Source organism: Miscanthus floridulus, chromosome 14 (genome assembly GCF_019320115.1).
Source record: "Miscanthus floridulus cultivar M001 chromosome 14, ASM1932011v1, whole genome shotgun sequence".
NCBI classification, from domain to species: Eukaryota; Viridiplantae; Streptophyta; class Magnoliopsida; order Poales; family Poaceae; genus Miscanthus; species Miscanthus floridulus.
This window is the reverse complement of record NC_089593.1, coordinates 82,876,526-82,948,614: the sequence shown is the minus strand read 5'-3', so window position 1 is coordinate 82,948,614 and position 72,089 is coordinate 82,876,526. Positions and strand designations below refer to the sequence as shown.

Below are 72,089 nucleotides of genomic sequence, written 5' to 3'. Positions count from 1 at the left end.
TTTGGGTCCATGCTCCGTCGGGTGCACTCAAAAAATGAGTATAAACAGCCCCTTTACGACTTCACAGAAGTCCCAAAAGGGCTTGGGGGCTCCTATCGGGTTCATAAACCCAGGGTCCCCAATGGACCCGCTTTCCTACAAAAGCACGGCCCAGCAGATGGCATAGCGACAACGCATGCCTCCTAGGCTGGCCTAGTTACCTGATGACTGGCTAGGAGTATGACCCGGTCTTCGACCGAAAGGCCTAGCCAAGAAGGGGACATAGTCCGACTCCGACCCCCTTTTCTGAACGGAGATACGCCGAACCTCTGCTCCTGATTCTTCATCGACCGATGTGGTCAGAGCCGACTGGGAATGACCGACCTGGGATGCCCACTCGGTGAGGACCCAAGGATCAATAGGAGGAGATAAGGTAAGGTGCTCAGGTCAACCACAATATCAAGGATTGTACCCTGCCATACCCTGCACACCTGTAGGATAGTGCCACTAGGCTATGCTAGACGGGTACTATGCAACCTTCCAGGCGTGTCAGAACATAAACAATGTTGTAGGTGCCAACATTTGTCCTACAATAGTAGGCACCGATATTTGCCATACTAGGCGAACACGGTGGAGCCTGCCACATGCTTCTGGACATCAACAGTATTGGGGGCACCGACAACCGTCTTGTACCCGACAGCGTGGGCAACAAGACTAGGTAGCACACATACACACTCTGTCTCTTTCTCTCTAACTTGTAAGGACATCCCCTTCACCTATAAAAGGGGATGTGCCCTCTCCCAATAGGGACGATAGTTCAAACTCTCTTCGGCCGGATTCTCTCTCTGGATCTAGCTCTAGAGAACCTGAGCATTCGAACAGCTCCACAGCTCTAGATCTCAACAGTTACACAGAGCATACGCTCTAGTACTTAGTGCATGTGAGAGCACCTGTCACTCTTAACCACTTGGTTTAGAGTCCGACCGGGCCTCTAACACCCCCCTTCTCATTCCATACCTGTTTGTAACCCCACAACAAACTTTGAGCACCTGGGCTCAGGAATAAAGTCACTGACTGACCGAAACTAGACAAAGGACATGTTACCTGAACCAATATAAATCTTATGTCATTGAGTGCTAGGCCACATCTGATCACAACGTGCGGCAAAACTATAAATATTTACTTATTGGTCACTTTTCGCACCGACAACAGCCATCCTTCTAGTTGTTACACCTGGGCTAGTCGGAGAAAGGGGTGACATCCTTCTAGTTGTTACATCCGGACTTGAACGAGGCATTGGAGAGGGTTCAGCAGCTGCTTTGGATGTCCCAGCATCAGTTGTTAAGGCTCCAACAGATTCAGAGTTGTTTATCCTGTGTTTGGAAACTTGGGTTGGTAAAACAATATTTTGAGCACGTAAAAGAAACAAAATATTACATTACCTTGGTTTTTCCCCTTTTTTGAATGAGGTGGTGGAAGTTCTTGTTCTAATTCAGCTTGAGTAGCATTACAACCCTTCTCTATATGTCCAAACTAAAAACACCTTTTGCATTGGTATGGTCCTCTTTTTCCTGGCTCTCCTTTAGCCTTTACACTTTATTTCCTTGGTCTACCGGTAGCCCTTTGTAGTGGTGGAGGAATCATTTCAAAACCAAGACTAACCTTTGGCCATTCAGACTTGTCATTCATAGGAGCGATCTGAAATTGGTAAGCCATCTTGAATCTTTCCATAGAATAGTAACCATGTACAAAGTCCTCAATGTTTAGTTGCCTCACTTTCCCAAATAAGTATATAGCATGAGTGCATGGTTTTCTAGACACCTCCCATTGCCCACAGCCACATTCTCTTTTCGTAAGGTCAACTGCATACTTCCAAGTTTTTCCTTCCTTTGTTGTTCCTAAAATTTCAGCTAACATCGGACCACTTTTGTTGATATCATAGTGCAGCCCTCGACTCTTCATGTTCAGCTCATGTACCACACTAGGGAGGATGCTCCCTTGAAGTCTGCTGGCTATCTCTTGCCTTGTGTAGATGTTCACCATGATCTTCTATCTGATCTTATCCATTAGATCAACAACTAGAAGGTCTTTATAATCCTTAATCCAATTATTGAAGCATTCAGATATGTTATTGTTAACATAATCAACTTTGCATTCTTGGAGAATTTAGATCTACTCCATATCAGCTTGTGATGGTTGTCTAAAAAGGGAATTGCTTTAGGACATTCAGTTCCAATTTCTCTAACAATGCATCATGCCTTCGAGTTGTACATGCCCATGCAAGAGGCCACATGTATTTCAACACCTCACCTCTGAATTTCTTTCTAAAATTAGCCATTAGGTGCCTAAAGCACTTACAGTGTTCTACATCACTTTTGAAGACTTTATTGACACCATATGCTAATCCTTTACACGCATTAGTATGGATTGTTAACCTAGGTGGAGTACCAATTGCTTTCTTTAGGTTTGCCATGAACCATGCCCAGTTGGCATTTGTTTCCTTATCAAAAAATTCTATATGCAACTGGATACATCCAGTTGTGTCCATCAATTGTAGTTGCTGCAGCCAATTGCCCATTATACTTTCTAGTCAAGTGAGTAGAATCGACACCAAGATATGGCCGACACCCAGACAAAAAACCATCAACACATGCTCTAATACAAACAAACATCCTTGAGAAATGTATTTTTCCTTTGATCTTCTTGCAATCAATCTTAACAATGCTTCCTAGGCAAGTTTCTTCTAGAGCAGCTTTGAATCTCCATAACATTGTGAAACTCTCCTCCCAAGTACCATGAATATCATCCATTGCTGATTTCTTCCCAGACCACTCTTTAAAATATGACAACTCAATATTGTTTTGCCCTTTGAGATATCCAAGCTATAGAAGCTTGGTGGCCTTTCATAGTTGTTGAACTAGGACAAGTGTGATCATCCAGTTTTGAGAGCGTAAGGAAAATGGACCCTAGGCCCATTTACTTTAGATTTTGGTGTTTGATGACTAAGATAACCAAATTGGACAAATGAATTTGCAAGTGATAGTTTTGTAGTCCAATAGGGTGCAAAACATGATTGGATGAAGGTGACATGATGATCCAATGATCAACACATTAAGAAAGACCCTAGAAGCACAAGAGAAAACCCAAGATATCAAGCAAAGTCTAAGCACGAAGATATTAACAAAGCCAGACGTAAGATCACGAAGAAACGAGCTCACAAAGGTAACCGGACGCTAGAAGGTGATCGACCAGACGCTAGAAGGGGATCGACCGGACGCTTCGATCAGTGACTCAGCTACAACAGGCATCAGCAGCAGCGACCGAATGCTGAATAGTAAAGTGACCGGACGCACCAATAGCACTATTCATCATCCCGGCAACACATTCAGTATTGACTGGACGTTGGCGGCAAATCGAACGGACGCAGGACTGCAGCGTCTGATCGAGTACAGAAAGGTTCCAGAGCAACAAAATTGTGACCAAACGCGTTCGGTGGCATGTGACCGGACACTAGCAGCGCCCGATCAGTTGATTGTGGCTCTAACGGTCGGGACGACTGGACGCGTCCTATCAGGATGACCTGAGCATCTGATCAGTAGCAGAAAAGCGGGATTTCGTCCCCAACGACTACTTTCTTAGTGGGGCTTATAAATAGAACCCCCAATCATCCATTTGAAGGGGGTGGAGCTGAGGAAACATATCTAGGGCGTAGGTACTTTGCGAAGTTCTTAGGTTAATTAGACCACCGCTTATGCGCTTGCTCTAGGTTGAGACCTTGTGTTTAGTGAGGTTTTGCAAACCTCTTATCACTCGGTGCTTGCACGCACCATTGTTGTACATCAGAGGGCTTGTAGTCTTGCGAGATCACACCAATCATGTTTGTGGTGTGGCCGCCACCATGTATCAAAGGGAACAAGGCCTGCGGCGGTTCGGCCGAAAGCTTAATTATGAAGACAGGGGGGTCTGGGAGAGGCTTGCCGGAAGGCACACCGGAGACCCACTTGCGCATGGGGAAGGCCCGGGGCTATTCATGGAGTTACCCGACCGGGAGCTAGGCCCTTGCGACGGGCTCCAACGAGGACTAGGGGGAAGCTTGCGCGCTTCTCAATACCTTGATAAAAATACTAGAGTCATCGATGAGAGTTTGTATATCTCTACCTTGCTATTTAGCTTCCACATTTACAGTGTTTGTATTACTCCTTTTGCGGTAGAGATAGCAACACACTGGCAAAACCGTAGTTGCACATTTAGATAGTTTATCTTTTGCATAGGTTTTGCTAAGGATAGAAAAAGAGGCCATAGCTTAGAAGTAGAATTTTAAGTTGCCTAATTCACCCCCCCCCCCCCTCTTAGGCATCATGGTCCCCTACAAGTGGTATCAAAGTAGGTTGGCTCAATTTGGACCTTTGACTTAACCGTCGTTGAGCCGACGCTATTTAGAGTGGTTGGAATGGATACCTCTAGGCCTCCGCACTTTGACGGCACTAACTTCCCCTACTATAGAGCTAGAATGTCTTATCATCTTGAGGTGGTAGATTTGGGTGTTTGAAGAGTCACTTTGATGGGATGAAACCCATTAAGAATCCCGATAAACCCACAAAGAGTGACGAAAAAGAAATGCATTTCAATGCTAGAGCTAAAAATTGCTTGTTTGAATCTTTTAGCATGGATGTGTTTCACCAAGTGTTCACCTTAAATATGGCACATGAAATTTGGTTAAAATTCTAAGAGCTCTATGATGGCACAACTAATGTCCATGAGCAAAAACATTGTCTAGCTAAATTCCTTTGAAATAAATGATGATGAGCTTGTTCGTGATATGTATTCACATTTGAATCTAATTATCGATGAGCTCCATTCAATAGGATTAACAAAGCTAGATGATGCGGACATTGTGAGGAAGATCATCTATGTGCTACCACAAAAGAAATATGCAAGCATCATCACCATCCTTCATAACATGGAGGACTTGAACACTATGACCCCAGCCATAGTCATTGGCAAGATAGTGGCATTTGAAATGTCATGCAAGATGGGTCAAGAAGAAGCCTCTTCATCAAGCAAAGGCAAAGCTCTTGCATGCAGCAAAGAAAAAGAAGATGAAGGGTAAGCAAGTGGAGACAAGCGCAAGCTCAAGCTCCTCAAGTGAAGATGAAGAAGAAGAGGATGATGATGATGATTCAAGTGATGATGATCAATCTTCCTCCTCCACCTTCGACCTTGATGAAGAATCAATCAAACTTATCAACAAGGTGGAGAGGATGATCCAAAGGCTCAATGTCAAAGGTGTGCCCATCCAAATTCAAGATCTCATTTTCACCAATCAAAGAAATGAGCAAAGGAAGAAAGGATGCTATGGATGCAGCGAGTTGGGACACTTTGTGGAAGTTTGTCCAAATAAGCCCACACCCAAGACAAAGAAGAAGGCGTGCAAGGACAAAGCCCTCACATCAATAATGTCATGGGATGATTCTTCAAGTGAAGAAGAACACTATCACAAGAGACGAGGCCACAAGCACTCATCATCAAGCTCTTCTCGTGTGTGCCTTATGGCACGAGGTAATGAAAGCTCATCCTCTAGTGAGAGTAATAGTGATGATGAAATGTCTTCTCTTAATGAACTTGTGCAACAAAATCTTAATTATGCTAAAGTTTACACTAGTCAACAAAAGAAGCTAAAAATGTTGCAAGAAAAGCTAGATAGTTCACAAGAAGCATATAAAACCTTGCTTGAATAATATGAGACATTTTCTAATCTCAATATTGAACTATCTACTAAAATTGAGCAACTTGAGGCTAGTGCAACAACAAATACTTGCACAATCAATGATGAGCAACCTGTAAAGAAAAATAAAAAATTAAAAGAAAAGTTAGCTAGATCATAAGATGCTTATAAAAGTTTGCTTGCTAAAATGGAAACCATGTACAAACATTATGATGAGCTAACTAATAAAGTTGCTAATCCTGAAGTCATTGGTACCACCCGCACCAAGGCATCTAAAAAGAAAAGTTCTATCTTTAACATGCCTAAAAAGGATGCTTCCACTTCTTGTAATGATTTATCGTTAGACTCACCCTTGTGCAACCAAGTTTGTGTTGAGAAAGTTGTTGTAGATACATGCACACAAGAGGTTGCAAAGGAGAATGAGCAACTCAAGCAAGAAGTGGCTCGCCTCACCAAGGACTTGACTCAAGTGAAAGGCAAGACAAAGCAAGCCCAACTTCATCAAAATAACACTATCAAGGGAGTGAAGAAGCTTGATGAAGGACAAACCATGATTTTCTATGTATGCCACAAGGAAGGCCACAAGTCCTATGAGTGCAAGGTGAAGACTGGGGGAGGAGCAAAGAAGAAAGAGAAAAAGCAAACAAGCAAGCTCTCCAACACCTACACCAACAAGGTGGATAAGAAGGCCTCCACACCTTATCTCTTCAAGAAGAAGAAAAATAACAAGGTGGTGGCCATCAAGGTGAACAAACAAGCCAACAATGGGGTCAAACGCTTTTGGGTGCCAAAGGAGATCATTTCCAACATGAAGAGCACCAAGAAGGTTTGGATCCCAAAAGGGAAGTGAGAAGTCCAATGGACTTCGGGGAATTTGGAGACTTAGCAAAGTATGGGTGCATTTCATGGGGTTCATCATTATGGACAATGTCAAGTGCCAAGAGGGTTAGTGAATGCTATGGACCCAAAATCCCCTTCCCATGTTAGGTAACTAGATTTGATTTCCTACAAGTGGTATCTTTTAGCATCTAGTTACTTTTCATGCCTAGGTTTGCATTTGCATGCTTATATCTTTTGTCATGCATACACTAGGTATATCTTATGGTAGGCTTGCTCGATTTCACTTCTAACCTTTGGAGCAAACCTATATGATTTAAATTGTTTAGGAGCACGACACATATCTTGTTTTACAATTGTTCATCTAATATGCGCCAAAGTCCAAATTATAGATAATTTCTCCTGAACATCACCTTTGAAAATGATTCTCACATTTATGTGATGTCATCTTTCAAGTGGTATTTTTTATTCTAAAATCAATGTGCATGTCTCCTACAAGTATTCTATACTTGTGTGCACAATTTTAGGGGGAGGTTACTCTACAAGTTGGATGCTTTGAGACTAACACCTTTTCAAGCTTATCATGTGTGTAGTAGTCTCATTGCAAGGAAAATGGAGTCCTCGGAGTTAAGCATCATACTTCAAGTATCCACCACCTATTGCAAGTGGTAGAAATCAAATTGGTTTCCATATGTGGTATTTCTAAACCAATATCATCATGTTGATTTCATTTTGATATTTATATGCTTTCTCCATGCATTATATAGATTAAATTCCCTTGAGCAATAATTTGCCAAGTATGCATGTGCTATGCCTTCCACCATATGTATGCATATATTTAGGGGGAGGTTAGTCTATGTAATGTGAGAGTCAAATTTTGTGACCTATTCCACTCCACATACAAAGGATCACAAAGTTTGACCCTCCCTTGTGCTACTAATGTCTTCCTTTTTGGTGTTTGATTCCAAAGGGGGAGAATCTAGAGGACCAAAAGCCCGATCATAATAATTTACAAGTGGTAATGGTCTACAAGTGGTAATGGTCCAAGAAAGGGAGGATAGTGGATTATGGATTAGCCTATGCAATGGGGGAGAGTTTATAGGACCTAAAAGCAAGGCTTAAATCCATAATGCCACATGGGGATATTTGCAAGGGCAAGATAAGTTTTCAAAGATGTTTACATGTAGTACCTTTTAGCCTTACAATTGGTAACTCCATTTGGTATCTATTAGTCTTACAAGTGGTACCTTTTAGCATCATATAACCTTTCCCTTTGCATTGCATCCTAGCAAGTAGATATGTTTTTAAATTCCAAATTATTATGATTTGCTTGCTTTGGTCGTATTGTCATCAATCACCAAAAAGGGGGAGACTGTAAGGAAAATGGACCCTAAGCCCATTTACTTTAGATTTTGGTGTTTGATGACTAAGACAACCAAATTGGACTAATGAATTTGCAAGTGATTGTTTTGTAGTCCAATAGGGTGCAAGACGTGACTTGGACGAAGGCGACATGATGATCCGATGATCAACACCTTAAGCAAGACCCTAGAAGCACAAGAGAAGACCCAAGATATCAAGCAAAGTCCAAGCATGAAGATAGGAACCAAGCCAGGCGTAAGATCGCGAAGAAACGAGCTCACAGAGGTGACCTGATGCTGGAAGGTGATCGACCGGACGTTGGAAGGTGATCAACCGGACGCTCCGATCAGTGACTCGGCTACAACAGGCGTCAGCAGCAGCGACCGGACGCTAAACAGTAAAGTGACCGGATGCACCGATGGCACTGTTCATCATTCCGGCAACATGTTCAGTATTGACCGGACGCTGGCCGCAAATCGACCGAACACAGGACTCAAGCGTCTGATCGAGTGCAGAAAGGTTCCAGACCAGCGAAATTACGACTAGACGTGTCCGGTGGCATGTGACCGAACGCCAGCAGCGTCCGATCAGTTGATCGCGGCTCTAATGGTCGGGACGACCGGACGCGTCCGATCAGGACGACCTGAGCGTCCGATTAGTAGCAGAAATGCAGGATTTCGTACCCAACGGCTACTTTCTCAGTGGATCTTATAAATAGAACCCCTAACTGGCCATTTGAAGAGGGTGGAGCTGAGGAAACATATCTAGGGTGTTGATACACCGTTTTAGTGATCTCGACTTGCATAGTGCTTAGTGATTCATTAGGTGATTAGCGTAGGTACTTTACGAAGTGATTAGGTTGATTAGACCACCGCTTATGCGCTTGCTCTAGGTTGAGGCCTAGTGTTTAGTGAGGTTTTGCATACCTCTTATCACTCGGTGCATGCGCGCACCATTGTTGTATATCAGAGGGGCTTATAGTCTTGCGAGATCACACCAACCGCGTTTGTGGTGTGGCCGCCACCGTGTACCGAAGGGAACAAGGCCCATGGCGGTTTGGCCGAAAGCTTGATAGTGAAGACGGTGGGAAGCGGTCCGGGAGAGGCTTACCGGAAGGCACACCGGAGACCCACTTGCGCGTGGGGAAGGTCCATGGCTATCCATGGAGTTACCCGACCAGGAGCTTAGCCCTTGCGAGGGATTCCTTATGAGGGGCTCCAACGAGGACTAGGGGGAAGCTTGTGCGCTTCTTGATACCTCGGTAAAAATACTAGAGTCGTCGATGGGAGTTTGCATATCTCTACCTTGCTCTTTAGCTTCCGCATTTACATTGATGGTATTACTTCTTTTGCGGTAGAGATAGCAATACACTAGCAAAACTGTAATTGTACATTTAGATAGTTTATCTTTTGCATATGTTTTGCTAAGGATAGAAAAAGAGGCCATAGCTTAGAAGTAGAATTTGAAGTTGCCTAATTCACCCCCCCTCTCTCTTAGGCGTCATGGTCCCCTACAGAGAGTTTAACCACCTGCAAATAAATATGACTATAAGATACACCTTGAAAAAATTGTATCACTCTACAACCAATATTAGATTATAAGCTACACCTTGCAAAAATTGTATCACTCTACAACAAATATTAGATTATAAGCTATAAAGAAAGAATAATAACCATGAATGTGTCGCCACCATGAAGTTTCTTTGCAAAAATTCTCCAATCGCAGTTTGCATCTGCACACCTTGCCCTGTACCTCTCTTTGTCACTATGTTCAACCCTAGTATCAAACTCATTTTTTATGGCATATGTCCTCAAGGTCATGATGAACTCGTCCTTGTGTCCAAAAGTATCTCCTTCATTAATGATCGGATTCTCTTTGTCATGTGTTGTGAAAGGTGCAACATAATCATCTATCATAGTAGCCTCATCATCATGAACACATTCAGAATCAAAGTTTAGAATAGACCTTGCGCTCTTTCTTTTCTACACCTCTACTTCAATATTTTTTGTTGGCTGTGTATCATTAACTGTAGCATCGACTGGTTTAAAGTATCTCCACTCTTCATCTACTCCGGTTGGCTCATCCCCATTAGGGTCACACCCAATAGTCATGAAGTGCTTCTTCTCCTCCTCTTCAGGCATTGGTGGCCCTGCTATGATTTCTCCATATTGTGGTACTTTTGCCCATTCAAATCCCTCAAAGTCCATCTTCCTCTCAACAACTAGCACTTCATTAGGCATGCCCTCGCCATCCATGTTCACTGCAGGAGGCATCTCATCCTCCTCCACACGACTGCCCACTATCATCATAAATTTCACCAATTGAGATGCCCTTAGGAAGCTGCGAAGCTGACCATCTGAAATTAACTTGCATGTCCAATGCATCCCTTTTACAACCCAGAAATTTGCCTGCTGGTTGTTGTCCCATGTAAAGTGCAAAGCAATATCCTTCTCTAGATTAATGACTGAATACTTTTCTAAATCAACAACCCAGCTTACATCTCTGCCCCTATTGTAGACCTTTTTACCATGTATAATATTGAAGTGTGAGTTCAGAGTGACCTCTACTCTACAAGCATTCTTTGGATCAATCCTGTGATATGCAGCCCAAAACACATGGAACAGAGGGGAAATAGTAAGGCCCAATTCACAAAAAATTTAGGTCCTCGTTCAGTACGTTCACATAGCCATGTGCACACAAAAAAATAGCAGCAAAATAGATACAAATTGAAAGAATGTAGAGTGTGTCCAAGGAGATTACCCTTCTCGAATTTCAGTAGCGTCCATCTTCGCTCAAATCCCCAATCCCTTGTCATAGCACTATAGAATCCCCAATACCTAGGGTTCAGACCATGAAAGAAGAGCACAAGAAGAATGGAGAACAAGGAAAGCATGGAAGGAGAGGGGCCATGGAGGATAGGCCTGAGAAGTCGCCGCCGCTGCCGTTGTTGCTGAGGGGAGGAGCGTCGCTGCTGAGGGGAAGAGCACCGCTGCAAGGGGAAGAGCGTCGCTGGAGGTCACGTCCAGGTCTGAGACCTTCCTCAGGCTGGGTGCGTTGGGCCAGCCGGTCAGGAACTCATGCTTTTGAGTTGGATCTGATTTTTTTATTTTTTCCCTCTAGCTAACGTGAAGTTAACGGGAATGGTATGGTATTTTTCTGTAGTTCAATCTTTCAATGGTAGTTTTCTAAAGATTGGATCTTTTAATGGTATTGAGCTAATTTTCCCTTCCTAAGCAGTGGTTTCGGGAGATAATCAAATTTTTTTAAAGAGAGAATCAAATGGATTAGACGATAGATACAACAAGCTCATATGATCTCACGTAATTCAGGGGTGGATCTATAAATGGACTAGGGGAGGGGGGGGGGCGCTAAGTAGGAGAGGAGGCTTCGGGTTGGGTTTCGATGGAGCAGTTGGACTTAGCTGAAGTTGGACTGACCTGCTTCTTATATTTGTGTGCCGATGGGGGTGCTGAATCCGCCCCTGCACATAATATTATATGTTGATTAGATGAAAAAACTTCTGATGCAACAGCTAAAATACGTAGAAGTCATAATTTTAGCATGTCGGTTTGCAACTCAAAGCACACTGACCTGGCACACACTACAGGAAACCAGGACTTTGCCCAGTGCTCAAATCTTTGCCGAGTGCCAAATATCGGGCACTCGGCAAAGGCCACCTTTGCCGAGTGCCGCACTCGGCGAAACTTGGCACTCGGCAAATAGGGCTTTGCCGAGTGTCTGGCACTCGGCCAAACTTTGCCCAGTGCCAGACACTCGGCAAAGTTGGACACTCGGCAAAGAGGCGCCCGGGGATAACGGTACCCAACGCCGTCCTCTTTGCCGAGTGCCTTCTGTTTGGCACTCGGCAAAATATTGGCTTTGCCGAGTGCCTAGGGCTAGCACTCGGCAAAATATTCACTTTGCCAAGTGCCAAACCTTAGCACTCGGCAAAATAATTTTTTTTTGTTTTTTGCCACCAACTTTTTTTCTTAGATTTGTATTTGTACCATGAACAACATGTTCAAATTTGGCACAATTTCATTGTTGTTTGCTATATTTCTTCACTTTATTTCGTTTTCTTGCAATTTTCCGAAAAATGTAGGTTTGAACTGCAGGTGCATCGAATAATAGTTTTGATCCATTCCAAAAATGTTATTCTTGTTTGTTAGTGTCACTTTATGCTAAATCTAGGAACTGTCTCCAAATTTCGATCAACGTGCTCACGGGGCAACGTCGTGAACTTGCGTGCGAGTGGTTATTTAATTCTATAAAATTCAAACGAATCCCGAAAATCATGAAACTTGGCGAGATGTCGTGATATCACATGCATATGCGGTGGTAAAATTTTGAAAACGTTTGAAGGACGTCATCACGTATGGTGTTCACAAACCAGGACATCATCACGGCCGGTACTGGATGGCCTCCAACATGGTCAACTCGACCTCTGTGCCCAACCTCGCCCAGATCCGAGCACAGAGCACGAGCTCCTCCGTCCCCATTCGACCTCGGCAGGCGAGCACACTGCAGCAGATGGCGGCACTCCAGGTTAGTTCTATTTCATTCGCCGTTCATTACTTTTACACATGTACCTTGCATTTGCATTGTTTAAACGTTGGTGATTGAATATTGCAGACCACTGTGCAGAGGATGGAGGCCGAGAGGGAGGCCGAGAGGGCCGAGTGGGAGGTCCTAAGGGCCCAGAGGGCGGCCGAGGCACAGAGGATGCAGGACATGTTCTCATTCATGTCGAGCCTCGGCACCACTCTCCCGGGTGTGGTGGTGCCCCAGTCGCTGCTCGCTCCAGTTGTGCCTCCTACTCCTCTGGCTCTAGGCACTCCGGTGAGTATATATATATGGTTGATCAAGTCCTTTAGCTTGTGTATATACTAATGAATTCAATTCTCCTTTGTGCAGCAACAGTCGTCGGGTTCCAACCCGACTCCTTCGCCTCAGCACACACACCCTGACTGGACAGGTCCACCACCGCACGGAGGTGCCCCTTCAGGCTCCCATTGGGATTAGTGGCAGTAGGTGGTGCCCCTTCATATTTCATTGACTTTTCTTGATCTAGGACTTGTGTTGGATGAAGACTTCTTAGATGTTGTCATGGATTTGCACATTGGATGTGCGTGTGATGGATTATGCAGGAGGATGTGCTTGTGATGGATGTTGGATGTGCTTGTGATGTATTATGGATGTATGTGATGGATTATGTATGTGTTTTGTGTGATGCTAAATGCCTGTGTGATGTCTCATGTATTATATATGAGTTTTCCGTGTTTGCTTTCGAAGGAAAGCAACAAACAAAAAAAATAACAAATTTCCCAGCTTTGCCGAGTGTCAACACTAGGCAAAGAAGTCTTTGCCGAGTGTCAGGGGTGTGGCACTCGGCAAAGCTGGAAAAAAATACTGCAAAAACAGCCACTTCCCTAGTTTTGCCGAGTGTCACAGCCTGGCACTCGGCAAAGAGGTCAATTTTGCCGAGTGCCAGGTGGTACCACTCGGCAAAGACCATTTTTAAAAAGATTTTTTTTAAAAAAATGGTTTCTTTGCCGAGTGTTGAGCCCTGGCTCTCGGCAAAAATTCAAATTTTGCCGAGTGCCGGTCCCTAGGCACTCGGCAAAGCCAGCGTCAAATGTTGATGGCAGTTATTTTTTTACCGAGTGCGGGCTTGGCACTCGGTAAAGACTTTGCCGAGTGTCGATTTTTGGCACTCGGCAAAGAAATTTTTGCCGATAAAATCTTTGCCGAGAGACCTTTGCCGAGTACGGCACTCGGCAAAGCCTTTGCCGAGTGCTTGGCTGGCTTTGCCGAGTGCCCCCAGCACTCGACAAAAAAGGCGTCTGCAGTGGTGACACATGATGGCCACCACCTTGACGCACTCGGAAAGGAGAAATTAAACATCTCTTCTACCAGACAACCACAAAATAATTGGATCTCTTCAAACGAAACTCACAAACATCGAAACCCATAGACCACTATAGTTAGCAACTTGCTATACCTGTCGAATTGCAGGACGCACACATCTCTGCAGACCAGAAAGTTGTTTTCAATGAAGTTCATCCATCCCTCAGAAATGTGCACTATTCCATCGAACCCAACAAAAATCCGCGCTCACCACCATGGCCTCGTCCTCTCCGTGCATGATATGAGCAACTTGACTATAACCACGCATCATCGGCCATACCGCCACTATATACACCGTCCACCTCTGTACCTGGCGAAAATTCGCATAGAATTTGTGACTTCAGTCCTGCATGAAATTAGAAGGTTATGAAATATCAAATTAACGTACTCAATTAACTAACTAGTATGCCGCATTCAATATCCACAAGTGTTTGGAGGCCCTAAAGAGTGGCAAGGCTGGCCACAAGGACTATATATAAGCCCACCAACAAATCCAAGCATTACTCACTTGTCAGACAAGCTACAGGCACACAAGACCTCTCCGGTGGCCATCGGACACCTGCACCTGACACCTTCAATGACACTTTTCCAACGGCTACGAAACTAGCCATTAACCTTTGTCACAGGTCCGTTGCGCACATCAGTGCACATTGGACACCTATGGTGCGTGTTAGCTCTGAAGTCCCCATTTGCAATGCTCTCTAGTAGAACGGTGCGGTGCACCATCCGGTGCTCACACCGGACACATCCGGTGGTTGTGTTTTGAATCTCTCGCGTGCTAACGACTCCACCGGACGCTAAAGAGAAAATTCCTTATATGGTCCTGTAAAACTTACTTATTCCTCTCGTGACCCTCCAAAGTTTAGACCTCCTTATATGATAGTGCGTCAAAGTTTGATTCTCTACTTGACACTACCGTCACTTTTGGAGGCTAACACTATTAAGTATCATGCAAAATGACCAAAATACCCCTGCTATACAAAAATGCATTTGTTCCCTATATGACACTGCTCCATGTGATACAAAAATGCACTTGTACCCTATATGACATGGTGCACTATTACTGTGCTTTATTTGTACACGTTGGTAAATTTTTTAAATAATTTCTTCCTAATACATGTTTATGAAGCATTAAAATTCATCCAGATTATATAAATCAAAACTGAATCACAAATAAGACATATTATAGATAGTAGTATCTAAAAATAATGCATTTTTTCACATGAACTCAGATGAGGAAAACATTTATATCAAAATTGGTGCTCTAAACGTGATCTACAACTTTGTAGTTGACAAGGTTTTTATTTGAAACTGTTTAGACACCAAAAAAATATTATTTTAAGTTTAGAGATTTTGAAATTTGAAATTTTCAAACAACCTCAAATATTTACATGGATTATATTATACCAAATTTGTAGTTGTCAATACAATCTATAACTTTGTGGTTAAAAAAGTTTATTTGAGATCGTGTAGTCCCAAATATATTTTCTAAGTTCATAATTTTTTTTAATTCAACATTTAGAATTTTGAAACGACTTTGAATATTGTCATAGTTAATACCACTTTGAATATTGACATAGTTAATACCAAAATTGTAGTGATCGACATGATGAACATTTTTTTCTATTGATGAGTCTTTTATTTCAAGTTGTTGAGTGTTTCAAATATTTGTTTAAGGCCCCGTTCGTTTCGCTGAAAAAACAAGCTGAAACACTGTTTCGGCTAATTTGTTGTGAGAGGAAAATACTGTTCCGACTTAAAAAATAAGCTGAAAAAAACGAATTACAACATAAGGGAACAGGGCCTTTAATTTACATCGGCGTACAACAGGGATATTATGGTCGCATGATACTTCACGGTGTTAGCCTCAAAGGGATGGTAGTGTCCCGTAGAGAATCAAATTCGAACGTAGTGTCATAAAGTCTAAACTTTAAAGATTCATAAGAGGAATAAGTGAGTTTCAACAAAAAATTATCTGCTAGCTAAATTAAGAGGCCTGCAGCGCGCATGCCCTGCCGTCAGAACCGGACAGCCCCATGACAAATACATCCGTCTACAACAACTCGTACACGTCCAATGTCAAGCTCGCAGGCATCTGACACCAATATGACAGTCACCGCGCTGCAGCAGAGGGCTCGCTGCTCCGGTGGCGCCGATCCGTCGAGGCAGAGGCAGAACCGCGCAAGGGCCGCGGCCCGTGGCACAGCCATGCCGCACAGGTGCAGCAGCAGACGGCCGCCGCCCTGCCGAGCGCCACCACGCACGCCAGGGCCAGCAGCAGCGGCCAGCCGCCTGCTGCGTTCTTCACGCGACGACCGCCGCCGGCTACTACTCCTGCTCCTCTGCTCGCCTGCGCCTCGGCACCGCTGCACACGTGCAGGGGAGCCGCAGCAGCGCCCGCGGCGCAGCAACCTCCTCGTCCTCGGACGCCGTCGCTAGCCCGCGGCCGCGCGGCTCCGGCGCTGACGACGTCTGCGGCCGCCGCTCCGGCTCCCCGGGCACGGGCCCCGTGCTGCTTCCGGCCGGCGAGCCTGAGCTCCTGGCGCGCCCGCCTCGACCGCTTGGCGGCTCCGCCCTTCTTCTCGATTGAGTCGCTCCTGGAGAGCGTACTGTGCCTCGGCGGCGGTGCCCGTGGGTAGCTGCCGACTCGCCGCGGCGCCCTACCGCCGTCGCCGCTGAACATGGACGATCGGTGGAGAAGTTGCGTGATTGTGCTGAAAATTGAAATTTATTTCTGGGAACCCACGAGATCTAGGTCATGTTTAGATTGCAACTTTTTGCAACTCGATGAATAGTACCACTTTCGTCTTATTTGGCAAATATTGTCCAATCGTGGACCAACTAGGCTCAAAAGATTCATCTCGTGATTTCCAACTAAACTGTGCAATTAGTTATTTTTTTTACCTACATTTAATGCTCCATGCAAGCGGCTAAAAATTGATGTGATGGAAAGAGAGTGAAAAAACTTGGAATTTTGGGTCATCTAAACAAGGCCCTAGCGAAGCGAGGCTTCACGAGTAGAGCTCGTCAGTTGGGGTAGTCGTGACTGGTGAGTGGTGACACCACACCGGGGCGTGAGCGTGACCCAAGGTATCTGCTTGCCTGCAGCCTGCAGCCTGCAGCAGGAGGTGAGCACGAGTCAAGCCGAGGCGAATGGGGGACAGACGGCCAGTAAAAAAGCCAGCAACTGGTGAGGTAGCCAACCCGAGTCCCGAGAAGACGCGTGAGACGCTGCCGCCCGAATCCAAGGACGACGAGCGTGCACCCGCCATGCGCTGGGCGGCTGGCTAACCGCGTCCGCACGCGCCCCCCGTGGCCAAAACACGTGTAGCGTGAAGCCTCGAGTACGCCTATGACAGGCGACTCGTGCTCCTGGCTCCTTGCCTCCTAGGCTCACACGTACCTGGGCGACAATCTGGCAGCAGCCCACACACAAGAGTCCGTCACAGCATCAACAGGGACACAGGGTCCTTGGGCGTAATAATCCTTCCCTTCTGCGCATGGTGAGAATTTTATGGTGACAAATTTGGTTTCTTGTGTGGCGAATTTTGTATTGCCATTGCATCGATTGGACGTCAAGAATATTTTCTTGAACAATGATATTTAACCTGGTTTCTCTAATATTGGGGTATGTTCAAACAATCTCCACAAAGCATGGTTTGATAGATTTAAATAGGAAACATATGGCATCTGATACGGACAATGGAATGGAGATCATACTATATTCTATGGACATTCAGGGCGTAAGATTACTATGTTGATTGTGTATGTGAGTGAGAGCTTCCAAGTGGCTAAACAAAGTTAAAAGCATATTTGTTGGGTTCCTCCAACCATTTTCAAAATCTAGCTCCTAAAAGATAGAAGGCAATTTTTCACGAGGAATTTCGGACTATTTTCATATTACCACAACCATTTTTGTATTTTCTTTCTCGTACATTTGCATTGGGAACTCTATTCTTCCTCACTTCTTTCCACCTCTAGATTGGTCGATTGATACGCGTGTGTGTATTTCCGCACAATTGGATCGATTTTCTTAAGTGCGGAAAGATTGGGAGCTGAGATATAGAGTTGTTGGAGAGCAATTTTTTCAAAATTGCCAAAAAAAATTGAGAGTGGGTTTTTGAAACTCTGATATTATCATTACCGGTAATGATGAAAAGGAGGTTGAAAGAATATAAGGAGTTTGAGGTATGGGACCTTGGTCAACTTAAATACTTCCTTCTTATTGAGATTGCACGATGCAAAGACCTGGATCAACTTAGGTATTTTCTTGTACATACTGCGCGCCTGCACCCTAAAAAATACAAGGAGTTCATCTGGACTATTGCGATTAGGATATATAGTGCTGACAACATGCTGACTTAGAGCTTACTAATACTAGGGCATGGACAAACATGCCACTAGTAGAGAACAGACATTTGATCATCGGTCAAAATGGGCTCTAGTCCCGGAATTTTTTGTGCCGGGACTAGAGATACCTTTAGTCCCGGTTGGTGGCTCCAACTGGGACTAAAGGTCCCTGCCCAACGGCTACTGCGTCAGACAGAGGTGGCAGGGACCTTTAGTCCCGGTTGGAGCCACCAACCGGGACTAAAGGTATACTTTTACTCCCGGTTGGTGGCTCCAACCGGGAGTAAAGGTCTACTCCCGGGCCGTGGCTGCGCTCGGGGTTGGAAAGTTACCTTTAGTCCCGGTTGGAGCCACCAACCGGGACTAAAGGCCCCCCCTTTATATCCCGGCCGTCTCCTTCCTCCCCGAGCCCGAGCTCAGCACATTTTGAAGCTCACTGCAGTAGTGTTCTGCTTCCTCCCTCCCTCCATTGTTCCTCCATCCATTATTCGATTCCTCCGTCGATTTCTTCGATTTCTCCGTCGATTCTTCAGTTGTAAAGGTTACCAATCTCATACTCTCATTTTCACCATTGTCTTATCTCATTTTGTTCACTATATATATATGGTTCTTTATTGTGGTTTTTTTCATTTGTAAGCAATTTGAGCTCAAAATCACTTCAAGCTTGCATATTTACATGAAAGAAGGTTAAAGTAGCTAGTTGAACTTGCGGACCGTGTTCATCTCGGCGACCATGTTCTCTGCCGAGTGGTAACTGACGTCAAGGAGGAGCTTTGATTCTACGAGGGAGAGCGGCAACAGTCGTGGAAGACCGTGTTCCCTTCCTCGTAGAATCGGAGCTCTTCCGTGGCAAGTACGGTGCCGTCCGGTGGAGAAATGCTCGTCGAGATGATCACGTAAGCAAGTTCAACTAGTACGGATGGTTATTTATTCACATGTCCCGATATTGTCGCAGTAGTCTGTCAATAACCGTACTTTTTATTTTAACTTTTTATGAAATGAAAAACTTAGAAAATAGTTAGAAAATTATAGAAAATCCGTACTAGTTGAACTTGCGGACCGTGTTCAGCTCGGCGAGCATGTTCTCTGTCGAGCAGTAACGGACATCAAGGAGGAGCTTTGATTCTACGAGGGAGAGCGACAACGGTTGTGGAAGACCGTGTTCCCTTCCTCGTATAATCGGAGCTCTTCCTTGACTAAGTACGGTGTCGTCCGGTGGAGAAATGCTTGCCGAGATGATCACGTAAGCAAGTTCAACTAGTACGGATGGTTATTTATTCACATGTCCCGATATCGTCGCAGTAGTTTGTCAATCACCGTACTTTTTATTTTAACTTTTTATGAAATGAAAAACTTAGAAAATTATAGAAAATCCGTACTAGTTGAACTAGCGGACCGTGTTCATTTCGGCGAGCATGTTCTCTGCCGAACGGTAACGGACGTCAAGGAGGAGCTTTGATTCTACGAGGGAGAGCGACAACGGTCGTGGAAGACCGTATTCCCTTCCTCGTAGAATCGGAGCTCTTTCTTGACCAAGTACGGTGCCGTCCGGTGGAGAAATGCTCGTCGAGATGATCACGTAAGCAAGTTTAACTAGTACGGACGGTTATTTATTCATATGTCCCGATATCGTCGCAGTAGTCTGTCAATCACCGTACTTTTTATTTTAACTTTTTATGAAATGAAAAACTTAGAAAATAGTTAGAAAATTATAGAAAATCCATACTAGTTGAACTAGCGGACCGTGTTCATTTCGGCGAGCACGTTCTCTGCCGAGCGGTAACGGACGTCAAGGAGGAGCTTTGATTCTACGAGAGAGAGCGGCAACGGTCGTGGAAGACCGTGTTCCCTTCCTCGTAGAATTGGAGCTCTTCCGTGGCCAAGTATGGTACCGTCCGGTGGAGAAATGCTCGCCGAGATGATCACGTAAGCAAGGTCAACTAGTACGGATGGTTATTTATTCACACGTCCCGATATCGTCGCAGCAGTCTGTCAATCACCGTACCCAAACGTAGTATATATATAAATATAAACGATAATCGATTGTTATGTGTGTACACTCCCATTCTTCTGTCTAGATTCTATGATAAACTTAAAAAGAATCAAGAAGCAAGGAGAAACCCGGAGAAACCGTACTTCTTTGTAGCTCCAGATGTTCTAAGAAAAAAGGGTGGCTTCTTACCAGCAACAACAGCGGGAATCTCGTAAGCCGTCCAAATCAACGTTATCGGACTATGACCGCACTCTCACCAAGTCAATTGAGGCGGCACAGAAAAAGAAGCGGGCAGGGAAAGGAGTTGCCCAACTCTGACAACAAGCGCACTAATCAGTCCCCCCGCTAGTTGTTGGTAATGAATATGGTATGAATTTAGGATTAATGCATCAGGCAAACATACCTCCGGATGTCGATTTGGATCACCTTGGTGAATTTATTGATGAGACTGGTCTCGACCTTTACCAGATGTTTGGTGATGGAAACATTGAGAATGCGGCGGAGGTTGATATTTGGAAGAAAAAATTTGTACTAGGCCAGAGTCTATACAACCCTCAAGCCTTATCTGATCTGGGGACGCAAATGTACCTGCTAAACAAGTGGTACATGCAGGCGTCTACCGGTGGAGACTTCTGCATTGGTGTCAGAATTAGAGACGAACATTGGTTCCGTGGCGATGATGTTATGTATGTTGACTTTACAGAATTTCATCAACTATGCCACCTGACCTCTCTGGACAAAGTTATCATTAGCTGCTATTGCCTGTAAGTAATAATTCTTTCGATCTATTATTAAACTTATCATATGTGTGTATATGCATATAAATTATCCTAACAAGTACTATATATATGCAGATTTACAATGACAGAGCTCAGAAAGGAAGGCTGCAATGAAATTGGTTTTGTTGATCCCCATATAGTATTCAAAGACTCAGTTACTCCAAAGACTAATTAGAAGTCTGAGTCAGAGAGTAACCTCATGAACTTCTTAGTGAACCAACGCCACAAGAAGGATATACTCTTTCCCTACAACTTCAAGTGAGTGTTAATAATATCGATCATCCTTAATGGCTCATATGTTGATTCTAGTTAATTAATGAATGTTATGCGTTATATCCTATAAACACATGCAGCAATCACTGGATATTGATGGACATCGATCTGGTGAAAAGTTACTTGATAATCTATGACTCGATGAGAAAACCACAGCAAGACTACCAAGATATGATAGATATTATCCAGAGGTAATTTCGGTATCTCTAGCAACTATATATACACACAAACATGATGATTAACTATATCTGATGACGTGGCAAATTTTTTATTGGGGCAGTGTTTGGAAAACCTTTATTGAGAAGCAACACATGGGAAAATGCAAAGCGCCACTGAATGTAATCCTTTTGAAAGTAAGTCCCCCTAAATCGCATCATCTTTATTAATTAAACATATAGCTTTCACCGGATCACCAGATTGGATGACAAATCTTTTTCTCGTAAAGTGGTGTCTGAGACAGGAACAGGGGAACAACTACTGTGGTTACTATGTTTGCAAGTTTATCATGGTGGTCTCCCAAAGAACTCCTACAGAGAGACTAAAAGTACGTTAAAAATACACTATATATTCATTTAATTATTATTATTGATTGTGTTACTATGTCTTTATATATATATATATATGTACATATATTAATTTATTTTCCTTTAATTCAAACCTGTAGACTCGATGGTTGGAGGAAAAGGTCATACGGCAAGACCAAATCAAAGCAATTCAAGAGTCTATAGCCGGATTTTTTAATGAGCAGGTCATCGATTCCAAGGGCGAGTTCTACTTCGACCCAACACTGCCATGGAAGCCAAGCTAGAGGATGAGAGAAAACTTGTTATATCACAACAACTGTAATGCAATCTTTTTGTAATATATGCACATGAAATAATATATATGCATGCATGCATGCATATATATATTTCTATGCTTGTATTGTGTGATTTAATACGTTCATTGTGCTTGAACCGAAACATACTATACGCACGTATAAATGTATAATTAGCAGCGTACAATACGACTTCGAAAACCTATTTTGAAAAGAAAACAAAAAAATGAAAAGAAAAGAAAAAAAAGAAAAAAAACCTTTAGTCCCGGTTCGTATTACCAACCGGGACTAAAGGTGCCGGCCATCGTGGCATGTCAGGAGGCACCTTTAGTCCCGGTTGGTGTTACCCACCGGGACTAAAGGTCCTCCTTTAGTCCCGGTTCCTGACCCGGGACTAAAGGACCCCCCTTTAGTCCCGAATGCTTGCTCCTGGGTGGGGAACCGGGACTAGAGGGGTTCCCCACCGGGAGTAAAGCTTTGTTCTCTACTAGTGTGCTAAACCTTATTATTAGCGGTAATGCTGCGGTTCGTGCGTCCGATGCAAGCACAAACCGTCGGACGACTCTACAGAAGGCCCACGCGTCTACACCCGTTCTTTTTATTAGCAACGTGGCTCCTTCTCATTCATGTAACTCTGCGCTTCTTCTTTCTTCTACTTTCCCATGCAAGGGTGACTCATGGAGACTCCCATGTGCATCGCATCTTCAAGGACATGCTTCTCATGCCCTCTCCACTGGTACATCTAGATATTTTTTTATGTTGCAATATGAGATTTTCAACGTCGATTGATCATTTGTGATGTTGCTATTTTGACTTTTTTTGTTTGTACTATGATGTGTGACATTTGCCATTTCGTTATGTTGCGGCTGTGATATTGTGATGTTGCAGCTATTGATTTTTTAGATGTTGCATCATTTTTATCCGTGCAACATTTGTTTCATTGTGAGATGTTACCAGAGTTCTTTATATTTGTTGCACCAATATTATTTTATTTGTTTTAGTGGCACGTTGCACATGCTCTTCGTGAATATTGAACTTAACTTTTGACTTGAAGGTTGCGCAAGGAGTTTTTCTACCGTTGCAGGAGACTAACTAGCATGTTGGAGTATTGCATCTCAAATGTTCAAAATCTTATATTGTTGCAGTTGTGGTTTTAATTTGTTGCACAAGAACATAATTCGTGTTGCAATAAATATTTTGGCCCCGTTCGCTTGTCTTAAAAATGACTTGTTCGGCTTCTTTTTTCAGCCGGAACAGTGTTTTTCTCTCACAACAATTTAGCCGGAACAGTGTTTTTCAGCCAGTTTCAGCCAAGTTTCAGACCAGCGAACGGGGCCTTTGTTTTGTTTTAGTTCTAATCGACGACTTTATGGTCACAAGCTCGATCTTTGTTTTCCCCCCAAATTTTTGGGGCTGGGAGACTCATCCTAGGCAGCTAGGCTAATGGCCGCGCGTGCCTCTCCACGCAGCCAGCCACCGGCCTCGTTGCCACTTCGCTCTCCTCTCCACGTCGTGCAGCCAGCCATCGGCCTCCTTGCCGCTTCGCTCTTCCCCCTCGGTCAAGGGAGAAGCTTAGCCACTCAATTAATTATTAACAGTTCAATTAACAAGGGGTTAGAGCCGGATGGTCGGTAGATGCTTTATCCGATGCTGGCTGTGTAGCAGCATGCGTAGCAGCAGCAAGCGGACATGCGTAGCAGCAGTAGGAGGGACAAGCGCAGCAGCATACGGACCCACGTCATAGTATTAGCTATACGTATAGTAGGGCCTTGTTTAGATGATCCCCAAATTCCAAGTTTTTTCACTCTCTCTCCATCACATCAATTTTTAGCCGCTTGCATGGAGCATTAAATGTAGGTAAAAAAAAAAACTAATTGCACAGTTTAGTTGGAAATCACGAGATGAATCTTTTGAGCCTAGTTGGTCCACGATTGGACAATATTTGCCAAATAAGACGAAAGTGGTACTATTCATCGAGTTGCAAAAAGTTGCAATCTAAACATGGCCTAGATGCATGTGTAAGATCAGAGACAGTCTTTTCAGCCAGTGATAGTCGGTAGAGTTGAGATACAACAAATGATGTGATGACGTGGCACGCTGCATCTGTATGCTAGCCAAGTCACCTCGTCGGAGAAGTACAGCTTGTTCGGTCGTATTCGGCTCCATGGCTTATCAGCAAATGAACATTATTTTTCTCTCATACTGAACCAGCCAATCGTACTTTCAGCTATGGCTTATAAACCAAACTAGCTCAAACGTACCGGGCGATAGACTTTACTCCAATTGCAAACGTGAGCGACAAAAACAGCCCATCTGAATTCAGGGGATCGGATCGGAACCAAACTAAATTTGTTAATTTGCGGTTTGGCACATCACATACACATTGTGCCGGGACCGACAGCAACACATAACCCAGACACGATGCAAGATGTCGTTACCCTCGCAATTTCACCAAACCACATCACTACTTGAATTCTCTCCATAAAAAGTAATAAAAATAAACTGGAATGATCGTGAACATCTCATGGTCATGGATGATGGATGATGCATGGCACGACCGATCTTGAGGCAGGGCAGAACAGATACGAGATGAGATTCACTAGTAGAGAACAGACCTTTGATCCTCGGTCAAAATAGGCTCTAGTCCCGGAATTTTTTGCCCCCGGGACTAGAAATACCTTTAGTCCCGGTTGGTGGCTCCAACCGAGACTAAAGGTCCCTGCCCAACGGCTACTGCGCCAGACAGAGGTGGCAGGGACCTTTAGTCCCGGTTGGAGCCACCAACCGGGACTAAAGGTATACTTTTACTCCCGGTTGGTGGCTCCAACCGGGAGTAAAGGTCTACTCCCGGGCCGTGGCTGCGCCCGGGGTTGGAAAGTTACCTTTAGTCCCAGTTGGATCTATCAACCGGGACTAAATGTTCTCCCTTTATAAATCGGCCGTCTCCTTCCTCCCCGAACCCGAGCTCAGCACATTTTGAAGCTCACTGCAGTAGTGTTCTTGCTTCCTCCCTCCCTCTATTGTTCCTCCATCCATTCTTCGATTCCTCCGTCGATTCTTCAGTTGTAAAGGTTACCAATCTCATACTCTCATTTTTTACCATTTTCTTATGCCATTTTATTCACTATATATATTTATGGTTCTTTATTGTGGTTTTTTTTTCATTTGTAAGCAATTTGAGCTCAAAATCACTTTAAGCTTGCATATTTACATGAAAGAAGGTTAAAGTATATATAAATATAAAGTTAGAAAATAGTTAGAAAATTATAGCAAATCCTTACTAGTTGAACTTGCGGACCGTGTTCAGGTCGGCGAGGATGTTCTCTGCCGAGCGGTAACGGACGTCAAGGAGGAGCTTTGATTCTACGAGGGAGAGCGATAACGGTCGTGGAAGACCGTGTTCCCTTCCTCGTAGAATCGGAGCTCTTCCTTGACCAAGTACGGTGCCGTCCGGTGGAGAAATCCTCGCCGAGCTGATCACGTAAGCAAGGTCAACTAGTATGGATGGTTATTTATTCACATGTCCCGATATTATCGTAGTAGTCTGTCAATCACCGTACCTAAACGTAGTATATATAAATAAAAACTTAGAAAATAGTTAGAAAATTATAGAAAATCCGTACTAGTTGAACTTGCGGACCGTGTTCAGCTCGGCAAGCATGTTCTCTGTCGAGCGGTAACGGACATCAAGGAGGAGCTTTGATTCTACGAGGGAGAGCGACAACGGTCGTGGGAGACCGTGTTCCCTTCCTCATAGAATCGGAGCTCTTCCTTGACCAAGTACGGTGCTGTCCCGTGGAGAAATGCTCGCCGAGATGATCACGTAAGCAAGGTCAACTAGTACGGATGGTTATTTATTCACACGTCCCGATATCGTCGTAGTAGTCTGTTATGTGTGTACATTCCCATTCTTCTGTTAATTTGCGGAAATATCATATGAATTACTTACCTGCCGCAGTAAAAGACGAGAACACAATGACCATTAAAATATCATTGTTTAGAGATCTAGATAATTTTATAGTTTGTTAATTTTATTTGTTTATAAAAGAAGAAATTTATAGTGTATTAAAAAATGAGTATAGAGAGTAGATGGCAACTGCTTCCGGGTCCTCGGCCTCTCATGGGTTTCCAAAGCGACTTAGGCCGGGCCTTCCTCTCATTCCATGCGGCAAGTGTCGTGATGAGACGAAGATTGTGATGGAGTACCGAGTGAAGAAGGAGGGTCCCAACAAGGATCGTATCTTCTACAAGTGTCCGGATCGCAATGTGAGTTATTTTATCGTATTTAATGATTATGGTTAGTTTATACCTATTTTCATGATGGTTGTGATTAAAGTTCTAATTTTTTGTTTTAATTTCAGTGGGATGGCAGTGGACGATGTTCAGGCTTCTACTGGGAGGAAGAGTATGTTGAACTCGTGCAAAAATATCTTGCACAACAGGCAGATATGGCGGCTAATGAGGCAGTGATCCAGCCGAAGAAGCCCAAAGATGTTGCACAATCGGGGGATCTGTCTGTTTTAGTTGAGATTGGTCGCGAAATCCTTGTGCTCCTGAAATGTATTTTAGCTTTAGTTCTTTTAGTGGTAGTTGGGATTATCTACATTGTAGCGATGCTTTCATAAATTTGTATCTTTTGTGGTGGCACGCATGTTGTATAAATAATTAATTATGATCTAGGTTTTAATATGATATTTATGTCATGTAATGCAGATGAGCCGTCATTGGATGTATAATGCTGATCGCCGCTCACAAGAGTTCATTGACGGCGTGCATTCTTTATTACGTGCGGCCGAGACAAACAAACGCGACGGTTTCATGTGCTGCCCATGTGCCATATGTAAGAATACGGTGGAATATCCTTGCTCAAGGACTCTTCATTCACACTTGTTCAAGTCGGGTTTCATGCCAAACTATATTTGTTGGACAAAGCACGGAGAAACCGGTGTTGTAATGGAAGAAGATGAAGAAGAACAATGGGACGACAATGATATTATTCCTGATGGTGCGTGCTTCAATGATACTGCAATGGGAGAAGCTGAAGAAGAGGTAGCCGCAGAAGATGAGCCGGCTGATGATCTTTGTCAGGTCATTCGTGATGCACAAAGAGAATGTGAAAGTGAAAAGGAGAAGATCAAGTTCGAGCGGATGCTAGAAGATCACAAGAAATTGTTGTACCCAACTTGTGATGCAGGGCAGAAAAAGTTGGGAACCACACTAGAATTGCTGCAATGGAAGGCAAAGAATGGTGTATCTGACAAGGGATTTGGAGAGTTACTAAAAATCCAAAAGAAGATGCTTCCGAAGTACAATGAATTGCCCGCCACTACCTACGAAGCAAAACAAGTTGTCTGTCCTATGGGGCTAGAAATAGAGAAGATACATGCATGTCCTAATGACTGCATCCTATACCGTGGCAAAGAGTACGAGAAATTGGATGCATGCCCGGTATGCCATGCGTCGCGGTATAAGATCAGGCGAGATGACCCTGGTGATGTTGAGGGCGAACGTCCGCGTAAGAAAATCCCTGCCAAGGTTATGTGGTATGCTCCTATAATACCACGCTTGAAACGTCTGTTCAGAAACAAAGAACATGCAAAATTGTTACGATGGCACAAAGAAGACCGTAAGGTAGACAATATGTTGAGACACCCTGCTGATGGGTCCCAGTGGAGAGCAATCGACAGAGAATTCCCGGAGTTTGCAAATGACGCAAGAAACTTAAGGTTTGCTTTAAGTACAGATGGTATCAATCCTTTTGGAGAGCAGAACAGTAGTCATAGCACTTGGCCTGTTACTCTAAGTATCTACAACATTCCTCCTTGGTTATGCATGAAGCGGAAGTTCATTATGATGCCTGTGCTCATCCAAGGCCCGAAGCAACCTGGCAATGACATCGATGTGTACCTGAGACCACTTATTGATGAACTTCTCATTTTGTGGAATAAAGAAGGTGTACGTGTGTGGGATGAGTACAAACAGGAACACTTTGATCTGCGAGCATTGTTGTTCGTAACAATCAATGATTGGTCTGCTCTAAGTAATCTTTCAGGACAGTCAAACAAGGGATATAATGCATGCACACACTGCTTCGGTGATATTAGAGGTGTATTCTTGAAAAAATGTCGAAAGGTCGTGTACCTTGGCCATCGTCGATTTCTTCCTGCAAATCACCCCGTAAGAAAGAAAGGTAAGCATTTTAAAGGGAAAGCAGACCACCTGACCAAGCCTCGCAACCGAACCGGTGAGGATGTACTCGATATGGTCAATGATGTGAAAGTCGTCTTTGGAAAAGGACATGGAAGCCAACCTATTCCGAAAGACGCTAACGGTCACGCACCCATGTGGAAGAAAAAGTCCATATTTTGGGACCTACCCTATTGGCAAGTCCTGGAGGTCCGTAGCTCGATCGACGTGATGCACCTGACGAAGAATCTTTGTGTGAACCTGCTAGGCTTTATGGGTGTGTATGGAAAGCCTAAGGACACATTTGAAGCACGACAGGACCTGCGTTGTTTGAGAGAAAGAGACAACCTGCATCCAGAGAAGACAGATGATGGACGCCATTACTTACGTCCTGCTAGCTACACTCTAAGCAAAGAGGAGAAGGAAATCATGTTTGAATGCTTAAACAACATCAAGGTACCATCTAGATTCTCCTCGAATATAAATGGTATTATAAATGTGCCAGAGAAGAAATTCTGTAACTTAAAGTCCCATGACTGTCACGTTCTCATGACGCAATTACTTCCAGTTGCATTAAGAGGAATTCTACCTCCAAATGTACGTCTAGCCACCGTAAAGCTATGTGCATTCCTCAATGCAATTTCTCAGAAGGCAATTGATCCAACTGATCTAGCTAAACTACAGAATGATGTGGTTCAATGTCTCGTCAGCTTTGAGTTAGTGTTCCCTCCTTCCTTCTTTGATATTATGACACACCTCCTAGTTCACCTAGTCAAGGAGATTTTCACTCTCGGTCCTGTGTTCCTACACAACATGTTCCCCTTAGAGAGATTCATGGGAGTCCTGAAGAAATATGTTCACAACCGTGCTCGCCCAGAAGGAAGCATCGCCAAGGGCTATGGAACAGAAGAGGTCATTGAGTTCTGTGTTGACTTTATTCCCGACCTTGACTCGATTGGTGTTCCTGAATCGAGACATGAGGGGAGACTAAGCGGAAAGGGGACACTAGGGAGGAAAACATATATTGGTACGGATGATGATTATTTCAATAAAGCGCACTACACAGTTCTACAGAACTCCTCTTTGGTAGATCCGTATATTGAGACACACAAGGATCTCTTACGATCCGAGTTTCCAGGGAAGACTGAAGCTTGGATTACGCATAAGCACATGGAAACTTTCGGCGGTTGGTTGCGAAAAAAAATGTCAAGGTGATGAGAGCATCCATGAGCAACTGTATTTATTGGCTATGCAACCATCATGGCATATCGTCACATACAAAGGGTACGAGATAAATGGGAACATATTCTACACAGTAGCCCAAGATAAAAGGAGTACCAACCAAAACAGTGGTGTCCGCATAGATGCCACAGACCCGAATGGGAATAAGCAGACATATTATGGACGCATAGATGAAATATGGGAACTAGAATATGCACCTACTTTGAAGATCCCATTGTTCAAGTGCCAATGGGTCAAGGTGACCGGAGGCGGGGTAACAGTAGACAACGAGTATGGAATGACAACAGTAGACCTTAGTAATATTGGGTACAAAGACGAACCATTCGTCCTTGCCAAGGATGTGAATCAGGTGTTCTATGTCAATGATATGTCTACCAAACCAAAAAGAGGGAAAAACGATAATGACTCAACCAAAGAGCCAAAGCGCCACATAGTTCTTTCAGGGAAAAGAGTCATCGTGGGAATTGAGGACAAGTCGGACATGTCAGAAGAATATGAAAAGGATGACCGAATTCTGCCCTTCAAAGTGAACAAAGACCCTAGCATCTTGGTAAATGATGAGGACACTCCATGGTTACGAAGCGATCATAACCAAGGGACATACGTAAAGAAGAAGTTCACTGCTGTGCCCACTTGATGATATAGTGATTTAATATAGTGTGTGTTTGAGATATTATGTAATAATTGTGAATTCAGATGTTTATTATGTCATGTTTCAAATTAAATCAATGTTTGATTTGGTGGGATTTCTCTCTCAAAAAGGTAAATTAGGATACTGAGTGATGAAATATTAAAATATTAACGTTAAAATGATGTGAAAACAAATTTCCTGTCCAAAACCAATAATTTTAATAATTTTAATTAAACACTATATTTTTGCATTAACGAAATAATAAATATTAGTTACATTATGTTTTATAATTCTAACAAAAATAAAAAAAGTTAGGTTATCGATTTTTCCTATGTGCAATAAACAAAAATAAAATTCATATTTTTAACAAAATAATTTTATGCCTTTTATTTAATTTACTATGTATTTAATAAAAACTATTGCATTTCTATTGTATTTAACAAGACTATTGCTTAAAACAGGCGGGAAACGAAACTGCAGGACACCTTTACTCCCGGGTGGGAAGCCCACCCGGGAGTAAAGGTGGGCTGCAGTTTCGTGGCCCGCCAAAAAAAAGCCTTTACTACTCCGGTGCGTGTTACCAACCGGGAGTAAAGGTATACCTTTACTCCCGGTTGGTAACACGCACCGGGAGTAAAGGTACCTTTACTCCCGGTGCGTATTACCAACCGGGAGTAAAGGGTTTTTTACTCCCGGTTGGTGGATGGCACCGGGAGTAATTCTCCTCTGCTATATAACCTCAAGCGCCTGGCAGATCGATCCGCTCGTCTTCTTCCTCGTCGAACACCGCCGCCCTTCTTCCTCGCGCCGCGTCCGTTCGTCTTCCGTGACACCGGCGCCGCCGTCTTCTTCCTCGTGCGGCCTCCACCGCGCGCGCCCGTGCCCCTCCTCCGCGCTTGCCCGTGGCTCTCCACCGCGCCCTCTTCCGCGCCCGAGGCCCTCCACCGCGCGTTGCCCCACCACGCCGGCCCGAGGCCCTCCAGTACGTACACTGCCGAGCTTCGAGGTGATATATTCGTCGATCTCTTTGTACATTCGTCCGAGCCCTCCACTGCCGAGTTATAGATCACGTCGAAAACTACAACTTTGGTGTAAGCCATGTCAACGGTCGAGGTCGATTAAAAATTCCAAATTTTGAATCACAAAATCTAGAAACTAAAAATGAATATTTGGAACTCTAAATGATTTTAAATAAAAACATATCTTAAGGCAAGTTTTGAATATTTGGAACTCTAAATGACAAGTATAATTTAGGATCACCAATGAAATTACTTTAGAAATTAATTAGATCGATGTAAATCCATGGCTTGTATAATAAACACGCTATATATTATTTGGAAACAACGCTACGAACCATCCGCTAATGATCCAGCCCATCAACCGCCATATATTCATCACTATATGATATGCCATTATTTCAAGATGCAGTTTCAATAGAAGAATTTTTTCTATCTTCATAGATCAATGTTTGTTAACGAAATTTTATCCAAATATATTCATGTAGGGTCTTTTTTTTGAAGGATTTGTTGTAGGATATATAATGGTCAAATAGGAACTCAATTTTGATACCCAGTTTGTAAACTAAGCGTTTTTTAGTTTATCAAAAATATCACATGTTTCTTCATTTGTGAACTTTGAATATACAGATATAATATATTAATGTTGCTAAAGTAATATGAGCATTACATATTTTTTTCCGGGAAGACTATCTTCAAACTTTATATCATAGCATCAGAGATCGCCTGTAGAAGAAGAAAATAAATTCTTATCATTTCGGAAATAGTAATGGTTATATGAGTAATAGACACATATACTTACATTTCATAATGACTTATACTTATATTATTAACATAGAATTTTCTCATATGATGAATGACTACATGGTTGATCACATGGTACATAGGATCACAACATCACGCACCGACACCGCCCCGGCCCGCCTCACGTCGTCGTCGTCGTCAGCACGCCGGCCCGCCTCACGTCGTCGTCGTCAGCACATCGGCCACCGCGTCGACACGTATATATACGTCATTTGTATTCATATGCATTTTGTCCATGCGTTTCTATGTATACGGCGGAGCACCGCCGCCCTCGTTCACCCATGTGTACAGACATATATACGGCGGAGTGGAGCACCGCCACTCTTGTCACACCGCCCTTTCTCGTGCCCTAATTCGCCCTAGTACCGACGTAGTTCGTCCTAGTGTGGCGAATTGCGTCCGTGATCGAGGGGCAAGATTTAATAATGCATATTGTTTGTAGATTTTACGCATGTAATAAGCAAAGATTTGACGTACTATATATTGGTTTTGTTTTTTGAAGCTAGATGGCCGACCCGAGAAATATGGATGAGGAGGAGTTGATGATGAATTTGATCAACACTGGCACTCAAGTTGCCGGCGATGATGGTGCTAAAAATAACGTGCAAGAGGATGTAGATGACGGGAGTCAGTACTTAGCTCTTGAACAAAATGAGCAACAACATATTGGCCAAGTATATATTTTTTATTATTAGCTATATATATATATTATCATATGTCTTATGTGTGCTCATGACATTAAAAATAATGTTTATGTTTTGTAGCCCTCTGGATCGACATCAACAACTACAACGAAGAGTAAAAATGTTCGAGGTCCCAAAAGCCATTGGAGGGTCGCTTCATCATCTCGGAGTTCAATGTGGATATAGGAGAACCGGGGGGGCCGAATAAAATGAAATTTGTGCACCACTGTGGTTACCTTGTACGGGACCGGCTCCCGATTAGTACCTGTGAATGGAAGAAGAAGACCAATGCTCCTCATATCAGTTTTGTCTCCGATCGTGACAAGGCGTTAATTTGGAATGATGTCTTGGTACATTTCACGCTCCAAACAGATGATTATGATGATATAATAGATGGTGATGAATTGAAGGAGCGAGTTAGGAATTGGGCAATGAAGAAGATGGCCACCCAGTTTCAGACTTGGAAGAAACACCTATACACGACGTATGTCAAGAAGAACATAGCACCAGATTTTACTGTCCCAGGCCCGATCTCAAAGCAGAGGCCCTATTGGGATGAGTTTGTACAGTACAAGACTTCGGAAGAGGGTGTGAGTCGGGTGATAAAGAACCAACGTAATGCCCAACATAAGACATACCACCATACCTTGGGATCAGGTGGCTACCCGACTGCCATTAAGAAGTGGAACAAAATGGAAGCAGACCTTCTTGCCAAGGGTATCAGACCAGAATCACTCGAGTGGGGAGAACGTGCAAAGAATTGGTTTTTCGCTCATGGGGGAACACTAGACCAGGAGACAGGGAAGTGCGTTTATGGCGCAAGACTGCAAGAAGCAGCAGAAAGATTGTTTTATGCTCAGAGAGCTACTGCTAGTGGTGCGTTCAGGCCCAACAGAGAGAAGGATGAGCTGACATACGCCATCGGGACTATTGAACATGGTGGCCGAACTAGAGGCAAAGGAAGTGTCTCGTGGGAGCATGGATTCCCTCAGGACAGACCTTCCTACAGAAGTCGCCAGAGAAAGAAGGAAGAAGAGGCACAATGGCTCCAGAGGTTGGAGGAAGCGGTGCGTGAAGCACAGGAGCGGGAAAAAAACCTTGAAGCGAGAATGCAGGAGGAAATCAAAAGGCAAGTGCAAATAGCAGTGAGTGCAAGCAAGCAGGCATCAGAGCCAGGAATCAACATTAGCCAATCTGTTCAGTTGAAAAGCAGCTGCGCTTCCACGGAGATACCAAATCAAGGGGACACAGGACTGCGCTTCCCTGTGGATGACGTCACTGAACCTTGTACAACGTGTGAGCTACACATTCCGAAGGAGAATTCCACAATCAAGGTGGCTATCGGTCTTGTTAATCCTATCGACCGAACCAAGACACCAAGGATTCATGGGAATATAATCCAAGAAGGATATGCCACCATCTCGGTAGATAAAGCTGAAAAAGGTTTTAGTGATTTGCCTCTTGACATTCCTGGAGGTGATGGCGAGAAGACTCTAGGAGAAGCGGAGAAGACATTCATTCTATGGCGCAAGCGCTACATCATCATTCCAGGGATGTCGGCTCCACCTCCTCCTGAACTACCTCACCATAGGTACGTGCGGATGAAAACACTACATCATTAATTTGTATTGGCTTAAATAATTAACAATCTGCTCATAATAATATGTCATTCCTTTTTTTGTAGCAGATCCTCCCCCAACCTAAATCCAATTGTTCAATCGCCAGATCATCATAGTGCTCTGTATGATGACATTGTGTTGGAAGACGAGGCTGCATCCACACCCTCTCCAAGGAGGTCTCCAACGCCGCAGCCGCCACCTCCAAGGAGGTCTCCAACGCCGCTGCCAACACCTCCAAGGAGGTCTCCAACGCCTCCCCCGCCCCCGCCTACCAAGAAGCCTAGCAAGAGGCCAGCCCCTCAAACGAAGAACCAGTCCCCGCCTGCAAAGAAAGCCACCGTGAAACCAAGGGCTATTCCCAAAATAATATCTGAAGAGAAGGAAGAAGGTACTGATGCATATAAAAAAGACATGTCTAGATTCTATGACAAACTTAAAATGAATCAAGAAGCAAGGAGAAACCCAGAGAAACCGTACTTCTTCGTAGCTCCGGATATTTTAAGAAAAAAGGTGACTTCTTACCAGCAACAACAGCGGGAATCTCGTAAGCCGTCCAAATCAACGTTATCAGACTATGACCGCACTCTCACCAAGTCAATTGAGGCGGCACAGAAAAAGAAGCGGGCAGGGAAAGGAGTTGCCCAACTCGGACAACAAGCGCACCAATCAATCCCCCCGCTAGTTGTTGGTAATGAATATGGTTCGAATTTAGGATTAATGCATCAGGCAAACATACCTCCAGATGTCGATTTGGATCACCTTGGTGAATTTCTTGATGAGACTGGTCTCGACCTTTACCAGATGTTTGGTGATGGAAACATTGAGAGTGCGGCGGAGGTTGATATTTGGAAGAAAAAATTTGTACTAGGCCAGAGTCTATACAACCCTCAAGCCTTATCTGATCTGGGGACGCAAATGTACCTGCTAAACAAGTGGTACATGCAGGCGTCTACCAGTGGAGACTTCTGCGTTGGTGTCAGAATTAGAGACGAACATTGGTTCCGTGGCGATGATGTTATGTATGTTGACTTTGCAGAATTTCATCAACTATGCCACCTGACCTCTCTGGACAAAGTTATCATTAGCTGCTATTGCCTGTAAGTAATAATTCTTTCGATCTATTATTAAACTCATCATATGTGTGTATATGCATATAAATTATCCTAACAAGTACTATATATATGCAGATTTACAATGACAGAGCTCAGAAAGGAAGGCTGCAATGAAATTGGTTTTGTTGATCCCCATATAGTATTCAAAGACCCAATTACTCCAATGACTAATTGGAAGTCTGAGTCAGAGAGTAACCTCATGAACTTCTTAGTGAACCAACGCCACAAGAAGGATATACTCTTTCCCTATAACTTCAAGTGAGTGTTAATCATGTCGATCATAGCCTTAATGGCTCATATGTTGATTCTAGTTAATTAATGAGTGTTATGCGTTATATCCTATAAACACATGCAGCAATCACTGGATATTGATGGACATCGATCTGGTGAAAAGTCACTTGATAATCTATGACTCGATGAGAAAACCACAACAAGACTACCAAGATATGATAGATATTATCCAGAGGTAATTTCGGGATCTCTAGCAACTATATATACACACAAACATGATGATTAACTATATCTGATGACGTGGCAAATTTTTTATTGGGCAGTGTTTGGAAAACCTTTATTGAGAAGCAACACATGGAAAAATGCAAAGCGCCACTGAATGTAATCCCATTGAAAGTAAGTCCCCTGAATCGCATCATCTTTATTAATTAAACATATAGCTTTCACCGGATCACCAGATTGGATGACAAATCTTTTTCTCGTAAAGTGGTGTCTGAGGCAGGAACAGGGGAACAACTACTGTGGTTACTATGTTTGCAAGTTTATCAAGGTGGTCTCCCAAAGAACTCCTACAGAGAGACTCAAAGTACGTTAAAAATACACTATATATTCATTTAATTATTATTATTGATTGTGTTACTATGTCTTTATATATATATATATATATGTACATATATTAATTTATTTTCCTTTAATTCAAACCTGTAGACTCGATGGTTGGAGGAAAAGGTCATACGGCAAGACCAAATCAAAGCAATTCAAGAGTCTATAGCCGGATTTTTTAATGAGCAGGTCATCGATTCCAAGGGCGAGTTCTACTTCGACCCAACACTGCCATTGAAGCCAAGCTAGAGGATGAGAAGAAACTTGTTATGTCACAACAACTATAATGCAATCTTTTGTAATATATGCACATGAAATAATATAATGTAAAATACACATATGCATGCATGCATGTAAATATATATATGATGCATGCATGCATATATATATATATATATATATATATTTCTATGCTTGAATTGTGTGATTTAATACGTTCATTGTGCTTGAACCGAAACATACTATATGCGCGTATAAATGTATAATTAGCAGCGTACAATACGACTTCGAAAACCTATTTTGAAAAGAAAACAAAAAAATGAAAAGAAAAGAAAAAAGAAAAAAACCTTTAGTCCCGGTTCGTATTACCAACCGGGACTAAAGGTGCCGGCCATCGTGGCATGTCAGGAGGCACCTTTAGTCCCGGTTGGTGTTACCCACCGGGACTAAAGGTCCTCCTTTAGTCCCGGTTCCTCACCCGGGACTAAAGGACCCCCCCTTTAGTCCCGGATGCTTGCTCCCGGGTGGGGAACCGGGACTAGAGGGGGTTCCCCACCGGGAGTAAAGCCCGTCTCTGTACTAGTGATTAGCGAGTTGGGCCCCCAACACACATGGAGATCTACATGCCACCAGACATGCAACATCCATCTTTATTAATCGGGATTAGTACTTGTCTTTACAAGAGCAAATCATGGCCAATGAGTAAGGCTGAAGGTTGTAACAGAACGATTTGACCTGACAGGGGCCTGATGCAGTCTCACCTTTTTTTCATGTCTGCTGGGGTGGCCTTGTCGTCTGAGATCAGCTCGCTTCTCTTTTATTCAATAGAAAAACCAACTTAATTCCCAACTAGATCTGCTGAGCATTGCAGATAGCTATGCATGCAATATATAAAACATCCCATAGTCCCTAAGCGAAAATAAAAAGTAAAAAAATAAATAAAAAATCTTCTGTTTGACCTAACTAGGACATCTGTTCTCAACATTAGCAGTGAGATTTTGTCCTGTGCTGAGCTTGCCGACACTCTAAGGAAACAACCGACAAATTCATGAAGCCAGATTACAAGGCTGGGTTCCGTAGCTTTAGAAAAGATGAGATGTCACTAAATCCTGCACCCACAGTATTTAGCGGGTCATGACAGAAATAAAATCTTTTTACATGCGATAAATATTCACAAATTGCTGACACTTTTTTTTCATGCACTGATCTTGATATCCATAGCTTATGGTCCTCAAGAAGCAAAGGATTGGAAGATGTTAGTTCTATACATATTGTACATATATATAAAATGAGTAAAACACTAAGGCCGTGCTTAGAAATCCATGAATTTTGTTTTTTTTCTTTGTGCATGAGTTTTTAACTATGAAAAACATATATTGGCCCTGTTCACTTTGCTGAAAAGCCATGATTAAAAGTACTGTTCGCTGATTTATTATAAGAGAAAAACACTATTTATTTGCTGAAATAGTACGACTCATGAGACAAGCGAACAGGCCATCGACTACACAACTGATTATCAAAGAATGACTGTTCCATATTTTCTCCTCCGACTTTGGGTAGAAGCAACCCCTCTTGACTGACAGAAAAAGAGCAAAAAGAGAAATGCAGTTTTGGTTTCACACTTTCACTGCACTAGAAGCAACCAGAGGCTGTGAAGACACAAGGCTGCTGCAGGCACATAAATATCTGGTTCACTGCACATGCTGTGGCATCATGGTATGGCCGTACGGCAGCATGTTCCAATCAATCAAGCAGAGCAGAGATCCCCAGAACCGGTTCCACTCGAGGAGGAAAGCAAGGCTCGTCAAGATAGCCATCTGGTTTTCACTTTCACACACGGAGTACTACCCTACTCCACCTCGCCTCTAGAGTAGAATCCAAAGATGCAAACCAAGCTGCCATCTGGTTTTCACTTTCACACACCTGCACTGCATTCTCCTGCTCTGAAAACATGAGACACGTCACACATCTCTCGTTCTCTCCCTCTCTAGTAGCTCTCTTCTCTCTCTCTCTCTCTCTCTCTCTCTCTCTCTCTAATAATTGTCGCAAACTGTTTTCTACCTCCCTTTTTTGTCGAGCCTGATTTTGCTTCGCCACTCCGCAAATTTCCATAACCACCACACCACAACATTTCCTCCTCCCCCATCCCCATTCATGCAGGACCGACCCCCCCACCACCTCGTATGCTCTCTCTCTCCTCAGTCCGTGCCTGACACCCCCAACATTCCCTGCCCCCTAGCTGTGTCCTGCCTAGCGGTATCAATAATACCTGCTGCAGCTCACCACCACCAACCACGCCACACCAGAGTTCCCAGCTCCCATATAACCATCGATCAGCAGCAACTCAAGGCTGGCTGGGGGAGTTTGGAGTGCGGCTACACCATAGTATACCTCTAGCAGCCTCGCCACAGTAGGCAGAGTGTGTCGTTGCAGAGGGGGGAAGAGGGCCATGGCGACCTCCTTCCAAGGGACGACCACCAAGTGCACCGCCTGCGACAAGACGGTGTACCTCGTCGACAAGCTCACCGCCGACAACCGCATCTACCACAAGGCCTGCTTCCGCTGCCACCACTGCAAGGGCACCCTCAAGGTAGCCACAACCTGCTTGGATGCTTCAGTTGATCGATCTGTAAAGCGGACTTATCGAGTGAGACGATGTGATTAGGCGGTGAAAGTTTACCAGCATTGATTTGTCTGAGGATGTTCTCTGCTGCAGCTTGCCAACTACAACTCCTTCGAGGGAGTGCTCTACTGCAGGCCTCACTTCGACCAGCTGTTCAAGAGGACCGGGAGTTTGGACAAGAGCTTCGAAGGTATGATCATTTTCCCCCTTCCCTTTTGCAATACAACATAGATCCAGTGGATCTTGCGTGTCCTCACCTGCAAATGCTTCAGGAACTCCAAAGGTTGTCAAGCCAGAAAGAAACGTTGGGAATGAGGTATGCAACAACTAAGGATTCATGTCGATGTTTTTTTATCAGTACCTACAAAGTTGCATTTTCACTTTCAGTCCAGACTGGCACAGGAAAAAAAAATACATTCAATCATTCACGCACAAACGACTCATAAAGCATGGTGTCAGATGCATGGATTTTGAATACACAACAATCCCAATGGTTTGAGAGAAAGAGACAGTGAGATAAATAGCCATTCAAAGCCTTAGTGTGATGCTTAGATCACAACAGAGTTTAATCTAGTCCAATAAAAAGATCAGATATTTAGCAGATCACATGAAAAATATTGATAAAACCTTGATCTTAATGAGGCTGATGACTAGATCAGTGTTGTATGGTTTTAATGTTTCATATCATCCAGTTGGCACTATTCATCTTTTGTTCTTTATTTATCAACAACTGGCGCTAGATGATGCTCATCATGATTGCATATTTGGCAGAATGCTATTAAAGTCTCAAGCGCCTTTGCTGGCACCAGAGAGAAATGTGTTGGATGCAGCAAGACGGTCTATCCAATTGAGAGGGTAAGATTCTATGTTCAACTATCTCAATCATTTGTCGGTAGTTTGAGTCTTCTTCGCTTGACAACCTGTCATTGAGTTCTCATTCAAGAATCACATACCCAAATAAAAATATTATATCCATGAAGACAGCAATTGCTACATTTCCAAGTTGAAAGTTCAATTATTGACATTTTTGCCTAAAGATAAGAAAAAGGTGGCATGTATACTATACCTTTTGGGAGTTAATTTGCATGATATCAGTATGCTGATTGCAACGCACCGATTAAGCATCCAGGTTACTGTCAACAACACTATGTATCACAAGAGCTGCTTCAAGTGCTGCCATGGAGGATGTACCATCAGCCCTTCTAACTACATTGCGCACGAAGGGAAGCTCTACTGCAAGCACCACCACATTCAGCTGATCAAAGAGAAGGGAAACTTCAGCCAGCTTGAGAATGATCACGAGAAGACGTCACAGGCTGGGTCACTGGAGGATGAAGAAGAGTATTAATCACTGAGCACAACCACAGATGAATAATTAATCTTCTTGCATTTGCTTAGGGCACTATATATTTCTGTGGCATGGTTCGATTTCAATTTTACCGATGGAGGTCATGTGCGTTCAGAGAACAATGATATTATTGTCTTGTATCTGCATGTAAACCTTGTTATCTTTGAGTCAAATACTCTACCTGGTTTCACCAGTTTCATTGATCAGAAGATACCTCTGCACCAAGAAGACACAGAACTGTAAGCTCTTGGTCCATCTTTTGTTTAAGATGATATTTGGCTAAGGATGCATAACAATAGAAAAATAACGAATCCAAACAAAAAAAAAAGGAAAAACACAAACTACAAACAATCTAGACCCTGTTTGGAACGCGGGAACTTCTCCATGTTGCTACATTTTTCATGTGAAATTAAACTCATCCCCTGTAAAGGTCCCTAACCATTCAATGAAAATATCAGTAAACTGGCTGCTGGCACCTAACAACAGGACAAGGTACAGATACAAAACGAATTAACTATCAGTACCAAATAGAGCATACAAGCTGTAAAGCAAATATTATTTTATGCCGGAAGGTAGAGAAAGAGCTTTCGTGCAGGTGTAAAGCAAGTCAACAAGTCCATTATGACAATTCAGAGCGTTGCATAATACCACATCACATACAGTACTCAACAAGTAAACCTTTTGTGTTTAATTACCTCATTGAACTCAAACTTGCCATAGCCATCGATTTGTATTGTTTCTGATGATATAACAATTTTTTTTCTCGAACACGCAAGAGAGCTGCGTATCATTATATTAAGAAGGAAAAAGAGGGGCTTAGAAACCCCTTGCAACACCAAACACACCCCAACACACTTCACAAGGCACAAACCATCTCTCTCTAGACAAAGACCTGACCCTTGACCACTAGTAGGAGCAGAACTCACCCATTGGCGGGCTCTAGAGCAAGGAGATGGGAAACTCCTCGAGCTCCGGCCAGACTCCAGAGGTGTAGTTCGTCCTTACTGCAGCTAAAATCCTATTAAGACTAGGCTGAATCCCATCAAACACACATCTGTTACGGTGGTTCTAAATAGACCATGCTCCTAGAATGATGAGAGAATTCAGACCCTTTCTTGCCTGACCATCGATTCCACTGTTCGTGCCTGCCCACCAGTCATCAAAGGAGATGTCTTCGGGCTGGGGAGAAAGGTCCCGCAGGCCGATCCTCTGAAGAATATTGAACCACACTTGGCGGGAGAATACACATGATACTAGCAGGTGGTTAATTGTTTCTTCAGCCTGATCACACAGCGGGCAACGTTCAGGGTGAGGCAGCCCCCTTTTGGCAAGGCGGTCTGACCGTCCAACACCTATTATGCGCCACCAGCCACATGAAAAACTTGCATTTTCCCGGTGCCCAACTCTTCCAAATTTTTTCCCATGGCCTAAACTGTACAGCACCATTGAAGAACCCCTCATATGCTGATTTTGCTGAATAAGAACCTGAGGCAGAAAATTGCCAAACATGAGAGTCATCAACATCAGGTTGCAATACCACCTCTAAAAGGATATCCCACAGCCTGAAATATTCTGCCAAAACTGCCACTGTAGTAGCCCCCCTAATATCTCGAACCCATCTCAACTCTGTCATTGCTTCAAAACTGTTCTCTTCCTTGCTCTGTTAGGCACTGAACCATAGAGGTTAGGCACAAGTTGAGCTAAGCTCTGACCATGCAACCATCGGTCAGTCCAGAACAGAGCGTTCCTGCCATTGCCAACTTTCGAAATTATGGCCACCGCAAAGAAAGCCTTTACTGAGGGGTGGACTTGAATCGTGAAGGCCGCCCATGGTCGATCAGGTTCAGTTTTTTGCAGCCACAACCATCACATCCAGAGAGCCCATCCTAGCTGCTGCAAACTAGAAATCCCAAGTCCTCCAAGTTCAGGTGGCCGGGTAACCTTAGGCCAAGCCACCAGACAATGGCCACCCCTTCCATCCTTTCTTCCTCTCCAAAGAAAAGCTCTCCTGATTTTATCAATGGCCTTGAGAACCCAAGGGGGAAGATCCATTGCCATAGCCAAATATACCAGCATTGGATGTCAATACAAACTGAACCAATACTTTCCTTCCTGCCCTAGTAAGTAGGTCTGCTTTCCAACCAGAGAGCTGGTCTGCAATTCGATCAATTATTGGCTGGAGCTGCTGCTTAGTTGGTTTGCGCAAAGCCAAGGGAACTCCTAGATATTTGCAGGGAAAATCAGATAACTGGCACGGGAGATATTCTTGTATAGTGGTGTTGTCCTCTGCGGAGCACTGTATGGGGAAGACATTACTCTTCTGCACATTTGTTCTCGACCCGGAGGCGTCCCCAAAAATCTGGAGGATATCCAAAGTGATACCAATGTCACTAGCTGAAGGCCGTAAGAAAATCACCACAAGAGAAAACATGCACAAATTGATTCCATATCAGGGAGTCAAAAGGGGGTACACCTTCGTTCAATCCTACCAATTCTGCCCCAAAATCTGATTGCCAGCCCAAAATACTCAAGGTGATTCTGGATCCCAAAGAGGTTAGACCTGTCCCAAAAAAAAGTGTGAGAGGATTTTCTAAGAGATGATGGATCATGACAGTCAGTGCCCAGCTGCTGAGATCCCCAGGCACCAGCTTGAATATGCTGACAGATTTTCTTCACTAGCTGTCCCTTTGAGCAACTAACATGACAATTTCCCACCCATCAACCATTTTGTTTGTTTTCTTGCAAGCAGGACAGTAACAATTAATGTGACGGCCATAATTGGACCACACATCAAAGTTGGAAATAATAATGGCAACAAAGTGATACAGTATGTTCTGGGACAATCATAACTACTAGTACTAATGTACAAAATGCATGAAGAATGATACAGTACAGTGAAATATGCAACTAGATACCAGTGAAAAAGAAAAGGAAGACTGTGTAATGTGAAAGCCAGTCAAAATTTATATTGAGAAGACGTAATTTAACACAATGCATTATTTAGAGTACCATCATACCACTCTGTAACCAAAAGATTTCAGGAATATTTAAATCAGTAACCCCAAAGGAACAGATATAAGGCCTTGACCCTTGATTAGACATTGTTATGCCCACAAATCTAGAAACAGATAAAGGAATTTGGCTCTTGGCTCTTCATTAGATCATTGTGGATCGAGCACACAAATGATTAAACCTGTATGATGTATGCACTTGACTTAAGCTGTTCTTAACTGTATAAAATACTATCGTTGCTTAATCAATTGTTCCCAGATGAGTTTTTCAATTTATACAGGAGTATGGAAGTACCCCGTTCTACCCGTAAAGTAGCAATCACGACAAAGAATGGTCTTACTTTGGTCAACTAAGATGTAGAACTGGTTATAAGCAGAAGTCACTGTCTTCAGGCTAACATTAGGCTGCCACAAGATTGTAGAAAATAGCTTTGGTAATCAGATCTCCATCTAATAATGCAGAAAAAGGCCTTATTAGAAAGACAGAACTTGACCAATGGCATCAGCTTACAAAGTATACAATACATTAAAACCTAAACAGGTAAAATTACCACAGTACCACCCAATGATGCATTACATTGGGTTCTAAGTTACAACTTTTTATCAGGGAACCCAAATTACAGACCTAAGTAATTTGAAGATCAGACAACACATTGCTGGGAAATTTAACAGCAAAAAACCTCAGTAATGGTTACACAGAAATAGATGCTGTTCAGGTAGCGTAAATTGATCGAGCAACTTACTAAACTTTCATGAGCACAAATTGAAGCATAGGACACAAGTGAACCAAGAACCAACCTCCTACACTTCATGGGCATAAACATGCATTTCTGGAATCCAGGATACAGCTGAACCCACCTTGCAAGTTTGTGGGTCCCTGCAAAATTGTACTCTTTGGAGAACGTAACTAACTATAATGAAACAATTATTTTACGGAGACAACATACAATAGCCTGTCACATGGGTGTAATTATGCTGAAATAATGCTACGGAACTAGTAGACTAGAAGTACTATTGTAGTATCATTACTAGTACTGCCCAAGTTAGCAAAATTATTTACATAAGGCTATACAAACTTTTAAACAGAACAAAGAGACAGCTGTAACTTTTCTACTCATACAGAATGACATCAGTAAATGACAACTGAACAAGCTTCCTATGATGGACAAGGACATATGACAAGTTGGAAAGTAAAAAAAACAGCTCTATATTACTAGATTGTTAAGTTGGCTGCAAGGACATAAGAACGTACCAGCCCTCATGAGGAAGTAACAGTAGCAATTTATTGGAATTCAATGAACAAATAGTAATATACATCGGCATTCTATCAACAAGTACATGCCCAAAGGAACCAAGGTTTGGTTTACAAGGGTATTCTAGCAACAGTTACGTGCCAGAAGGGACCTATGTTCAGTGACCTTATCATCAATAGTACAACAATCGTAGGCAACATGCCTCAAGCGAACTATTGAATTTTCCTAAAAGTACTGTACAAGGGGCTCGCTGGCAAAAATTATGTGCCAGCAAGATCCAGATCTATGTTAAGTATCAAGAATACAACCAGCTGAGGAGACATGCCTCAGATCTATAATTGAATTACTGCCAACAAATCCAAAACCGAAGGTTCCATCCTCATATAGCCAAATCCTTCCCTCACGCTCCTCCCATCATCTAAGGGAGTCGAGAGATGAGGATCAACCACATCATAACTGGAATTGATGCACAATATCCTTGAGATAACCCTGTTCTCAGTGCCAGCATGGTTGGAAGTAACACCTTGGATATGATCGCGGTTGGTATAATTATCCAGCTCTTGCTCAGAGAATGGTGGTTCAAGAAATGTAGTATCTGTCGTCCAAAAGACAGGAGAGTAGCCAGAATTTTGGCTCTGTGTATCCCTAAATCGTCGACAAGTTACTCCACCAATGTTATCATAGGTGACGAGGTAAAATTCCAGAGTCATATCCTCGCATATACCTGTTTGCGAATATGGAAGTTAACGTATTGTGCATGGCAAAGCTCAACTATTAAAAAAGGTATAAAGCATACAACCAAGTACATAGTAATCCTCCAATTAAAAAAATGGTAACATCACTCTGTGTGTTGTGTGCATGCCAAATGATCAATTATACAACAGGAAAATAATTTTTTGAAGAAACAGAAAAATGAATATTAAAAATCTTAATTGTGGGCATTCATCATTGATGAGATAAAATTCATAATATTTCAATGAAAATGTACAAACTTTTTTGAATCTCACATCTAGAAAATCACAATTGCTGCACGGTTACACGAATTAGCTTGTACTTTTCAAACCCTAAAAATGGCATTTTCTTTCTCCAAATCAGAGGTAAGATGCAAAATGCTAAACAAGATGGCATTAACTGCGAAATGTTGTAGGATTTCGAGGATTGTGATTAGCTAAACCACAACTAATTCACCCTAATAATGTGCAGCTACAGGCACAGCTATTTCTGTTCAGCCTCCCACAATGGTTTTCTCATAAAAAAATATAGTTGATAACAACATACCGATATTGGAATCTGGAAAAGTTAACTGACAATGCCCCAGCTTGTAATAACAAAATAATCCAGAAAACCGTGATTATTTGGACACATACAAATAGCATTTTGCATCTAACCACCATAGAGTAGTTTCTGTGTCTAGAAATGTTTTGGGATGATTGAATGAGATTTCCCAAAGCTTCTGAAGTATCAAGATCCGATGAAACTAAAACAAATCTTAGGGTTGTTTTGGGTACCCATTTGCATGCAATTCAGCACTAGCATGCTTCCTGCTGACATCAGTTCAGTGCTTTAGTCACAGTAAGGCTACAGCACTAGTGCATTACAGTTCATGGCTCTTAATCAACAATGCCATAAAACTATGAGAATCAAGTTGCACAAGGGACTATGCAATGGAAGGCACCAAACCATGAAAGATACAGCTTTGCTTGTTGACAAAGAAAACTTGCCATTTGATTAACCCAATTGCGACATGGACTGGTAGTTCTGATAACAGTTAAGGGTTCAAGGTCTACATAAACACCAGCAGGAAAATTATGTCAGAGAAAATACAACCCATAAGGCAGTATATAAATGCGCCATAAAGACTAAAAGGCCAAAGCTAGCAACTATACCAATAGCCAACTCTAAAGAAGCAGCTTCATGTTCTCCTAAATAATATTCAATTGATTCCAACTAAAACAATCATCCCTGAAAATTCTAGATGTAGTTCACCGTAGCAAGCACACAACTTTAAACATGTCACACTAATGCATGGTAAGGACTAAGCATATGTGCTGAATGTGCAAAATTTCAACCTGAGTGAACATCTCTGGCTCCATAAAACTATGCTATGAGCATGTAATTCCTCTGTGATAGCAAGTGAATATGAACTCAAACAAATGCATACAGTTTTCAGTTCAATCTCCAACAATGGTTCTAGTAGTGTGTGACAACCAATGTGAACCAAAATCCTCAAAAAGGAGAAGCTGTCAACCCGGAAGGCACTTTCCTCTTCAGTATTTACATGATGCAGGGTAGATTTTGATCCTCTATTCGATCTCATCCAAGGGTGTAAGGTTCCCTGAGTGAATGAGGCATCTTCATGGGAATGGGTGCAGTACCAGACATCAAGTTTATGGGTAATTGCACAAACAAGCAATGACGTTCAACAGCCTGTTGCAGCTAAATACGGAAACAATCGAACTTTCCAATTGAAAACAGGACAGTGCTAGGAGATTGTACAACAGCAAAAAGAGTGTGTACAGAAGAAGCACCTTCCACAGCCCCTGCAGCGGCCGTGTCTTCGTCGGCTCAGTGTCCGCAATCCTCACGAAGTGCTCTGCCTCCATCCCGCCTCCTCTCCTCCCTTGCTTGCCCCTCCTCCTCCTACCGGCCCCAGGGCTCCTCCGATTGGCGAAGTGCGCGTACATCTCCTCCGGCGGCGAACCGCTCACCATTTCCACCTCCTCATCTTCACCCGCCGCCGCCTCCACCACAAAGTGGTTGTTCCCGACGAAATTGACGCAGACCGGCACTTCCCCGACGACCGCCACCGTGTCGCCGGACTCGTCGATGGAGAGCGTCACGAAGGGGGACTTGGAGACGCCGACGCCGCCGTCCGCGGAGGGGGCGAGGAGTGACGCCGCGAGCGTGGCGCGCGGGGCCCACTCGAACGCGGCGAGGGACGGGGAGGCGGCGCCAGAGCCCGAGGAGGCGGCGGAGGCGGTGGAGCGATCGGAGGAGCCTGCGAAGCGGCGGCGGGACAGGGGCTAAGCTTGGTTGCAACTCGATGTACTCTGTTTTGCTGCACTCCCTTGTTCTAAAAAAAGTGTGATCATCTAGCGTAAGAGTAAGTCAATTTTTCATAAGTTGAACTAGATTTATAAAAAATAATAATAATATTTATATCTTTAAATAGATTTATTATGAAAATATATTTTTTATTTATCTAATAATATTCATTATGTATTATAAATTTTAATACTCCCTCTCTTCCAATTCTTTTAAATGTCACCGGGGGTGGGGGTGGGTGGGGGGGGGGGGGGGGGGGGGGGGGATTGTTCCCTCACTTATAATTTATTTTCAGAACTTGGTGGTACAGATTACATTTGTTTTGCCCACAAAATTATTGTATCTAAAAAAAGTCAGAACAACTTATAATTTGGAACCGGTATATTATTTTGTTATGTAACTAGATATGACCTATGTAAAATATGCAATAAAAAACTATATATTAAAAAAACTAAAACAACTTATAATTTGAAAATGATGGAGTTTTTTTATATATTTGGTATTAGCACATCTCAACTTCACTGGTATCCTTTTTTCTTGTTTCGGCCTCACGAACAGCTTCACTCGTAAACAACAACACACTTGGGGACCATCTGGAGTTTTGCCCAACGCCAGTGACCACGATGGGCACAAGGAAGTCACCAGGGGCATGCTGGAGCTGCCGGGCCATTCGTCACTGCCAAGGGGTGCACCAGGGGCCACGCCGGGCTAGTCGCCGCCAAGAAGCCCACCTGGGGAGCGCCTCCCCCACACCATGCGAGAAAGAGCAAATAAGGATCCAACAGCCGGTGAACTGATTGGATCCTCTTCTAGGCCTCAAATCTATCTGCTTACTATCGCGCAACGTCAAGGCGACAGGGCCAATCCATGGCGGCGGCCCGTGAGGAGCGACGGACGCAAATAAATGTGAATGGGAGAAAGAGAACAGAGAAGGGAAGAGGAATTAAGGGAGCGTGGAGAGACCCAGTTGTAGTGCCATACTTTTTTGTAATTAGAAGCAGTGGGTACCATAGAACTACGGGCCTGAAGGAGAGCTAGGTGATGGCAACTTCATCCCCTCTATTCCCACTGAGAGCAGTTTACGGGTCCGTTTGGTTAGGTTTTTGGTTTTGGTTTTTGGCCTCAAAGTCAAAAGCCCCATCAAGGGCGGCTTTTTTTCCGGCGGTTTTTCAGAAGTTGCTGCTTTTCTGTAGTACATTTTGAAGCTAGTTTGAACCCTGTTTTTGGCTTTTGGCTTTCTTTTCCTGCTTTACGAATTGGTGAAATAAAAAGCTCTTCCAAAGTTATTTCAAGAAGATAAAGATAGAAGGTCTATTTTATACTTGTTTAACCAAACAGCTTTCAGCTTTTCTACAGCTCCACAACGCCCATAGTAGCTTTTCCACAGCTCACAGCCCACAGCAACTTTTTCCACAGCCACAACCCAACCAAACACACCCTAGGGAACGAAGCTGTGTTTGCAAAAACCATGTTTGGCACAACACAACTTCAAACAACTGATGAAGCTAGTGAAGAAGCTGTGGACAGAGTCTTAATACCTTCCTAAAAAAGGATATCGGTTTTTTTTGGGGTAGGGGTCCATCAAACATGTCATTTATAGCTACAAGTCTAGATAGTATGAAAGCATTTTGAAACATGATAGAGCTCCGCTACATTTTTAGTTGCATTGTGTGTAATGCAATTTTTTTAAAGCTGCTCCAATGATAACTTATGAGCTAGCTTAAAGTATGTGGTTTCATTCCTAATAGAAGAGTGAGAAAAATCAGCTCTTGATAAGAGCTAGTCTCATACACATATTTCAATATTATATAAGGATGTTATGTGGGGGCTATTCATGTTATGACACCAGCAGATAATAGACTTTCGGTTTTAGACTTTAGTCCCGACCATTTTTGGGCCCTGGGACTAAAGATAGGTTTAGTTCCGGTTGGAGCTCTCAACCGGGACTAAAGTCCCCTGCTTAACGGCTAGAGCCATAGGCTTTTGCAGGAGAGGACCTTTAGTCCTGGTTGGTGACTCAAACTGGGACTAAAAGTCATCCTCTAGTCCTAGTTGGAGCTACCAGCCGTGACTAAAGCTTTAATCTCGGTTGATGGCTCCAACCGAGAATAGAAGTCCACCTGTAGTCCGGGTTTGAACCACAAACCGAGACTACAGGTCCTGGGCTATATACTCCCTCCTTCCTCCCCCAACCTGAGCCATTTGAAGCTCTCTGTTTCTTGCTCATCGCCGACCGCCATTTCAAGACTTCATTAGATTCCTCCATCCATTCTTCGGTTCTAAAGGTTACCAACTTCATCCTCTCATGTTTCATCACTAGCATGGCTCATTTTGTGGTGTAGAAACAGAGAAATTTATGGTTTTCTACATTGGGAATAATGGTGGATATTTTTTATTTATATGCCATTTGAGCTCGAAATCACTTGATAGTTTGCATATGTAGATGAAGGAATCTTATAGTAGCTCATCAAAACTAGTATGCAGCTTTCATTGCCTCATTTCATGGTTTAGAAATAGAGAAATTTAAAGTTTTTTACATTAGAAAGAATGGTGGATTTATTTTGGATTTAAACACCATTATTTAAGCTCAAACTTACTTGATAGTTTGCAAATGTAGTTGGAGAAAGCTTAAAGTAGTTGATTAAAATTAAACGAGTATCCACCTTTCTTTGCTAGTATATAGCTCATTTAATTTCATGGTTCACAAAATGAGAAATTTATAGTAGTTGATGAAAATGAGTATAGAGAGTCATAGATGGTGACTGCTTTCGAGTCCTCGGCCTCGCATGGGGTCCCTAAGCGACTGAGGCTGGACCTCCCTCTCATTGCGTTTGGCAAGTGTGGGTAGAAGATTGTGAGGGGGTATAGGGTGAAGAAGAAGGGTGTCAACCAAGAGCGCATCTTCTACACGTGTCCGGATCGCAAAGTGAGTTATTTTTTTTGTCATGTTTTGTTATGGTTTGTAGCCATTTTTCATGATGATTTTGATTAAAGTTCTTGATTTGTTATTGTAATTTTAGTGGGATGGCACTAGATCATGTGACGGTTGGTACTAGGAGGAAGAGTATGTTGTGCACGTCCAAAAATTTCTTGCAAAGGAGACTGAGGCGGATGATGAGAGTGCACCTGTGTATGATGAGGCAGTGAATCAGCAGAAGAATGATTTGTCTGGTTTAGTTGGAATTGGTCACGAAATCCTTATTCTACTGAAGTGCATTGTAGGTTTAGTTTGTTTAGTTCTATTTGGGATTATGAACATTATATCAAGGCTTTAATAAATTAATGTTCGAGAGTAAAACAGTTGTGTGGTATAGGATGATATTAATTAATCATGTTGATTGATGGATATTTTGGATCTTTTATTTAACTACTAATCAAGCATGTTGTATAATATGGGTTATTACATGTTTTTGATATGGTGTGCGTCATGTAATGCAGATGAACCGACAATAGATGTACAATGTTGACCATCACTCCCCAGAGTTCATGAGGGGCATGCATGATTTCTTAAATGTGACCAAGGCAAACACGTGGAATGGTTTCATGTGCTGTCCATGTGTTCTATGTAAGAATGAGAAGGATTATTCTTGCTCAATGATCCTTCATGAACACCTGTTTACATCAGGTTTCATGCCAAACTATATTTGTTGGACTAAGCACGGAGAAAGAGGTGTTATAATGGAAGAAGATAAAGAAGAAGGGGATGATGACAACATTATTATTTGTGGGTTTGCTGAATACGGTGCCTTTGATGATAGTGCAATAGGAGAAGCTAAAGAAGATGTAGCGGCTGAAGAAGAGGTAGCGGCAGAAGATGAGTCCACTGATGATCTTGGTCAGGCCATCTGTGGTGCACAGAGAGAATGCAAAAAGTGAAAAGGAGAAGATCAAGTTCGAGCGCATGCTAGAGGATCACAAGAAATTACTATACCCGACTTGCGAAGAGGGGCAAAAAAAGTTGGGTACCACACTAGAATTGCTGTAATGGAAGGCAAAGAATGGTGTATCCGACAAGGGATTTGGGGAGTTACTGACTATCGCAAAGAAGATGCTTCCAAAGGAAAATGAATTGCCCGCCACTACATACGAAGCAAAACAGGTCGTATGCCCTCTGGGATTAGAAATCCAGAAGATACATGCATGTCCTAATGGCTGCATCCTCTACCGCGGTGAGTACGAGAATTTGGATGCATGCCCGGTATGCCGTGCATCACAGTATAAGATCAAGCGAGATGACCCTGGTGATGTTGAGGGCGACGGTGAACATCCCAGGAAGAGAATCCCTGCCAAGGTGACATGGTATGCTCCTATAATACCACGCTTGAAATGTATGTTCAGAAACAAAGAGCATATAAAGTTACTACGATGGCACAAAGAAGACCATAAGGTAGACGATATGTTGAGATACCCCGCTGATGGGTCCCAGTGGAGAGCAATCAATAGAGAATTCTCAAAGTTTGTAGATGACGCAAGAAACTTAAGGTTTTCTTTAAGTACGGATGGCATGAATCCTTTCGGGAAGTAGAGTAGCAGTCATAGCACTTGGCCTGTTACTCTATGTATCTACAACCTTCCTCCATGGCTATGCATGAAGCAAAAGTTTATTATAATGCCAGTGCTCATTCAAGGCCCGAAGCAGCCTATAAAAGATATTGATGTGTACCTGAGGCCATTAGTTGAGGAACTTCTACTTTTGTGGAACAACACAGACATACATGTGTGGGATGAGTACAAACAGGAACACTTTGACCTGCGAGCATTGTTGTTCGTAACAATCTATGATTGGCCCGCTCTTAGTAATCTTTCAGGACAGTCAAACAAGGGATATAATGCATGCATGCACTGTTTTGATGACATGGAAGGTATATTTTTGAAAAATGTCAAAAGGTCATGTACATGGGCCATTGTCAATTTCTTCCATTGAATCATGCCCTAAGAAAGAGAGGCAATCATTTTAAAGGTATGGCAGAGCACCAAACAAAGCTTGACAACCATAGTGGTGAGGATGTATTCAATATGGTCATGGATGTACAAGTAGCCTTTAGGAAGGGACCGGGCAGCTAACCTGCTCCAAATGATGCTAACGGACATGCACCCATGTGGAAGAAGAAGTCCATATTTTGAAAGCTACCCTACTAGCAAATCTTAGAGGTTTGCAGCGCGATCGACGTGATACACCTGATGAAGAATCTTTGTGTGAACCCGCTAGGCTTCATGGGTGTGTATGGGAAGGCTAAGGACACACTTGAAGCAAGACAGGACCTACAATGTATGAAAGAACGAGAGAACCTGCATACAGAGAAGGTAGATGATGGATGCCATTACTTAAGTCCTGCCAGCTACACTCTTAGCAAAGAAGAGAAGGAAAGCATGTTTGAATGCCTAAGCAGCATCAAGGTCCCATCTGACTTCTCCTCGAATGTAAAGGGGATAATAAATGTGGCAAAGAATAAATTCCTAAACTTAAAGTCTCATGACTGCCACATGCTTAGGACGCAATTGCTTTCAGTTGCATTGAGAGGGATTCTACCTCCAAATATACTATTAGCCACCATGAAACTATGTGCATTCTTGAACACAATTGCTCAGAAGGTAATCAACCAGTGCATCTAGAAAAGCTATAGAATGACGTGGTCTAATGTCTTGTTAGCTTTGAGTTGGTGTTCCCACCATCATTCTTTAATATTATGACGCACCTCCTAGTTCACTTGGTCAAAGAGATTAGTATTCTCGGTCCTGTGTTCCTACACAACATGTTCCCCTTTGAGAAGTTCATGGGAGTCCTGAAGAAATATGTTCACAACCGTGCTCGGCCAGAAGGAAGCACCACCAAGGGCTACGAAACAGAGGAGGTTATTGAGTTCTGTGTTGATTTTATTCCTGACCTTGACCCGATTGGTGTTCCTGAATCACGGCATGAGGGGAGACTAAGTGGAAAGGGAACATTAGGGAAGAAAGCATATATTGGTAGGGAGGATAATTATTTCCATAAAGCACACTACATAGTTCTACAAAACTCCTCCTTGGTGGATCCATATATCGAGGTACACAAGGACATTGTATGATTTGAATTCCTAGGGAGGACTGAAGCCTGGATTACAAAAACTTTTGACGGTTGGTTGCGAAAACAATGTCAGGGTGACAAGAGTCTAGATGAGCAATTGTACTTGTTGTCTAGGGAACCATCTTGGCATATCCTGATGTAACATCTCGGATTTTCTTACATAAAAAAATACGAGCTTTTTAAAAAATTTCCTGCAATGTGTGAATCATGTAGTTCTAGGTCAAACCTAGGTCAAACCTTGGAGAGTTTAATGATAAATTGTTGCATTCATCTAGAATTGATTGTAGATATGTGCCTTAATCTTGAGTCAGTTTCGGGTTTTGAGTTTTGTTTGGAGTGCACAAAGCCATAGCAAGAATTCCTCCTTCAAATCCCTTTTTGATTTTCCCTCAAATTCTTTTGAATTCCCTCTCAAATCAATTTGGCAACATGAGAAGACCCTCTTCCTTCCCATTGGCCCAACCCGCCTCCCTCCTAGCATGCTCCTGTGCACAAGGCCCAAGTCACCAGGCCCATTCCGTGACTTACCTCTCCCCTTCTTGCTTCGTGTGGCCCACCACCACGCGAGCCCATCAGAGCAGCAACCCAGCTCTTCAATAGGCCAGCCCGCTCGCACCCATCCCTTCTCTCCCCGACTGGCCCACCTCCTCTCCACTCCGCTCAACCCACGCGTATATCTATGGTTGCTTTTCATTTCATTTATACTTGTCATCTATACTCGTTCATACATGATCTATCTATCTATGCCTGTGTTGTGCCTTCGTGCCGGTCTATCTCTTATGTTATGGTGTCTGTCTCTTGTGATATGGAAATATGGTACTCCTTCGACTGTCATTTGTGTGTTGGTTCGTTGTGTGTTTGTGTTGTTTGTCTATGAACTAAGCCTTCGAGTCGGTCGAGGGATAGTACCTCATTTAAACATTTCGATCATGGGTTCGTCCTGCCATGGCCGTGATGCTGAGCGTAACTTGACCCCTTATTTTTAGTTGACTTCGTAGTGCTGTGTTCGTTGCCCCCTCCTACGGCTCTAGGATGTGGCCACCATGGGCTCTATATCGGTGCGCATACTACCTGCACATGATGAGCCCATCTTGATCTAGTCTATTGAAGACGAACTAGGGGACGGCCATCGTGGAACTTACAGAAGCCAACCCGTGTGGGTAAAGCTCATGACCATGAGTTGCCTCGCTATGATCATTGGGCTCTACCTCTTTTGCTCTTTGCTCTTTTGTTCTTCCTACCCATCTTGTATGCTTGTGCCACTTAGACCATCACATTTCTATGGTTCTCGCAGTGACAACTGCATCGCTATGAACCTAGGGAATTGCAAGTGCCGACCTAGTTGCACATAGGTCGTGGTGCCCTATGAGATAGTGAGGATCGAGAGACTGTAGGATTTGCCTCCTTTCTTTCAACCCTCGCTCGCTCCCTTGCCGTGTTGGTCGAGAGAATACGGGGACCGTTCTTCTGTCTTCTCTTGTTCTCTCTTTTTCGATCCTAATGAATCCAGTAAGATGTGGATCGAGCCCTCTTGTTCCAACTTCTTTGATTAATGTCTTTTGCCATGACATGTGGATCAAAGCACCGTGGAACCAAAGTGCCTTTTCGCTTGTTTGTGTCCCTTTGGTGTTCCTTGTTGCTTCTTGATTCTATTCCTTCGATTCCCGTCGACTACTATGGCAAGTGGATCAAAGGAAGGCGAATCCCATGTCTTTCCCCTCTTTTGGCTCTTTCGTCCTCGAGCCCCTTGTATGCTTGTACCTATTTTAGACCATAGCATTCCTTAGGTTCTCGTGGTGACAACCGCACCATTAATATCCCTAGGGGTATCTAGTGCCATTTAGGGCACCTATGTCATGGTACCCTACAAGTGGAATCAGGCGTTTGTCTTCTCGTTGGTGTTCTCTTGTGTGTCACTCCTTCTAATGCCCCATCTATTGCCTTGACGTGTGAATTGGAAGATGTTGACCACTGCCCCTCCCTTTCTCCTCCTATTCCACCCTCTCTTTGATTCTCACTGATTCAATGGCGTACGGATTGAGAGAGACCGAAACTGCTTCCTTTTCCCCTTAGCCCGCTCTATTCGATCCCATCTTTAACCGTGATGATTAGGTCAAAGATCAGACTGCCACTTCTAGTTAGCAAAGCTAACGCCTGTGTCATGTTCTCAAAACCATGTGAGTTGGCCCAATCGACCATTAGAGTGTCATCTCTACTGAGGATAAGACATGGGCGTGCCTAGCTGACTTTCTCCCTCGCCCCTCTTTAAGCCCGAGGAAAACAGACTCACTTCGTGAGGGCTAATCTTTTTTTCCATGGTGTTTGCTTAAGTCAAGTTAGGGTCTAGGCCATTATTCGTGAAACTATACAGGTCGACACGATCAGCCTAGGAAGTACTTGCTAGGCTATGACTCAAGCTTGTACTTAACAGACAACCACTTCTATTTCTCTTTGGCCCAAGGCTCAGACTTCCTCCGTAAGGGCTGTCCTTTTCTTCAGTGTTCTTTTGGTGTTTATTCGCTCTTCCCGTGCTTTGTTGCCTCTTTATTCGTAGTCTTTCTTGGGTTAGGGACTTATTGCTCTTTTGTCTTGTTTGTCGTTCTATTATGGTAGTTGCATCGAGGATAACATTGATCGGACTGAAACCCGTTGGAGGAAGGACATGCGAACAACAATGGGACTTGGAAGAGAATGGCTATGTTTACACTGAGGATCTTGGAGATAATCAATCAATAGGTGCCACGTCCCACCCAACCTCGTAGAATCCTATTAGGCATGCAATAATGTAGCTACTAGTGCTTTACTTTCATGCAAATGAACTGTGATAGGTTGCATGGTAGAATTGCTTGAAGCCAATACCTTGACGCAACCTTTACCCCTGCACACCCACTGTTAGGCTAGCCGCTCGCTTACTACTTACTGCTTACTTCTACTATGCATTATATTTGTGATGTGATGCTTGGTGGAGGATTGTTTGTGAGTGGCTAAGGCACATGGTGCCGCTAAAACTGGTGATAACTTGGGGAGATCTTGGCGTGTGTCTTGGGTGTGTGGTGAGGGTTGAGTCGACCGGATAGGATTCTACGACGAGTCTTTGGATGAGTCTTGCTAGGAGGATGCGACTTGGACATTCCCTATGAGAGGTACCTGTGGCAGGTACATGTGTGAGGAGTATATTCTGATGAAGTGACTCTTTGGAATGGAGGTGCCATCGAGGCATGGGGTGTTGGTTATCCCCTTTGAGAACATATCCTATCTGGTTCCCCTAAGGACTGGTATGTCGAGAGAATCGGATCATAGGACCCTACGTACACACCACTCGCTCATGAATGGGCAGGGGATGGTGACCTGACCAACTAGGATGGTGCCACTACTGCTAGGTTGGAAGTGGATAGTGTAGGGAGGTACGAGCGTATGGCCCACACCCTCCTAAGACAGCGTAGTGACCGCTGGGGGCCTAGTACTATGTCTCACAGTCTTAGCGTGTCGGTAGACTCTGAAGTGGCCTAGGGCTGAGTGGTAGGGTGGCACCATACTAGTTGGGAGGTAGTTGGTATCAGCCTAGGTGGGGCACCGCCAATGATGGTGATCTTGTGGTTTTAGGTGTACACGCTCTGCAGTGTTGATCGATCTATACGTATAGCCAAGTCCTTGGATATGGACATTCCTATGACCTACGCTTCCCTTGATTAGTGAGACAAGTCCTTTCTTCTTCTTCCCCCTAGGTTTGGTGTTGGTCTCCAGCTTTGGCCATTGAAGCAAGGCACGAGAGGGAGTCGTCCTTGCCGCCTAGAGAGTGAGAGTGTGGTGAGATGTGTGTGATGGGATGGGTGAACATGTGTGGATGAGATGGGTTAAAACTTGATGAGCTATTATAAAATATTGATGAACTTGCATAGGAAAACTACAGCCATAAATAGGTCTTTTGCTCTACCCTTCCATTCCACTTACCACAAGCAAACGCAAAGCATAGGGTGGGAGTCAGTGGCCACTACAAATCATACTAAAAAAATTTTGGTAGGTTTTGGATGTAATCTACGATGACAGTGGAGGTTAGAAGGATTAGATTATCTCGTTCCTATGCTCAAGTTTGGTTGAGGAGATGAAGTGTACGCCTGCTAATGCTTTACGCTTACTTTTATGATTGCCCGTGAAGGAGGAGCCTTCACCCGCTGAGGCGCTACATCTACTCTGATATTGTTCTATGTGCATCTTTGCTAGTATACGTTGTACTTAGGTGTGTTACCAAGTGTTGTAATACCTTGTAAACTTGTAATTCCACGATGTATGAACTATGGTATCAACTGAATAATGATAATGTGACAGCTTGGTCATCCTGGACTATCACATTATGATGTAATATGTGGATTTCCCTTCGAGGAAATTGTGGATCGTTTCACCTGACATTCAAAGGGTATGAGATAAATGGCAATATATTTTACATGATAGCCCAAGATAAAAAGAGCACCAACCAAAATAGTGGTGTCCGCATAGATGCCATAGACCCAAATGGGAATAAGGAAACATATTATGGCCGCATAGAGGAGATATGGGAACTAGACTATAGACCTTACTTTAAGGTTCCTTTGTTTTGGTGCCATTGGGTGAAGGTGACCGGAGGTGGGGTAATAGTGGACCATTAGTATGGAATCACAACAGTGGACCTCAACAATATTGGGTACAGAGACGAACCATTTGTCTTAGCCAAGGATGTGAATCTAGTGTTCTATGTGAAGCACATGTCTATCAAACCGAAGAAAGGGAAAAACAACAACAACTCAGACAATGAGCCAAAGCACCACATAGTTCTTTCAGAGAAAAGAAACATCATGGGAATCGAGGATAGGTCAGACATGTTAGAAGATTATGAAAAGAATAATAGAATTCCACCCTTCACAGTGAACAGTGACCCAAGCATCATGCTAAGTAATGAGGACACTCTATGGTTGCAGCGCTATCATAACCAAGAGACGTATGTCAAGAAGAAGTTCACCGCTGTTCCCGCTTGATATGGTGATGTATTAGACCTATTATGTAATAATTGTGACTTTCAGATTTTTCTATCGTGTTTTCATATTTTCTACGGTTTAAATGAATTTTCTGCTTGATGGTGGACTTCCGGTGGAGAATGTGTGATGAAAAAACAAATGATTAACGTTAATAAGATGTGAAGACTAAAATTATGATTATTATTTACACTTTGTTAAATATTTATACGGTAAAACAAAAGAGTTTAGGTTATAGATTTTTCTTGTGAATAATAATGCAAAACCAGGGCCATAATTTTTTTTGGAATTTTTTGGCTAATATTTTATTTACTAGGCAGAATATATATAAAAAAGGAAAACCTACTAGAAACTGGCGGGAAGCCAAACTACATCCCACCTTTAGTCCCGAGTGGATCAACCACCTGGGACTAAAGATGGGTTGTGTTTTGGCGGCCCACCAAAAAATACCTTTAGTCTCGGGCCGTGGCTGCACCCGACCTTTAGTGCCGGTTGTAACCACCACTCGGGACTAAAGCACCTTTAGTCCTGGTACACGGCTCCACCTAGGAGTAAAAGTGTCCCCCTTTATATACCGACGACATTCTCCCTTCTTCCTCCTCCCATCTTCGCCCGATCCCAGCCGCGCCGCTGCCACCCCTCTTCGTTCTTCGACACCGACCCCACGCCGTTCGTCGTCCCCGATGGCCTTGCCCCATCATGCCATGGCCCTCGACCCCGACCTAGCTACGTGCGGCCAGTCCGCCTCCATGCTCGCTAGATCCAGCGCTGTGACTATGCTCTGCCCCTGCTGCTTCTACCAGCCTTGTCATGTTGCGGCTGCTCTATCAGATCTAGTCGCATGAGCCTCTACAGCGACTCTCATCACGGTCGTTCGACGTGGCTCTCGCGCGTGCCGCCTCATCTCTGTCTTGCCGCCTCCCGCTGGCGGCCTCGCCTCATCATGCCACGTGTGGCTGCCGGCCCCAACCCTGCATGTGGCCTCACCTCGTCACCCCGCTAGCCTCGCCTCATCACCCCGCACCGGCCTAGCTTGCCTTATCACCCCGCCGGCTTTGCCTCGTCATCATCGTTTGTGCGCAATAGTGTCTACGCGCCATCATCTCCGATGCACCCCTTCTCCGCCGTTAGGCGTGCTCAGGCACCGCGTCCGCGTCTCGTCCTCGCCGTAGTCACCGTACGTCGGCATCCTCGCCGCAGTGGGTGAGTGTATATAGTGTATATATGTGTGTGATATAATGATGATCATGTGTGTGTGAGTGATGATCAGTACACTGTGTGTGATGAGAGTGGGTGAGTGAGAGTGAGTGTGTGTGATGTGCATATTATTTTTTTGGCATAGAAAAAAATAGAAAAATAGATAGAAATATTGTAGTGTACTATAATATATATATAGAAAAAATGTAGAAAATTAAACAATATAGTTGTAGAAAATAATATTGAAGAAATATATTTGAATCTTCATAGTTAATAGGATTGATTTTATTAGTGCTATGATTTTTTTGGTATATATATACATATCTGAATTTTGATATACTGAGATATATAATGTGTGTGACATGAATTTTCATATATTTTTATATAGCAATGTTGATATATATATCCTAATATCCTGAGCTCCGCTCCAAACCCTAACTCGGCCGAGCTCGGCTCCAAACCCTAACCAAGGCGTAAATAATAACCCTGAATTCTATAGTTATATATATTTGAATCTTCATAATTAGTGTGACATGAATGTTGATATATATCCACTAATATCCTGAGCTCCGCTCCAAACCCTCACCTAGGCGAGAGCTCTGCTCCAAACCCTTATTATATCTTGATCGAGGTCCGCACATGCAAACCCTAATCAGATCGAGCTCGGCATAAATAATAACCCCTAAAGTCTATAGTTATTTAAGTTTAAGCCATTGACTTGATCTATATAGTTGTGGTAATTAAGATGGCCGAGCCGCAAGACGACTATGACTAGAATGAGGCCATGATGAACATTATCAATGCCGGCACTCAATATGGCCCCAACCAGGTCGAGGTCGACCCGACGGAGTTCGATGACAGTAGTCAATACTTACTAAATTTTGAAGATGAGCAAGAACTTCTTATGCAAGAAAATCCTGGTGAGGTATATTTGTTAGTAATATTGCATCTCTTATATATATATGAAATTAAACATAATTCCATTAATTCGTATATATATGTATTACTAAATCTTTGTGTTTCTACGTACGTAGCCCTCTGGATCGACGACGATGTCGATGAAAAGTAGTAAAAGTGTACGAGGCCCGACAAAACCATTGGATGGCCGGTACATAATCATAGAAGTCGATCCAAATACCAGCGAACCGCTCCTACTAGTAAATAATGCAAATAAATTCATAAGCCACTATGGGGCTCTTATTAGGGACAAGCTCTCGATCAGCACCCATGAATGGAAACAGAAGAAGGATGATCCTAACATCAGTTTTGTCTCTGAGCGAGAAAAGGATGACCTTCTTTAGGATCCAGTCACTGCACATTTCTAGCTACCAGGAGGTGAAGATTAAAAAAAACTAGTTAAATGTTGGGCTCTCAAGAAGATGGCCACGCAATTCCAAACCTGGAAGAAGAAGTTGTACAATGAATTTGTGAAGAAGAATCTGACTCTAGATTTCTATGATAACTGCCCGTACAAAAAGTTGAGGGACAACTGACCTAAATTTGTAAGGTACAAGACCTTGGAAGAGGATGAGGCACGGGTGAGAAGAAACCAACAGAATGCATGACAAAAGGTATACCATCATAAAACAGGATCAGGTGGCTACAGGAGTGCAATTCCCAGATGGCAAAGAATGGAAGCAGACATGCTTGTCAAAGGGATCCATCCATTTTCAATTGATTGGCCCAAATGCTCCAAGAATTGTTTTTTCGCGCATGAAGGATCACTAGACCCCGAGAGCTGGTTGTTGGTGGGCAAATTGGAACAACAACATAAAGACTTTTTGATATTGTAGATGCTTCTACCAGTGGTGCCTTTGTGCCCAATCGAGAGAAGGATGACCTAACGTACGCCCTCTAGACTCACTACACCACAACACTGCATCAATGTCAGACATCTAATGCTAAAAATTATATTTATCAATGGATGATCTGTCGCTAAAGAAAACTCACATACTATCTGTCGCTAATTCCTTATTTAGTGATTCATTGTCTGTCGCTATAGATATACATATTTAACGATAATCCATCTGTCGCTAAAAATAGATATACCGTTGATTTGTTTGTCGCTAAAAAATGGGCCCCACACCCAGCTCATGCACCCCATATTTTTGCCTGGCCGGCAACACCGCACTTAACAATAGTGATACATAATATGAAATACGTAAGAACTTTAAGCTAAATTAAGAGTTCAACATGAAAGCCACTAAAATAAAGCCCAAACTCAATTATAAACATTTTGCTTAAGAAGGCTAAAACTTATCACTTAAAGAATAAATAATCTTTAGAATTAGAGAAAAAAAATACTTATGAAATTTTTTAATAACTTAAATAGCCTATTATTCAAACTTAGTTTAAATATGACCACACTTAATAAGAACTTTAATTTCTCCAACTAAATTTTCCGGTTGGTTCCAACTTAATCGGAGAAAAGACATTAAACTTATGGCGGAAATAATATATTATGCTTATGAAATAAAACATATTTATATATATACTTATGGAAAAAGCTTAAATAAATCCACTTGATAATTAAACTTAGTCTTAACTTTAACTATTATTATTCTTAAACATTGACATACTTGAATAATTAAATAATTCTCAGATTCAGATTTTCCCGTTGGTTCCAATATAACCAGAGAATATTTCTTAATGTTCGTGGTGGAATTAACTAATATTTATTTGCTTAGTCTTAGTGCTAACCAGTGCATTAATTAAATATAATAGAGAAGCTTATTGAAAAGCACGGTAAAAAGGAAACTTATTTTGGTCCGACTTAGACTGTCTCTAACAACCGTGACCCAAAATACAAGACCAATTCGTCCTTTGGGTAGTGCTATAGGCAAAGGGTTCAATACCTATTTTTGTCTTCTCCAACAACAAGACCCAAAAGATGACCCTTTCTGCAAATGGGTCTACAGGAGAGAGGATACTCAGATTTAGGTTATGCCTCTCCTGACACCCAAAATGGTTCTTTCATATAGGTACTTTGATAGAGGCTATAGGCATTGTGTTGGAGACCTATTTTGGGTTTGGGTTCCATGATGGGTCAGCCTTAGAATTTAGCTTGTCTTAGCACAGCAGGCAACCATGCATGCCAGTAAACGCTCAACCTAGCCTAGGCCGGTGAAGGCTATTAAGCCAACTTCTCCCCCGGGCTTGTGAAGGCCCTGAGCTTTCTCAACCATCCAGATGCATTGGACATATGCCTTTCAATATCGGAGGATCAAAACCAGCAGCAAGCTAGCTCCCCAAAACCCTAGCTTCACTTTTGTTTTCTTCCTCTGCCTTTCATGCTCACGCCAGCCGCCACACAACTAGGAGACCGGCGTGACGACGGGCCGACAGCCCGAGCAAGCGATGGTAGGAGATTGTGATGCCACCGTGGCACCCCTCATCGATGCACGCGTGCAACTGAAGCTACACGTGGCACCGTCAAGCGGCACCACTGTGGCACCCTTTGCTGGCCACGCACGCGCACGCAAGGAGCCTCATGGTGGCGGTGGTGCTTCTTGATGCGCTAGCATCAAGCTCTCGGACGAGCCCATCTTGGTGTTGTGATGTAGTGACTCCTGAACACCCTGGGTGAAAATGAGGCAAAGCGTTGATTTCGTGGTGGCATGGCTTCACTGAGGATGCCACTACCTACAAAAGCCACCAATGATGGAAGGACGAGGTGGCAGAGCAGATCCGTAGGTTAGAGGTGGTAGTGCTTCAATTGCAGAAGCGAGAACTAAACATGGACGCGAGAATGCAAGAGGAAATCAGACGACAAGTGGCACTACAGTTGAGTAGCCAAAGGCAGTCAACATTAGAGCACGGAGTCAATGTTAGCCACCCTCAGCTAAGTATCAGCCACGCTTCCATTGAGCTCCCAAATCAAGATGACGCATTGTAGCACTTTCCTGTGGATGACATCACTATGCCTTTGATGCCATGTGAGCTGCACATTCCCATGAGGAATAGCATAGTCGTGGTGGCACACGGTATTGTTTCTCTAGTGATCCCTGACAAGACAACAAGAAGCCATAGGAATCCAATTCCACCTTGATATTATAGCATCTCGGTGAATAGAGTTATGAAAGAATATAGGGAAGTGACTCTTGACTTTCCTAGAGGTGATAGGGAGAAGACCCTAGGACAAGCAAAGCATTCATTCGTTTTATGGCGCAAGCGCTACATCATTATTCCTGGTGCGGTGGCTAGGGTACTGACGAGATCCTAACATACAGGTATGTTAAGCCTTGGGTCCAATGGTTCCTAAACAAAGAAGACCCCCGACCGACCCTCTTAGGATCACCTGGGGGCTCAGGGCTATGCCCATCGGGCATGCTCGTGCACACCCTCTAGCAAAGAGATCTGGCTAAGCCTAACTTAGCCGCATCACAAGATCGACTAAGCTAACCACTTACTGACCTTTTCTAAAGGAGGACCACTACAGAAGGCCCCCAAGCAAGGTGAGAACGAGACGGATGGAACAGGAGGAGCAGGCAAAAGATCGGCAAGGCGCTAACGGGGCGGCTCTGGCCATCGCGTTACCAGCTATGTCCTCTTTCCCCTCTCTTGTGTCCATTCTGTTTTCTTTATAGATCTCTACCTATCTCCTGATCCTTCATTGGATTGTTCCACCCCATCGCATGCCGGTCTAGGACCCCCTAGAAGGGGCATTGCCAAGGGCTCAAGGCCAGCCCACTAGGCTTCAAGGTCTGGGACCCCCCAGAAGTATGAGGGACATTTGGGAGGCAAGCCCATGTAGCTGTAGCCAAGGCGCCTAGAAGTGCCCCGACCGTTGTGACGAATGATATCCAAGTACTGACTTGAGCCACTTATGGTGACCCAATGAGGGAGGCAGTGAGCCCCTGAGTACCGACATACGGGCTTGAAAACTATACGAGTGGCTCGGTTAGAAAGCCAAGGATCTCCCCTCTAGGGGACATGACTGGGGCACGAAACGACCATAAACCCAGGGTCCTCATGGACTTACCCGCTAGCAGCACGGGCGCCACGATCTTGGCCAATGAGGCCATCATCATAATAGCCTAGCCTAACAAGGGATCAAGTCTCTAAGCATGACTCAAGAGCAAAGTAGGATTACACATGAAAGGAATTTCATTTCATCAATTGGGAATGACCCGATTACAATATACGGTGGCAAAAACCACTTCTACTCAGCATAGGGTCAGCCCTCCGACCCCATGATGATCTCCTCTCCTCCTTGGGGAGGGGAAGGGACACCAGCGGCGGAGGCTGACCTACCATGCTGGAGAAGGCCTGCCTCCCCATACTTCTGGTGCATGTGCATGGGATCCCATAGAAAGAGGCTTAGCAAGACGCCGTCCTGACCCCTTCTACAGGACTTGCGCCACTAGGCTCCTAGGAGGGTCGACCGACCCCACCATAGACGAAGACCGGTGAAGATCGGTAGCCCCCACCCTACATGAAGTAGGATCCATGCAGCATCATGGAGTATCTCCCACCACCTCATGTAGTTGTGGGGGCTGCCTCGCTGGAGTCCTTCCACCCTCGAAGAAGTAGTCGCCCGGTGGACAACACCAAGCTCACTTGGATGGAAGCATCGCACTTCATCGCCACCACCATCGCCACCGAAGAAGTTGGATCTAAGGAAGAATGTAACACCCTAGTGTTAAGCTTGCATTTTTCACTTGCATTGCATGAGCATAAGCATCATCCATTCATTCATGAGCATGAACACATGAAATTTTATTTCATTCACTCTATGTTTATCACATGTGATACTTAATTTATACATGTATATGCCTTATGGTCGTGCTTGGCTAATGCAAGTGGGTGTTGTTTGGTAACCAAAACAACTTAGACACACTTAGAATGAAAAATGGAAAAAAGTTTACATTCATGAGTTAGCCCAAAAATGCTTCTAAGTGATAGTTTACTAGAATTGCCTTTATTAGGTTAATTGTTTGACCCATCTTGACTAATTATTAGAGTGCTTGCATGGCAATGGGCCCTAAATGAAAGTTGTAGTTCATGTCATGTAGGACAAACTTTGTTTAAAGGCCAAGAACTAAATCAGTGCCTAACTTAGTCAAATAGGGCTTCCAAAATTCAACTTGATGCTGTTTTAGAACTCCAAAATTTTTCTAAGTCCTAAACTGCTTTACAGTTTTAATGTAGCCAACTTTGGGATTTTTAGTTTGAAAACCATTTGGAATTTGGCCAAACTTCTTTAAACAAAGTTGGAGTACTCATGTAGCTCTACAAAATGGTGAAATTGGTTTACCAAAACACTGCATGGATTAGGAGTTATAGTAGAGAGAAAATCGAGTTTCAGTCGGCGTTTCTAGGACTGAAACAGGCCTCCGGCCAATTCAGTCGTGGCCAATCGGGCACAGGGCACGGCCGTCGCGTGGCTACCGTATACCGACGTCGGGCCCATGCTGCAGTCAGGGTGGCGCTAAAGATAGCACACGCCCGCGTGCCCTCTCTCACTCTCACTCACGCTCTCCCATCTCCCTTTCGCCCGCGCGCCACTCTAGAGCGGAGAAAGGTAGTAGCGCCGCCACCGTCACGCCTTCGCTAGCCGTGCTAGCAACCTACACCACACCCCTGCTTGATTCATCTCACCCATAGCTCTGCCATGTCACGCCCTACCTTATCGATCCGCTAGCTACGTCTCTTGAGCTGAGGTGAGGCCCCATTGCACCATCGCCGCAGTCGCCATGGCCGTAGTGCACCGCTGAGCTTGAGCTTGCCATGGCTAGGCCACCTCACACATGCACTACTCTCTCTTGCTCCTGTTCTATAGTTGTTAGGTCTCTTGGATGCTATAGCGATTGGCTTTTAGCCAATGCTGGCCGTGCTAGAGAAAGAACGCACGCCGCACCACCACCATGCGTGCCACCGTGGCCGTGCTCGCTTTGTCTTCTTCCTCTTTCACTTTTAGGTGTTAGGGCATAGCCTTAGGACGGTGGAACTCATAGGGAAGATGGGTGCACAAAACCATCACCTAGCTCACGGGAACATCGCAGCACCGCCGTCATGCTCGCACCGCCGTGTCACCATGCACATGGCCATGCTTCACCAGCACCTCCTAGAGCCCAAATCCTAACCCTAGATCTCTGCTAGGCCACCCTCAAGCTGTAGCCATGCTCATCTGAGCTCGCCATGGCTGGAGATGGCCGGAGCACCACCGCACGCCATCACCGAGCCACCATTAGCGCTGCCGCCATGCCTAACAACCGATGAGGCTTCAACCACCTAGCTTGTTGAGTGTGGAAGGATGAGAGGAAGCTAGTGGTGATGACCTTACCGCCAGAGACCTCACCGTCGGCGAGCTCTCGTCGGTCAAAACCGCGCCCCTACTCTCTGTGTCTGACGGGTGGGGCCAGTTGACCACGGGGCTCGAGCGTCAGTCATAGTGGGGTGCACTATGCTCGGGTGTACCTTGTGTTTAATAGAGTTTTGATGATTTTCTTTAACAGTTTTTCAAAAAATGTTGCATACTTGTAAAATTCATAACTAATTTTAGGAGTGTCCAATTTGAGTGAACCAAATTTTGTTAGCTTAATCTTGATGAGTACTATCTATTAAAAATATGAAACTTGGTATGTGCTATAGTTTTATACCTTGTTTAAATTATCTTGTTTATTACCTATTTAATCTTGTAAAATGCATAACTTGAGTTTGGAAGATGCTAAAAATGTGATTCCAATTTTGTTGGTCATGTTTTGACATACTGTAGCTAGGAAAAATATGAAACCTATAGTTAGCCTACTTGGAATATGACTTCTTATTTTGGCTCAATTAAACGCTAGTTTCTTGTGAAATTTATTGTGGTAGATCCATGTAACATATGGACATGAAATTTTTTGTACAATATTCTGGTGTTATGAGGACTGTAGGAAAAATAGTAAATCTATTGCTTGACACTTTTCACCATGCTAAACATATTTGAATTGCTATAAACCATGTAACTTGTCATTTTTGTAGAGGTAGTTGTACTCATCCAAAAGGCATGAAATTTTAACAGTAGTCTCTTGAGAGCATGTATGAGCTGCAGTAATTTTTCTAGAATTTATTTATCATTGTAAGTAGCAGTTCCAATTTTCACCTAAATTAATTGATAAATTAATAAAGGCTTGTATAAAATTGAATTGGGTCCAACCATTACACTTTTTAACGTGTTGGTGATGGGTATAACGTATTGGTACATTTGGTTGTGCCTTGAATTGAGTGTTTATATGCAGCTAGTTATTTATTGCCCCATAATTCACTTTTATCTAGTTCTATGACTTGGTTGCTTTGTATGAACTTGATGCTTGTTAATTAGATGATTAGGCGAATTAAGATAAGTTGTTAGCTGCAGGTTTTAGGCCTCTTACTGATGATGAACAACTTTATCTTAGGTTGCTAGAACATGGTGAGTGGTTGTTTGCTTTGCTAGAGAAGAGATATGCACCTACTCAGTAAACAAAATTTAATGTACTAGAGAGGAGATATGCGCCTACTCAATAAAGCAAAGTAATCATGTCATCATCTTGTTACCTTGTTGCTAAGGATGTGCATGTATATGCATTTTGTCATACCATACTTGCACTTCATCCCTTGTGTATTCTCTGTATTTATCTATATCTTCATGCATATAGGATCGCCAGAGAGGATAACACTTTTGGAGTTCGAGGCCGTGGGAGAGGATCAGCAGGAGACCTAGCAGTAGGAAGTTCCAAAAGGTGAAGAACAGGTCCAGGAAGAACTACCTGAGTGCCCGGACCTTAAGCCCTCAGCCTACTTGAAAGGCAGGCCCCAAAGCATTCTAAGCCTCCCATGCTTTATAAATATCAATTTAAGATTTTTATGTTTGATGCATTAGGTTATAAGAGTTGATTGAAAACACTTGATGCATATAATTTCCTTGTCTAGAAATATACCTTAAACCCTATGTAGGTCCAGGATCGAGTAAATGCTTAGACATGCTTAGTTTGGTAAAAGTCGGGTGATTTCCTGTCACCTACGAGCTATAGGTGGATACCTGGTCATGGTTGCCTATATTTGTTATCATGGAAAAGAACCATGTGATGATGTAATTGGAGGTCAGACAAAGTCTATGTTGTAGGTTGACTCATGTGATTCCATCCGTGCCGCTTAAGGACCACATCGTTGTTGGTCCTCGGTCATTTTGAACACAACCTCTCACTTAGCTGTCTAGATAACTCGTTCCGACCACGAAGCTGAGTAGCTCAACTTAGGCCAGGCCTTGTTCTGTACGAGTGCGCACACTGGATGTAGTAAGGAGGTAGTAAGGATGTGTGGAGAGCTGGATGTTAGTCCAAGGGTAAGTTGGGCCTAATCATCCTAGTAGCCGGTTAGTTCCTGAGTGTACTGCGCTAATCGAACCCACGACATATGACCTGAGTTGTACCAAAGGTGACCTAAGGCACCTTGGTGCATGTATGTCTGGGTTTGTGTTAGGATTTCTGCCTAGCTGGTTGTAATCAATTCGAATCACCATCTCTCTCGAATAGTGAGAAACTTGACTGAGCTTCCTTCTATCGTAGTGAGAACATGAAAGTGAATTGGCTATGATGATGATATAATAAATGGCTATGGTTACTATTGTTATGCTACATAATTGTATAACACATGTTTGGCATAGGTTAGTTGCTAATTGTGATAGAACCGCCCAATTTATACAAGATCAAGTACGGTTGTCCTCGCTAACACGTTGACATACGCATACTCTCACTTATATAAACCAGGTAGTCCGCCGAGTGTCACGCAGGACCTCGGTAAATCAACATCACAACCAAGATCGTGTGATTAAGCAAATACATATCACATACACAGAGTGGCAGCGGAAATAATATTACAATGAGTCACAATTAATAGTACAAGTTTGGGTTTCAAAACCGATTAGTGAAAACAACATTGCTTTCGAAGGATTTCATTAATATGAGTTCCAAATACATTGCTAGCATAAGTGACATCCTCAGACAAAAGCATGTAGATGAGAAGTGAATATAGAGTCACCGAGCCCATCGGTGGTTAGCCACCATCTTGAGCAGGCCAAAACCTCACCTGCAACATGGTGGGATAAACCCTGAGTACTCGAATGTACTCAGCTAGACTTACCCATCATAAACCAGAAATAAAATTGACTCCAAGGAGTATGCAAGGCTTTATAAGTGGAGGTAGCTTGACAACATTTTGCATAAAAGCAATTGACTTAGTTGTACAATTATGATTCCTTTATCAAGTTAATTATAACTATCCATCTCTAGATTAGCAACTATCCTGTGCCAAACATGTGGTATATCAATTTAAAAGCATACAATAGTAACCATAGCAGGTATTGTAATTCCATATTCATCCGAACCATCATGTTCCATATACAGTTACTACGATGTTGGGACTAGCCAAGTCTCTCACTATCTGGGAGAGACGGCGATTCGAATCGATTTCAACCAGCTGAGAATTTATTCCTAACACAAACCCAGGCAGACCAGATCAACGGTCACCTTAGGTCACCTTTGGTACAACTTAGGTCCACATTTTGTGGGTCCGTACTACGCCGCACAATCTGGGACACCAGATGCCAGGACGTTCAGGCCTAGCCTGCCCTTGGGCTCAGTCTGATCGCCCCCCGCAAGGAGCGCACAACAGAACGGGGCTCGGCCTGGGTTGAGCTACTCAGCTTCATAGCCGGAACGAGTTATCCGGCCAGCTAAGGGATAGGCATGCGTTCAATCTTGTCAGAAGCACCAACAATGGTACGGTCCTTAATCGGCACAGACGGAATCACATGAGTCAACCTATGCATAGACTCTGCCTGGCCTTGATTTTCTTTTACCCCATGGTTCTGTTCCACGATAGCAAATATAGCCAACCATGCTCTGGTTTCCACCTATATCTCGTAGGTGACAGGAAATCACCTGACTTCTACCGGTCTAAGCATGGCTAAGCATATATTCGATTCTGGACCTATACAGGGTTAACGGTGTATATCTCTGGACAAGGAATTTATATGCATCAAGTGATTTCATTCAACTCTTATAACCTAATGCATCAATCATAAGAACTTAAGTAATCATTTGTAAAATACTAGGAGACTTAGAATGCTCCGGGGCTTGCCTGGAATCCAACACTAGGTCAGTGCTTGTTAGATGACACTCGCTTGGTGAGCATCTGTTGTTCAGGCATGTACTCCAGGGATCCTTCCATCTTCGGGAAAAGTCCACCATACATCGTCTTCGGGTTTGGTTCTACATCACATCCTTCACGTGGTTCATCTAGCGTACCTAAATGAGATGCAAGATGCATGTGTATGAATGTGATGAATGGTAACACAAGATGCCTCATATAAGCATTCAAGACCAACACAAGATTATGCAAGACATAGACATCAATATCTATTTAACTAACATCACACAACTAACCATAGGGAGCAAGCACATCAAGCATGACACAAGTTTAACAAGGTCACAAGTATCATAACTTGACCATCAACAAGGGCATAAGCCAAACTTAGCAACACATGGAGTAAGCAATCACAACTAGCATATGTCTATTTCTGGACTGGAAACAACAGCTTCATGTTTGGATCCTAACTAGAGTTATACAAATCCAATAGCCATGCAACAAGACATTATGGAAAGCTTATGAAATTTTATACAATTCATCTTTAATCATCTTAGCATGATTCTCAAGTTAACTAAGTCATATATACCCATTTATAGAACTGGTCCACAATTGACAGAGAGCAGCCATTTATGAAACCCAACTTTAAACAGGCATAACTCACAAACCACAAGGCCAAATACTACCAAATTTTAACAGCAGCTATATACATCAATTATCTACAACTTTGTTATTATCACCAAAAACTCATTCAAATCCTAACTAGATCAAACACTAGCATCTTTCAGATCTGCTCAGAATAAAATCAAAACCTGGCAGAAGACTTAAAAGTCATGTAACTCCTACACTATCTGGCCTATGACCTTACAATTTGAACACAAGCAAGATCATGAAATTTTCTACAACTTTTGTATTCACTACAACCATATAAAACATCATTTACACCACGAAAATAATTGCACAAGCAAAACTGCAATTGCAACCCAACAGCAGTGGTACAGAAAATTGATCGGAACTTCACAGAAGCATAACTGGAGTTCTAGACCTCCAACAAACACGAACCAT

At 43.4% G+C, this 72,089-nt stretch overlaps 1 protein-coding gene and 2 pseudogenes across 1 annotated transcript; 1 reads left to right on the top strand and 2 right to left on the bottom strand.

The window, feature by feature from the left end:
* Positions 1 to 15,797: 15,797 nt before the first annotated feature.
* On the bottom strand, positions 15,798 to 16,512 carry LOC136502617 (uncharacterized; annotated as a pseudogene).
* Positions 16,513 to 38,541: 22,029 nt separating this feature from the next.
* Positions 38,542 to 40,548, top strand: LOC136504840 (LIM domain-containing protein WLIM1-like). The gene is made up of 5 exons (XM_066499867.1): positions 38,542 to 38,958; positions 39,085 to 39,181; positions 39,264 to 39,307; positions 39,763 to 39,846; positions 40,121 to 40,548. The coding sequence occupies exons 1-5, from the start codon at positions 38,818 to 38,820 to the stop codon at positions 40,337 to 40,339; spliced, it is 585 nt and encodes a 194-aa protein (XP_066355964.1). The 5' UTR covers positions 38,542 to 38,817; the 3' UTR covers positions 40,340 to 40,548.
* Positions 40,549 to 45,167: 4,619 nt separating this feature from the next.
* LOC136503878 (F-box protein At3g12350-like) lies at positions 45,168 to 48,318 on the bottom strand (annotated as a pseudogene).
* Positions 48,319 to 72,089: the final 23,771 nt, after the last annotated feature.

Excerpts from the sequence above, each read along its gene's own strand:
- LOC136504840 (XM_066499867.1), top strand. The coding sequence starts at position 38,818 with ATGGCGACCTCCTTCCAAGGGACGACCACCAAGTGCACCGCCTGCGAC. Across the intron at positions 39,308-39,762 it reads AAAGAAACGTTGGGAATGAG|AATGCTATTAAAGTCTCAAG; the intron begins GTATGCAACAAC and ends CATATTTGGCAG. Across the intron at positions 39,847-40,120 it reads CGGTCTATCCAATTGAGAGG|GTTACTGTCAACAACACTAT; the intron begins GTAAGATTCTAT and ends TTAAGCATCCAG.